The following is a 72089-nucleotide window of genomic DNA, read 5'->3' on the forward strand; positions in this document are numbered from 1 at the left end:
TGCGCAGGGTAGACGCGTGAAATACGCACACGACACTTTTGGGGATTTCCACTTTACCGCCCGACACTTATTGGAATTTTCAATTTACCGCCCGACACTATGGAGATTTTCACTTAACTGCCCGTTGGACGGAAAAAGGTCGCTGTCCTGTCCGGGGACCGAAAGGGATGATGAAAAAACTTCCAACACCACTGACATACGTGGGGTAAGTTAAAAAAAACTGATTGGAGGTGGGAGATGGGAGATGGGTATGGATTAATTTAGTCTACATAAATCTAGCAACCCCATAAATTTGACCCAAATTGCGCCTATGCTAAAAAGTGTTGCCCGAAACAAATAAATTTATGGACACGAGACACTTTGGAAGATAATTAATATTGATAAATAATTGTTTGCTCAATCAAATAGCATGAAAATGTAATACAATGTTAGGTTGTTATAACAGTAATTATAAAAATACATCATAAATCCACAATATTGTTTTATGAGCCCTTGAAGTTGGAATTATCATAAACTCGCAAAAATGTGCTAATTAATTAGTAGTTAGAAATTCTAACCAACTATGGTAGTTAGTTCAAAAATATTGATCATGGGAACTTGAAACATTTTAAATATATTATTATATTTTATACACACAAGGACATTGTCAAATACAATGTTTTCGTAATATATTAATTCAACCTACTTGTACCAGAAAAGTCAATTACTTTAAGAGCAATTCAATCATAAAATACAATTATAGGCTGACAGATAGCTTTCGCAAAGCATTGTTTTTAGTATTCAATTGATACATTTATACGTATTACGTACCCACTTGCTTGTATATTTATAATATTATTGTAATAGTGTGCAATAAAAATAAATATTAATTGAACATACAAATTATAATGTCATTATAAATGCACCTATCAATTTATTATTTACTATAACTATGTTATCCATAAGTTCTTTGCATTTTTATATTATTTTACACCTTGCATTGTATAATATAATATAAATAGAGCATTTCACTAATTTATAACAATATTTTGTCATTCACTTCGAGTTTAAAATGTATACATTTTTCAACTTTTATATATAAGGATTGAAAATTTAAAAGAAGTTTCCACGTAAATAGAATATATATATATAAATCACTTAATTCACAATATAATATCATTATATATACTTCGCAATATCATAGGCTGACTGACCGTCTTCGTTTAGAATCGTTTATCTTATACAATGATATTATATCATTGAATTCAAATTTAACACCATTTATTACTGTGGCCCAACTTGCCCACCTTTTCTAAAATTGTTTTTTATAATATTTATTTTTTGTGGTTGTCTAATATTCATAAATTTTTATTTTTTATGAACTTAGCCAAGTGTTGTTGTTATTTCATTTACCTTTAACAAAATAAAATTTTTAATAACAATTATTGAAAACCGTACATTGGATATAAAATTAATGACGTCAATGACGAAAACATATTTTTTTTAAGTGTAAAGATAAATAAATATTAATAAATATTGTGTACACAGTGTTCGAATTGGACAAATAATTTAAAGAGGACTAACAGACTTTAAAAAATAAGCATAGGTACTTTACAATGATTAAATTCAACCTAGCTCGTGGATGGCTTAGCCCCCCACACCACTCTGACGGCCAGACCATCAATCATTAACAATAGGTAGTTGAAATATAATATACAAATACTAAAATAACATTAACATAAAAGTATATCCTAATATTTCTAACTACGTAATTAGGTAATTAATCATAAATTGTAATAATGATAAATAGATAAAAAATACTTTGACCACAGATTAAGATGGATACTTATATCAATTAACATAAAAAAGTAATGTTTTATTATTGCGAATAAAGGTGATCAACTTTACGAAATAATAGTTACAAAATTAGAATATTATTTTTACAAATAAAATATTCCATCCCCCATTCTAATGAAAATAAGGAAAAGGTGCTCTCAAAATGAAAAAAAAAAATTAATATTGGTTTTTCTGATGTACCTGACTCAGTTAATACTATAAATCACCGTAACATGTTTACTACATGGCCATTTTTTTATAAATGATGCTGACATATTTTGATTATTTTTGTGTTATTGAGGGCATGAGAATTTTTTTATTTTTTATGGTTCTTTAAAATTGATATCGATAAATAATTTTTCACTTCGAAAAACGTGAAAATGTAATGCAATGATCCTCATAAGTTGTTATTACATTAATTTAATAATAGCCCTTAGGGCCAACGCACGTTACGGCTTATGGGTCACGAGGCCAATATTCCCAAGGTTTATATGTATATGTACAACATGCATAATATAGTAGAGAATCACTGCCCCCTAATTTTATGTACGAGCATATCTCGAACAGAACTCTACTTATTTTAATACGAGTTTCTCTAATTATAAATCAGTCAAGTCACGGGGAAGGTTTTAATGAATAGTAATTTTCATTGGTTAAATTAATTGGGTGGCCGAAAATAATAACAATCTATGTCTATATAAATAAAAATACATGTTTGTCTGTATGTCATTGAACTCCCCCTAAACCACTGGACATTTTTTGTGTGTTTTTGAGTGATTCCCATGAATAGTTTAGATTCACAATTAGACCCAATTAGTTCAACCCGGAGAGGTGCTCAAACAAATATATTGAGATTTACGATAGAAATTTTTGTTTATTAATGGTTGCTATTGGTTATAGGAGAAATAATTAGTAAAAATTAGTATTTTAAATGTTCTTCATTAGTTACTCTGGTAGATGGTGTAAAAGCATCCTTCAAATCGTCGCATGGTAATGGTTTCAAATAAAGAAATTGTATCTTACAAATATGAGAGTTGAATGTATATTTGTAGCTATTATTTATGGGTTCTCAAAAATTACTTGACCGATTTTATGAAAATTTCGAATTGTTCTTGGAGATATCAGGAATGTTTAAAGAGTAGTTTGAACCACGTTTGATGTACACCAAATGCTATACCCAATCCACCACAAATAAATTGTTCAATTTAGTCGATTTAGTTCACAAAGCTACCCAAATTTATCTGTAAACTGTGGTACCTAGGTATAGGTACACTAAACCCAAGATACACTTATATAATCTAAATTTTTTGCCATGCGGAATCGGGTTGTAAGTACAACTAAAATTGGATGTTGGTTAATCTGAAGTTAATAGCCTCAATAAATGACTGAACCGTTTTCAATAAAAGTTATTTCAATAGATTATTACTTAAAAATTGGAGGTTGTATACAGCTTGATTTTTCAACTCATATAGGCTTTAGATAGGTAAAGGGTAGCTCACACATGATTTCTCGATATGGTTATCCAGTTCATGAAATGAGTAATTTTAATATGACACACACATAAATAAAGCTTAACCCAGAGTAAATTATTAGTTAATCATCTGCATAGGTTGCATTTACGGGTAAGACCTCGCTGTCCATTAAGAAAAATACAATAAAGAGAATAATAAGAAAAATTATTAATTTGACGACTCACACAATAACTGTATGACCCGTTTCACAGTGATATCTCGACAAAAAACAATCTGCGTAACTACGTGTAAAAAAAACGGCCGCATAAAAGATTTGATATCGTTTTGTAGCTAAGTTTTTAACAATATTTGTAATTAAATTCAACACAACTTCCTAATATACATTTTTGATTCATTTTAAAATATTAACCATTTGTAAATACATTTAAATTAATAGGTAGTTTTAATTCAGTTAAAATCAGCAAATGTCAAACACCTTACCGACGTTGAGTACCTACTTAAATTGCAAATAAACGTTATTATGAGTGTGAGAATGATCTGATCTGATCTGATCAGTATAAACTAATTATTTTATATTATTCTTGGTAAAATCAATTACTATAATAGCAATAATATCATATGATATATAGTAGTAATATAGAATTATAAGCCAAATGATTGTTATCACTAAGAATTGTTGTTCGTAGACGACTGATATATATATATAGGTATACTTGACTGTATATGTATATTATTAGTATTATAGTTTTAGTTATTATCAATGCACCTATCAATTTAGTATTTACTACAGCTATGTTATTAATATATAAATTGAGCTTTGTTCTTAAAAATAATTTGTTTTTCACTTGAACAATGTTCCATAGTACCTATTCATTTTTGATTCGTTTAAAAATATTAAGTAAATTATTTTGTAAATACATTTAAAACAATAGGAAGTTTTAATTCAGTAAAAACACACACCATAAATCCTAAAACACTAGTTATTACCATTAGTTTTTTTGTATAAGGTTTATTGTTTTGTGGTGTTGTTAGTATAAATTACAACCAAAGTAATTATAAGACGTCGGTGGTGTTTTATGTTTTGCGATGTATATTAATTTATGTTGGTTTGTATAACTTTTACAAGGCCAACCAATGGGTAATAACTATTTTTAAATAGTACACAACAGGTAAAAACCGGAAATTTTCGAACCGAAAACCGATAACCGCTTTTAGTTTTGGAATGCTGCAAGCGATTATTGGTTATCGGTAATCGAGAAAATATCTAAACATTAACATCAAAGCAGTTACCTCTTACCTCGTATTTTTAATCACGGTTTTATAACCAAAACCTATTCCCGACCAACATAATAAACGGTGGTATTTAATACTTGAATTATTTCATGATTATATTAAAGTTGAATTTAATTTTCGAGCTATTTTTAAATTTTATTCACCAATTAATTGCCGTCAAGTATTACTTATCTGTTGAGAATATCATATGTATATTATAAATACCGTCATAAACGTCGTCGTCGTCGCGTGCTGATCTTGTTATAGTACTTACAGAGACATGTATTTAGAAGTTATAGAATGCTTACACCAAGTGAATAGATCAATTTGTGGTTATATCAAAATTCGCTGAAATCATTGTTACTATATACGGATATTTATTGTTTCCTAGAGATTATGTTAATGATTCTTATTTGGTTGTTTCTTTCATATTCTTTCTGGTAGTTATTATAAATAAAACAGTATTTATAATAATGCATAAACATTTATTTGGAATAAATTATATGGTAATTATTATTCTTATTTAAAGATAATAGTTTATAAATAATGAAAGAGTCTTTTAAAGGATATTCTTATTTTGTATTACGAATGCGCAGGATTCAGACTTATCTAGATAAATTTATTTATCTAGATAATTATTTGATCATCTTTTATCTTATCTAGATAAATAGTTACAAGTTATCTATGCATTCATCATAGGTAAATTTTTTACTTTTTTAAATAAATTCATCTAGATACATTTTTTATTGATAATAATCGCGAAATTGTACAAACCCATTTTTAAATATTTATACAGATTCTCAAACAAAGTTTATGGTTTATAAGTAATGTAATTATTTTTATTTACATCATTATTATTATTAGGTTTCTAGTGCCCAACTAAAATATACCTAAATTTTAACCATTTAAAAATAATTGTATCTTTTTTTATCTAGATAAAAAAGTATTTATCTTTATCTTTATCTAGATAAATATGAGTTTAGGTATGTTTTATATATATCTAGATAAATTTGAGTTTCATTATCTTTATCTTTATCTAGTAGATACTTGTCTAATCCGAACACTGCGAGTACGTATTCGAATACATTTACAACAAATATATTCTGAATACTTTTAACAAAATATAGTCTGAATACATATAATACGAATACACGAAAAAATATTTGTATACTAATAGAATATATATTTTTCCCTGCTAATATATTTCAGGTTGGGAATGGTGAATCAATTGTATTTTATTCAAGGAAAAAAACTATTTTTTATAGCTAAAAATAATGTGGTTTTTAATAATAAAAATTGTTTTTGTCACAATTATAATCTATTTTAAAGTTTTAAGAATAAAAATATTCAGAATATTTATTTTTTTCAAATAATTAAAATGTTTTTTTCTAATACAGATAATATTCTTGTATGGTTATATAATAATTTATTCCATTGAGGGTACTGTATACTATTTGTTTTTTTATACGTATGTCAGATGGATAAAACACAATCCGCTTACTATATATCACCTTAATTTAGGTAATTTTAATGTTTTTAAATACTTTAAAGTGGATGGTCTAAATAATAAATGAACAAATTCCGAAAAGAAGATCTTGCTTAAGTACCTATAGAGACATGTATTTAGAAGTTATTGAATGCTTACACCAAGTCAATAGATCAATATATGGTTTCCCAGCCATTGTGGTTTTCATTGCATCAAATGTCGCTGAAATCATTGTAATTATATACGGATATTTATTGTTTCCTAGAGATTATATTAATGATTCTTATTTGGTTGTTTCTTTCATATGGACAACCATATTGACGAGAAAGTCAATGTTCGTCAGTGTTTTCTAACGTAGAAAGGCGACATTATTTTCACCGGAGGGCCAATTTCCAATTTTGCGCTGCCAAGTTCACGTCAGCAGCGCAAATGTTTGTTGGCACATGTTTTTTGTGCTAATTAATTTTTATAAAATAAAATTTTTTTTTTAAAGAACTGAGTATAAAACAAAAAGTTAAATAGAAGTAAAATATTTAAATAACTCTGTGAATATATATTAAAAAATGTAATTTCAGAAAAAAATTTAAATAATTTTTTACTTATAAAATAAAAAAATTAAATAAAGAAAAATTTTTAAATAACTCTTTGAGTATAAAAACAAAAATTAAATTAAATTTAAATATTTAAATAACTCTGTGTATATTATAAAAAATGTAATAATAGGAAAATATTTAAAAATTTTATTTTAAATACAAAACAAAAAAATTAAATAAAAAAATACTTTAAACTTGAAACATCTCAATTATTCAGATTCCCAGTAGGTTTATTCGGTAAACTTGTGCTACTGCATGCATAAGGAAAAACATACTAGTTATTATGGATAATCATTGCAATGTACATCTCTCCAAATCAAAAAATGGATGACATCATTCATATTATGAAAAGATCTTTTTATTTTAATTAACATTGTTTTATATATATTATTAAAAAGTTTTGTTAGAATTTTATTCTTTTTTATTAACAAAAAAATAAAATATTTAATATAATATGTCAATATTATTTGAAAATATAGTCACATAAAAATAATAATTGTTTTATTATAAAGTAAAAATGATAAATATTTCACTTTTATTTAATTTTTTATTATGTACTCAAGAAGTTATTTAAATAATTTCTTAATAGAATAAATGAATAAAAAAAACACAATAATTGCCAAAGCTTATAAAGCTATTAAGCACGAAAGTACATTTGATGTATTCTTGTCCGAATAACTTATGGCCACCAACAATAAATAAATTCTAATTAGTAATTTCTACTAATTATTTCTCTTATAACCCATAGAAACCATTTATAAACAACAATTTCCATTGTAAATCTCAAAATCCCTGTCTGAGCACCTACCCGGGTTGGGATTAATGGGTCCAATTGTGAGTCCAAACCATTCAAGGACCCACTTAAGCACACACAACAAATTTCATTCAAATCGGTCCAGCCGTTTAGGAGGAGTTCAGTGACATACACCCGTACAGTAGAATTATATATAATATAAAGATCAATAAAAATGTCGTGCCACAGTGTTTGTTATTGAATCCCTCCGAAACAGCTTGACCGAAACCAAATAATGTTCTAATTATTAATAGGTAGTTGTATAAATATCTAATGAAATGGATCATGTACGATAGAGAAATTCGGAATAAATCAGACTTAATGGAATACTTTCGTTTATTATATATATTATTTATTATTTATTATTTAAATTAATATCAGATATTCGTAAAGCAAATACAGAAAAAATACAATATTTTTAAATGGTTCTTTTAAAATTGATATCGATAAATAATTGTTCACATACTCAAAAAACGTTAAAAGTAATACAATAATCCTCATAGGTTGTTATTACATCAATTTAAAAAAATTAAATAATCCATAATATTTTTTATGAGCATCTGACGTTCAAATTTTGACATAATCACGATAATTAGCCAATTAATTAGTCGTTAGAACTTTTAACCAACTAGTCAATTAGTTAATTAGTACCTATAAAATATTGTTCATGGAAACTTGAAACTTATTAAATATATTATTATATTTTATACACACAATGACATTGTCGAATATAACATTTTCGCAATAGATAAATTCAACCTATTTGTATTACTATCAGTAAACTTTATAGCAATTCAAACATAAAATACACTTATTAATATAGACTGACAGACAGCATTCGCAAAGCAATATTTTTATTATACAAGTGATACAAATAGGTATACGTATAGTAAACACTTTCCAAAACATTCTAAATGTTATTGTGTCGGTGTTCAATAAAAACAAATATTAATTTAACATAGTACACACAGTGGCGTATACATAACTTTTGTATGGGGGGGGATCAGTTGCAAACAAATTATTATGGAACAAAAATACCTAAACCTAGGTATGTGCACATTTAAATACCTAATAAATGATAAAACATATATATATTCAATACATTTTATTTTAAATTCTACAAGTAGTTATATGTAGTTATGACTTGTTCGTACAACTGACATAATATTTGTGGTTGATTTTTGTTTTTAGATAATAATAATATTTATTATTTAAGCTATTTTTAGCTATTTTTATATTTCTTTTTCTAATGTGTAGGAAAATGTATTATTATACGCACGGACATGCGGGCGTCGTCTCCGCCGCGTTGATATCGGTGACGGTGGCGACTGGCGACGGCCCGTGGCTGGTCTGCCACATATTATTATCTTATAATAATTTATTATACTTGTATATATAATATACATATTATCAAATATCACATAATACGATTATATGAATATGAAATAAATATATGATTACTGATTAATATTAAGTAAATTATTTTTAATTAATTGTTGAATGTGTTAAAATAAAAATTTACAAAAAATCCTTGCCATTTTTTTTCCTTGTAATTTCCTTACATTAAGTCATTAAGAACACTATTTTATAAAATTTAAAAAAAGGCCTATTGGGGGGGGATCTGACCCCCACATCCCCCCCCCCCTGTATACGCCCCTGAGTACACAGTTATAATAATAAATGTACTTATCAAGTATTTACTACAATTTTTGTTATTAATAAGTACTTTACTTAGAATACTCCTTACATTTTATAATATATATCTTGAAACATTCACTATTAATAATAATATTTGTTTTTCACTTCAACGATTTTTCCAAGTATTTATTTTAAAATATAATGCGAATCCATTTTTAAATAAATTTAAAATATTAGTTAGTTTTAATTCAGTAATAATTCACAAAGGCCACACACCATAAATCCTAAAACACTAGTTATAACCATCAGTATTTTTGTAATAAAGTTGAAAAAATATTATTATGAGTGTGAGATTAGTATTAAATAATTTTAACAAAGGTTTTTTGATTTTTGGTGGTGGTAGTATAAATTACAACCACAGCAATTATAAAACGTCGGTGGTGTTTTATGTTTTGCGATGTATATTAATTTATGTTGGTTTGTATCACTTTTACAAGGCCAACCTATGGGAAATAACTATATTTAAATTTATTTTATTAGTTTCGAATGGTAATACATAAATGATAGGCACATTGAAAATATCCATAATTTTTAATTTAATTTGGTCGACAGATTTGTATTTCATACAACATTCAGTCAAATGAAACAATAGTAGTATATTATATCATAAATTCATAACCTATAAGCTCTTATGACAATAATATTATACTCTTTATAAATTCTTAAAGTATAATTATACAAATATTACTTGATACACGAATAAATAAATGAATAGTTCAGTGATATAATATAAATACATACCTGTTATATAATGTGATCTAATTATCGTGTAATTTGTTTTTAATTTTTTATTTTACAGACCATAAAAGCTCATCCGGAAATTTATGAATTAACGTCTTTAATATGTCTCTGCTGTTATGAAATAACTTTTATTGGAACATTCTTCTTTTGTATTTGGCGCATATTTTTCGATTATCCACTATCCATGGTATTGACTGAACTTGAATCAATTCACGAAAAATTGATACGTCTGAATGTAAAACTGCTGATGAAAATAACATATATGAATTGGATTCCTATAGTTATAATGATTGTAAATGTGATGGCAGGGATTATAGCTACAACTATATGGATAATAATGCATACACATTTACTTGAAATAAAAGAAATGGTAATTATTCATATTTAAAGATATTTTATAAGTTCATAAATATTCAGTTTATTAATGAATACTTTTATTTTATATTTGAAACACATATTCGAATAAATAAGTATTGGGATATGCCGAATACGTATTCGAATATATTTAAAACAAATATGTTGTGAATATATTTAAAAAAATGAAGATACTTGTTTTAACTATTTTTTAAACCTAATTATAGTGCTAAATATTTAATAGAAAATAAGAACTTTTTTAAAGTTTCATTACAAGTATTTTTTATGAATAAGAAAATAGAAAAAAAATATTCAGAAACCGCATTCGAATAAAAAAAAAATTGTTTTTTCTACAACACAGACAATTTCCTTGTATAGTAATAGATCAATTTATTCCATTGAGGAAACTTTATACTTTTTATTTTGTAATACATTTGTATAATGGTCAATGGACGAGCGGCTTTCTAGTTATCACTTATTTTTAGGTCATGATAATGGTTTTAAAAACTTGCCAATGCTTTGTTCTTTTTGAATATATACTACTAATAACATACATAAAGTGGATGGTCTACATGATAAATGAAAAAATTCCGGAAAGACGATCTTGTTTAAGTACCTACAGAGACATGTATTTGGAAGTTACAGAATGCTTACATCAAGTCAATAGATCAATATATGGTGTGCCGGCCATTGTTGTTTTTATTGCAACAAATGTTGCTGAAATTATTCTTGCCATATATAACAATTTATTATTCCCTAGAGACTATGACAATAATACTTTTTCGGTAGTTACTTTCATATGGATGTTGACGAGAACAGTCAATATTCTAACCTTATACACGATTGGTGACTCTACGGAAAAAGAGGTGTTTATATTATATTATATTATATTATATATTAATTGAATTTATTGTAGATTTAATTAGCTTTTTTAAATTATTTTCTATCAACTATTAATACATAATAACTTTTGTGATAAAAAAACGAATAAATATTAAATTTCTCCATAGATACCAATAATAAGTTATTAAGATTTTCGATTTATTTCGAATTTAACTTTTGTATTATCAGGTAAATCGGATGAGTTTTGTCTTACATCAACGATCCTTAATAGAAAGAAACCCTAGAATTAAACGTCAGGTATATTATATTATATATAACTATTATAAATATTAACTACATGTGATTCATATTACATAAATGTTTGAATAGGAATAATTGTTTTTATTTTTATTTATATCAAGTTTTTTTCACTACGCAGATTACACGAACACTACTATTTTGAGCTGTATGGAATGTTTCATATTAATATAAGACAACTATTTAGTTTATTAAACAAAGCAATTGGTTATTTAGTAATACAAATTTTGTTCAAATTGAATAAATAATAAATATATGTATATATAGTCAAATGGTATAAGAGCCGATTTATTTATCATAAAGCACTACCATTATAATATAAAGGTCACCTTAAATCTTAGCGATATTGCAAGTGTTAATTTGTGAAATAATTAATTAATAAATTTCCATTTCCTTTCATATTTTTTGTTTTTTTTGAAAATTTTTTATTGCATATTTAGTGATATTTAAGATTATATTATAGTGCATATAAATTATGCTAGTTCAAGTGCTAAAAACTCCCAAACTTGGACAACTTATTAGTTACGAATTTTGTGAATTAGTTAATAACTCATTTTATGAACTGGATATCCAGATATTGAAATTGGTTCAGACCAAGAACTTTGACGAACATTTTTTTTGTTGTATTCATAATTGCCAGAATAAGTTTCTTATCAAAGTACATTTTTGGAAAATCCACCGGAAAAGTATGAAATCTGGAAGTAAAAAATACAATAGCGGCGCCATCTGTCCAGAAGAAAAATAAACATATAAATAATATATTTTTGTTTATTGTAAGGTTGCTATTGGTTATGATTGTAATAGTTGTAGTTGTTAATTTTGAAGAATTGAAAAGAGTAATCAATCCTTGGCCGCTCCACAAATGGTGCCAAGAGGATGCGTTTATCTAGGAACAATATAGTTGAAGATGAAATTAATAACATGTCCGCTGTATGTTGAATTACGTAAAAACAAAAAACTTGATATAACTTTGATACTGTCGGGGGGGGGGGGGGGGGCTGACGTTCCCGATTGCCGAGACACACATAACATAATAATAATAACAATCAGTGTATTACATACCAGTCGGATATACTCATAGTTCATAGGTCTCAAAATAAGTCAAAATATTTTGAAAATGTTATGGTACATAAAAAATGCTAATATGAACATTCAGTCAAAATTGTATGTATCTACGGTCATTGGTTTTAAAGTTATACCAAAAACCAAAATCTATTTTGCGTAAAAATTCCCGCTTTTGAAAATTACTGGGAATTTTAAATGTTGACCTCCCTAATGCACCAACAATATTCACTTTTCCATCAAACAAGATACTGAAGTTGAAACTCGAAGCATTATTTCGACTGTTTATCATGTAAACAGACACAAAAAATAATATAAAATAAAAAAAAAACATACATTATTGTAAAACCAATACATTTATCGTTCCGCTCGGAATCTAAAAACATATAGGTAAAACAAACAATAGGTACCTACAAAAATAAATATTACATTTCCATGTAGGTACTAAAATATGTTGTAGATACATTAAACGGTAACGAACGATATACAAATTTAAGCATAAGACATTCTATAATTTAATTTCAATGATGTCTGCAAAGTTTTGTTATTTATAATGTTACCTAAACAAATGTCGCAGTTCTCTATCAGGTTTTATTCAAACCGTTTATTGTTTAAATTAAATTAAATAAATAAGGGAACGTATTCTGAAAAAAAGCTAAAATATTGAACATTTAAAATGTCCGTAAACAGTTTGAAAACCGTTAAAATATTTTAAAAATGTTATCAATAATGGGAATTGATAAAATAAACTTAGTGTACATTTCATGTATCTTTTTTTTCCTGGAAAAAACCACTACATGGAGGCCGTACTGCTGTGGCATTGCTTAGCCGCCATGTAGCATCGTTTATTTAATACACATTTTTACACATGTGTTTCGGCTCACATGGGGAAGTGGCATAACTTCCTTAGGGATCGCTAGTAGGTATCCACATAACCCAATCCCATGATGCCTTACAATTCTTTACATTGCCTTAGCCAAACGGGGATGGCCGAGAAATGCCCCGGGCGATCCCCTCACATTTTAGCAATTTTGTTTTGCAGTTTCAAACTGTGTTCGACGTCTTCCCTAACCGGCCTGTGCCCGACGTCCTAGACATCTCGTTCAGAGGATCCTCTTCACGAACCGGTCTGGGCTAGCCCTCCTAGACTTCCGTTCTGCGCCATGACTCGGCGGCACACCAGAACATTTCATGTATCTACAGATATTTGTTATAGAGTTACACCAAAAACCAAAATCAGTTTTGTCATTCACTTTCTCATCGAACAAGATTCTGTTGAAGATAATTGAAGCAATTGCCTAAAACGGTGATGACAGACACAAAATAAAAAATAAAAAAAACACATATCATTGTAAAATCAATACATTCACTGCTCTACACAGAATTTAAAAAAATATTTAATACTAACATTCATGATAACTTTATTTAGAACTTAAGTACAAAAAAAAGTAAAGGCAATAGTTATAGTGTTTTAGGATGTATGGTGTTTGACCTTTGCTGATTTTAATTGAATTAAAACTAGGTACCTATTGTTGTAAATGTATTCACAAATGGATTTTTACATAATAATTTATTATAAATAAAAAATAAATACTAGTGAATATCGTTGAAGTGAAAAACAAATATTAATATTAAGTGCAATGCTCAATTTATATATTATACAATGCAAAGTATGTATTCTACTATTCTAGGCAAAATAATTATGATTAATATAGTTGTAGTAAATAATTAATTGATTCGATCACCAAAATACTCCGTGCGCCGTTACACCACTACTCCCCGACTGACAAGTGTGGTATGTGTGTATAATATACACTGTATATGGTTTAGTGCTCAACAGGAATTGGACAGGTTCGCCGAGCAAAACCTGCGAGTACTAGTTATAGGGGTGTGGTGTGTAGGTGTGTACTTGTGTGGGTGTGTGCTTAAACACTATGTGAATAAATGTATAACAGTAAAGGTTTAGGCACAATATCAGCGTATAATTTCAGTTAATAATAATACACGGGCCGAACGAATATAATAATAATATGTAAATTAAAACTCACAAATATGACGGTGCTCGGCTGGCCAGCTTCTACCCTTCCTATAATATTTATAACAATAATAATAATAATAATAAACAACACACACTGGGCGTCGCTACAATATTTAAAAAACAATATATAAAATCCAGGCGATTAGCGCCTTACATAAAATAATATATAAAATTCAGGCGATTAGCGCCTTACAAAAAACAATATATAAATTACAGGCTATTCGCGCAGGTTAGTTACCCTGGCCCCGCCACTTACGATTTATAAATGGAAATTAATGTCAAATTAAGTAATATCATTTGTAATCATTTGTAACCACAAAAAATAAAATTTGTAACCCACCCACTTCGGCTAAAAACGAAGTTTCCATGTGGCGGGGCCACGGTGACGTCACTACAGCCCGCCGTTACAGAAGTTCGACTTGTAGGTACTTGAAACCTAGTGGAGATTATGTAATATAATTTGTAACTACCAAAAAAAAAATTTGTTCATCGATCCTTTTGACTAAATGGTGCATGTCAATTATTTTCAATTTTCATTAATAAGTACTCATCCATGTTCAATTGTTTACCCTGTTAATAATTTTTTTTGAAACTTTTTATTCTTTAAAACAAATGTATTATTTATTTATACCTTTATATTATATATAATATGTTTTTTACGTTATAATATTATGTAGCTAATATCTATACTCCATAGTATATAAAGTATACTACTAAATATAATAAAATGTTAAAAATATTTTTCACTTCGTCAAATTAAATATTGTGCAAAGTTCATAATCAATAATATCTCAAAAACAGTCTTACCTTTTTTTACATTTTTTAAATCTCTTAAAATATTCGTGTATTTGCGTTAGTTCAGTTCTTGAAATTATTATTTGTAACTATATAATATTATGTAGGTAGGCGCCTACCTATATCATATTATTAGTGGTTATTACGACATTATTATGTAGGTACGTTTACATATATTATTATTCATTACATTGCAACACATATAATATGTTATTAATTGAACGTTTATTTAATATATAGAAATACTTACATTATTTGATAGCTATCCTTAATGTTTTCTTAAAATTTATAATGGAAAAAATAAATTAATCGAACATTCAAAAATTATAAAAAAAACTACTATACTTCTACATGTACGTGGTGAATATAATATCATATACATTATACATATATCAAAGGTGGGCAAGGGGACATGGTAAAATTGGTTTTTCTATTATAACTCAGGAGGGAGTCGCATACAAATTCCAAAAATGGTCATACAAATTCATACAAATAGCGTTTAATTGTTTCGCATTGGAAAAAGTAGAAAATTCCGATGAAAGGGGGCGGGGGACACGGGAAAATTGGTTTATCTATTATAACTCGGGAGGGGGTCGCATACAAATTCATACAAATGGCGTTCTTGAATCTTGCCGTATAAAATGTATGAATACTTAATTATTTATATTAGAGAGCCCCCGTTCTGTATTTCCGATATTGCTCGAATACTGGTGTCATACACCAAAAATGGTCATACAAATTCATACAAATGACGTACAAAATATTTGGATAGAAATTTACGAGATTTTTTTTGGATGGGGGGGTTGGGGACACGTACGTTGTTATGGCGGTTATTCTGTCGTGAAATGCCCTAATATTGTATAAAATGCATACTCCTTGGTAAAAATTTAAATGAAGGCACTTTTACCAAGTCAATTTTACCCATCAATTTTTCTTCAGAAAATTGTTCTTTTTATGTATTTATAGTTGGATCCAATTAGTGTGTTATCTAATAATTCTGTTTAGTCCTATAACAGTGTTGTTTCACCGCTGTTATTAAGTTAGTTATATTAAGAAACAAATCTGAATGTAATATATCTTTGGTGTAATTTAAATTTGCATTATTATATTGTTTGCGTAAGCAAATATTTGTGACATTAGAAAATATTATTATGTATATAAATAGTAAACTAATAATATTACAAAAAATATCCTTTATACATTATTGCAATGGTCCAATTAATCAAATTGTAATTATACTAAAATAATTAAAATAAAGATTAGAGCAGTATTTAAAATACAAAATTTTAAATAATAAATGATGTCATCAAATAATTGTATTGAACTAATTTTGTGTTAATTAGATTTACAATTAAAGATAAATTGACTGTTCAGACAAATAAATAGATATTACCTATTTTAAATAAGTTACTGTTCAAAATATAATTTAACTCAAAATTAGAAATTTTACAAAAACTGAAAAAATAATAATTAATTTACAATTTTTTAGCTCAGGCACTACCTACATTTTACCTGCCATATTAGTAACATACATTACATTACACTATTGGACTTCATAGTATGCAAATTAATATGGACCTAAATAATATTTGCACATTTTTTTTTAATTCCCATATGTACATTGTACATACATATTTTTATTTTAAATTATAACTTTATTCTGTAATCTAACACTCTTATGGACTACGCGGTGTCCCCCCCCCCCCCCCACCTCATAGAGTAGTTTTTTTACTCTGGAAGATAATGGTGTTGTATACGCTTATTAGGTACTTTCAATGTAATAAATTATAACATTTATTATTTACATACACAATTAAAATATAAGCACATTATTAACACTGGTTAGTACTGTACTATACAATGACCGCATCATGCGATGACTGCCAAAGAACCTCTTTCTGTCTTTTCTCATCTCTTATATAACATAGCTTAACATAGTTTTCTATGTTGACACATGATTATTATTGGCCTAATAATAATAACTGACTTAGGACTTAAACTTTATAATCTTTGTTATATTATCTTACATAAATATTTTCTTAACCTAGTATTGAATTCTAATTATTTTTATGTTTTGTAGCAAGTAACATATGCCACCACCTAAAGTTAATCTATAGGTATACAGTGGCCAGCTAAATGTTGGTACAATAATAATAATAATTAAAGTGTCTAATAAAGCACTAGCTTATGCTTGACTAGCACCCATAGATTGACTCTTGCTTCAGCCTCAGCTATCCTCTCGACCTGTTCTTTGAAGCGTCAATGATTTCAATGTACTGAGTCTGAGTGGCACATTGGGAGGCAGACTGTAGTCTGAATCAATCATTCTCGTGAGATAAAACATTGGTCAAGCGACACAGCAAATCTTGAATGACCCCGGGGTGATCTTTTTGTTACCAACAAAAGCCTTTACTGCTGTCGGATGCAGATCAAAATTTGCATACTCCAGTGTCCTATGGTGACATTTCACGACTTAACAACCATTATATATGCCCCAGTATATGATATAACTAGTGCTCAATACAACAATGGCAACTCAATTTTTCAATCACCTGAACAAAAAAATACAAACACTCAATAATTGAAACTGTACTGATGTTTAGAGGCAATATTCTAATCATGGCTCTGGCTGCTTTCATCAAATATTTAAAAGAAAACAAAAAAAAATATTTCGTAATAAGTTTGAAAATCAATGTTTGAATAAACATTTTTAGAAAAGTAATAAAATAATGCTTATATATTATTTATTATTTTGTACTAATACATATTATATGAAATTATTGCCTAAAATAAATTCTTTCTGTTTTAAGTATACAAATTTGAAAGTCTCAGGTTAACTACTAGGTATACCATTTTGTTACAAAACTTAAAATATACATATACAAAATATAATAAAAAATAAATAAATAAAAATGACGAAAAAAAATAATTTAAAAGTAAAATGCAAAAAAAAACAATAGCTTAACTAAAATAACGTACAGCCAATTTATTTAGGAATGGCAAATCTTTATTTGTTAACACAGGCTCTATAGGAAGTTTAGAATAAATAAATAAATAACTATTTTTTGTCAACAAAATGACTAAAAATAAATTAACACTAAATATACGCTCGATAAAAAATGTTAAGTAGTGTTCACTAAATTTAAGTTTTAATTGATCGATAAAGTTTTGATTATAAAAAAATATATAAAATTAACTCAGCATCATAATGAAATTTCTGAGGATTTTTATACGCTTAACAGGTGAATTAAAACAAAAAATATAAAAACCTATTTTTCCGTGGAATCATCAATCCTGAATAAAATTAGAACATTGACTGTTTTCATTAACATCCATATTAAAGAAAATACCAAAATATCATCATTAATCTCTAGGAAACAATCAATAACTGTATATAGTAACAATGATTTCAGCGGCATTTGATGCAATGAAAACAACAATAGCCGGGAAACCTTATATTGATTTATTGATTTGGTGTAAGCATTCTATAACTTTCAAATACATATCTGAATGTACTTAAGCACAATTTTCTTTCCGGTATTTTTTCATTTATTATGTAGATCATCCACTTTATGTATGATATAAGTAGTCTATATTCACAAAGAACAAAGCATTGGCATGCATACAAAACCACCATTAAGAAATAAGAATTAAAAATAAGTGATGTATCGAAAGTCGCTTGTGTTTTATCCATTATACTAACGTATTAAAAAATAAATAGTACAGAGTTTCATTACTGGAATAAATTGATCTATTATCATACCATAATATTATCCGTATTTAGAAAAAAACATTTAATGATGTCATTAAATATTTCAATTTAAAGATATTATTATTTCTATTAAAGTACTGGTAATACTAATATAGGAACTTACTATAATACAGGTAGGTTTAATCAATTTATTACGAAAACATTGCATTTGACAATGTCATTGTGTGTATATAATAATATATTTAAAAGGTTTCAAGTTCCCGCAAACAATATTTTTAATATCTGTTGAACAAATTAAATTTGAAATTATGGATGTTTTTCAATGTACTATCATTTTATTCCAATTTTGATTACATTTTTTTTTATCAAATCTCTTTTGAAATATAATTGCAATTACATGTTTTATTGTATGAATAATGTTATGAACTTGAAACTTCATTGAATCCTCAACGGCTCATAACTACGTAACTATGTACCCGTTTGATGAATTATTATTTTGATGGCAATTATTCCAGATAAAATGTTTTGTTATTTTTAATGATTTCCTTTCTCAGTTATAATTATTTTGTTTTTTGACTTTTATCGTACTATATATTATTGTTTATTTACTTATAACATTTATAAATTAATTAACTCCAAAAAAAAAAACAATATTTAATAAATACTGTTAATTAAAATGTATTTATTAACTATCTATTTACAGTTTTTAACTATTTTGAAACCCGCCAATGTAGAATGTATTCTAAACTCTTACTAATTAATCTGCATTGTAAAACGTGAATTCATGGACCCCAGGGCCACTCCTAAACTAACATAAATATATAATTAAAAATTAACATTATAGAAACCTTTCTAAAGGTTAGTTATTTCAATCTAACGATTATTAAGTGAACAATTACCTATAATTATATTATAGTTATTTATTATTTTCATTACGGAAATGTTAGAACGTGAAATCAAATTTAAACAACTATAAATGATTAACGGACATTTTTTTTCTGTTGCCCACTATTTTTTTTAACATTGTTATTGATATGTACATATTTTTTCAGAACTGTTAATTCATGAACCTAGTTCATCCACCATAAACTCAGCATCCATAGTATTATCATATGTATTAAATAGATTCAAATTAATTAGCCATTGTATTATTAATTATTTGTTAGTATTTTCAAAATGCTATTATATGTATAACTCATATTATACTCGGATAACCTACAATAATACCCAAGTCAAAACGATATTCCATTCCCCATCATAAACAATAATAATATCTTGTAGTGAAATAAAAATCATTTACACATATACCCCAACTATATTTTTTATAATATTAACAATTTAATATACTATCAGATCAGCATCCACCACGAAGACCGCTATTTTTCTCTTGATCTTATTCAAGTTATTTATATTACATTCAACACACTCCCCTTATAACCTATATCCCCCTCCCCCTTTTTATTTGATTTTTATTCTACCACAGATTTACATAATATATTTTAAATGATCAAAAATGAATACTACGAAAAATAGTTGAACTGAAAACAAATATTTTTATTTAGTTAGATGCTCGATTTATTTAATATACAATGAAAGGCGTATTCTAGATACAATATTTTATGATATTATTTCTATTAAAGTACTAATTATACTAATATAGTAACTTACTAGAATGCAGGTGGGTTAATTAAATCAATTTATTACAAAAACATTGCATAGGACAATGTCATTGTTTGTATGTAATAATATATTTAAAAAGTTTCAAGTTTTCACGAACAATATTTTTAATATCTGTTGACCAAATTAAATTTGAAATTATGGATGTTTTTCAATGTACTGCCATTCTATGTATTACCATTCAAAACTATTAAAATAAATTGAAATATATTTATCACCCATCGGTTGGCCTTGTCTAAGTTATACAATTCAACATAAATTAATATACGTCTCAAAGCATACAACACCAACGACGTATTATAATTGTTGTGGTTGTAATTTATACTGCCAACACCGAAAATCAAAAAGCCTTTGTTAAAATTATTTAGTATAGATCTCAAACTCATAATAACATTTATTTACAATTTAAGTACAAAAAACAAAGAAATGGTAACTAGTGTTATAGGACCTTTACTGATTTTTACTGACTTTAAACTACCTATTATTTTAAATGTATTTACAAATGGATTTACATTTTTAAAATTATTAAAAAACGAATACTACAAAATATCGTTGGAGTTAAAAACAATTATTATTATTATGTTCAATGCTCAATTTATATATTAGGTACACAATGCAAGGTGTATTCTAGGTAAAGTACTTATAAATAACATAGTTGTGGTAAATAATAAATTGATAGATGCATTTATAATAACATTATAATTTCATTTTTAATATTAACACATTCCACAATAACAATAAGAATATATGGTCAAGTGTGTACGTATATAATATGTATCAATTGTCATTTGAAAAACGTATCATAGTGAAGGACTGCCTATATTACTAAGTATATCTTATGATACTATTGCTACTATAGTAATTGACTTTACTAATAGTAATATAGATAGGTTGAATAAATCTATTACGAAAACTTTGCAATTTGACAATGTCATTGTGTGTATAAAATATAATAAAAGGTACCTTTATTTTAAAAGTTTTAAGTTCCAAGAGGCAAGAATAATATTATTAAACTAACTAATATGAGGGAACTCAGGGTAAGTTGACGTGTTGCATATAAACAGTGTTAGGAACAGATAACAAAAAAATCATCTGGATAAAGATAAAGATAACAACACTAAATTTTATCTAAGATACAGATAAAAGATACACAAATCAAATTCATCTAACAAAAAGATAAAAGATAAAAATATTTTATTTTTTTTTTTTTTATTTTAGTTTTTTTTAACAGATAATTTTAGAAATTAAAATTGAAACAACTAATTAAAAAAAATGTATATACCGTCATGTAATTACACAAAATAATACACACACAAGAGAACTCATGGCTAACAGCCGTTCTTGCCGGGCGGGTGATGGGGTCACCGGCCACTTTTCGTGTCACGTACTATTATTAATTAACAATATTGAAAAGATATTTACGAGTATTGTGTATTTGTGTATACGAAATAATGTTTTTATTATAATACGTCATGTGCAATTAAAATTGGTTTAGAGATTGTTTATAGTCCATAGATTTTAGATTTATAATATAAAACATAAAACCCGAAGTACATAAATAGCATCTCATGTATTGCTCATCACACTTATTGTCATTAATTTCAGACGCATTGCAAATACGGAAAGAATAGACGGCTGGTTTGTCTTTATTTCTCAATGAATAATATTATATTCTATGGAATTTTGTTTGGGACGGCGGTGGTTATAACTTGCCATCTGTTCTATTAATCGTATTTTAATTATAGTTTAAAAATTTTAATAAAATTCGACATATTTGTTGCGACAGTAATATACTAATATAGACTAATTACATAAATTAATTAGTACCTATATTATATTATATATTATTAACCGAACACAGAATATTAATCACTAATAAGTAATAAGTACTAAATACTAATAATTTATAGTCTTTTCAGAATAACGTCATAAATTTTTAGCTCTGGATGTTATTTTACGTACAAGTTGTGCCTCAGATAATGAGAATAAAAATGAAACATTTTCGAACAGATCTAGCTAATTTTTACCAAAAAATTTACCTTGTAAATTTATCTAGAGAAGTTAAATTTGTATCTAAAATAAATACTTAGATAACTTATATTTATTTATCTAGATAAGATAAAAGATAAAAAAATAATTACCTGAATAATTTATCTAGATAAGTCCTAACACTGTGCATAAGACATATGATGTGTTGCTTACATTTGTATTTTTATAAGATACTAGCTGAATTACCAAAGTAGAAGTAACCAAAAATGTATATTTTGTAAGGACCTTGGTATATACTTCAGTGTCTGTTTGCGCAGGGTAGACGCTTGAAATACGCGCACGACACTTTTGGGGATTTCCACTTTACCGCCCGACACTATGGAGATTTTCACTTAACGTGGCAGTTGGACGGAAAAAGGTCGCTGTCCTGTCCGGGGACCTAAAGGGATGATGAAAAAACTTCCAACACCACTGACATACCCCACCATGCTGCAATTACGCCCTTTTTTTAAAATTATTCTCGATAAATACTTTTTCACTTAGTTAAAAAAAACTGATTGGTGGTGGGAGATGGGAGAAGGGTATGGATTAGTTTAGTCAACATAAATCTAGCAACCCCATAAATTTGACCCAAATTGCACCTATGGTAAAAAGTATTGCCCGAAACAAATAAATTTATGGACACGAGGCACTATGGAAGATAATTAATATTGATAAATAATTGTTTGCTCAATCAAATAGCATGAAAATGTAATACAATGTTAGGTTGTTATAACAGCAATTATAAAAAAACATCATAAATCCACAATATTGTTTTATGAGCCCTCGAAGTTGGAATTATCATAAACTCGCAAAAATGTGCTAATTAATTAGTAGTTAGAAATTCTAACCAACTATGGCAGTTAGTTCAAAAATATTGATCATGGGAACTTGAAACATTTTAAATATATTATTATATTTTATACACACAAGGACATTGTCAAATACAATGTTTTCGTAATATATTAATTCAACCTACTTGTATTACTATACCAGAAAAGTCAATTACTTTAAGAGCAATTCAATCATAAAATACACTTATAGGCTGACAGATAGCTTTCGCAAAGCATTGTTTTTAGTATTCAATTGATACATTTGTACGTATTACGTACCCACTTGCTTGTATATTTTATAATATTATTGTAATAGTGTGCAATAAAAATAAATATGAATTGAACATACAAATTATAATGTCATTATAAATGCACCTATCAATTTATTATTTACCATAACTATGTTATCCATAAGTTCTTTGCATTTTTATATTATTTTACACCTTGCATTGTATAATATAATATAAATAGAGCATTTCACTAATTTATAACAATATTTTGTCATTCACTTCGAGTTTAAAATGTATACATTTTTCAACTTTTATATATAAGGATTGAAAATTTAAAAGAAGTTTCCACGTAAATAGAATATATATATAAATCACTTAATTCACAATATAATATCATTATATATACTTCGCAATATCATAGGCTGACTGACCGTCTTCGTTTAGAATCGTTTATCTTATACAATGATATTATATCATTGAATTCAAATTTAACACCATTTATTACTGTGGCCCAACTTGCCCACCTTTTCTAAAATTGTTTTTTATAATATTTATTTAAAATAGTATCATAATATTAAGTTCGTCATAATGTATTTAATATTTAAACATATATTTAACTTATAGCATAATATTGATGTATTGTTTTTTAAATATTAATGAACTCAGAAATCTATTGATCTAGGTAATAGTATTTATGGTTATCTAATAGGGTATACTTTTAACAACATATATTCTGAATACATATAATACGAATAGATAAAAAAATCTTTGTATACTAGTAGAATATATATTTTTCCCTGCTAATAAATTTCAGGTTTGGAATGGTGAATCAATTGTATTTTATTCAAGGAAAAAAACTATTTTTATAGCTAAAAATAATGTGGTTTTTAATAAAAAAATTTGTTTTTGTCACAATTATAATCTATTTTAAAATTTTAAGAATAAAAATATTCAGAATATTTATTTTTTTCAAAAAATTAAAATGTTTTTTTCTAATACAGATAATATACTTGTATGGTTATATAATAATTTATTCCATTGAGGGTACTGTATACTATTTGTTTTTTTATACGTATGTCAGATGGATAAAACACAATCCGCTTTCTATATATCACCTTAATTTAGGTAATTTTAATGTTTTTAAATACTTTAAAGTGGATGGTCTAAATAATAAATGAACAAATTCCGAAAAGAAGATCTTGCTTAAGTACCTTAATTAGAGACATGTATTTAGAAGTTATAGAATGCTTACACCAAGTCAATAGATCAATATATGGTTTCCCAGCCATTGTGGTTTTCATTGCATCAAATGTCGCTGAAATCATTGTAATTATATACGGATATTTATTGTTTCCTAGAGATTATATTAATGATTCTTATTTGGTTGTTTCTTTCATATGGACAACCATATTGACGAGAACAGTCAATGTTCGTCAGTGTTTTCTATCGTACAAAGGCGACATTATTTTCACCGGGGGCCCATTTCCAATTTTGCGCTGCCAAGTTCACGCCAGCAGCACAATGTTTGTTGGAACATGTTTTTTGTGCTAATTAATTTTTATAAAATAAAAATTTTTTTTTAAAGAACTGAGTATAAAATCAAAAGTTAAATGGAAGTAAAATATTTAAATAACTCTGTGAATATATATTAAAAAATGCAATTTAAGAAAAAAATTTAAATAACTTTTTACTTATAAAATAAAAAAATTAAATAAAGAAAAATTTTTAAATAACTCTTCGAGTATAAAAACAAAAATTAAATTAAATTTAAATATTTAAATAACTCTGTGTATATTATAAAAAATGTAATAATAGGAAAATATTTAAATATTTTTTTTTAAATACAAAACAAAAAAATTAAATAAAAAAATACTTTAAACTTAAAACATCTCAATTATTCAGATTCCCAGTAGGTTTATTCGGTAAACTTGTGCTACTGCATGCATAAGGAAAAACATACTAGTTATTATGGATAATCATTGCAATGTACATTTCTCCAAATCAAAAAATGGATGACATCATTCATATTATGAAAAGATCTTTTTATTTTAATTAACATTGTTTTATATATATTATTAAAAAGTTTTGTTAGTATTTTATTCTTTTTTATTAACAAAAAAATAAAATATTTAATATAATATGTCAATATTATTTGAAAATATAGTGACATAAAAATAATAATTGTTTTATTATAAAGTAAAAATGATAAATATTTCACTTTTATTTAATTTTTTATTATGTACTCAAGAAGTTATTTAAATAATTTCTTAATAGAATAAATGAATAAAAAAAACACAATAATTGCCAAAGCTTATAAAGCTATTAAGCACGAAAGTACATTTGATGTATTCTTGTCCGAATAACTTATGGCCACCAACAATAAATAAATTCTAATTAGTAATTTCTACTAATTATTTCTCTTATAACCCATAGAAACCATTTATAAACAACAATTTCCATTGTAAATCTCAAAATCCCTGTCTGAGCACCTACCCGGGTTGGGATTAATGGGTCCAATTGTGAGTCCAAACCATTCAAGGACCCACTTAAGCACACACAACAAATTTCATTCAAATCGGTCCAGCCGTTTAGGAGGAGTTCAGTGACATACACCCAAACAGTAGAATTATATATAATATAAAGATCAATAAAAATGTCGTGCCACAGTGTTTGTTATTGAATCCCTCCGAAACAGCTTGACCGAAACCAAATAATGTTCTAATTATTAATAGGTAGTTGTATAAATATCTAATGAAATGGATCAAGTACGATAGAGAAATTCGGAATAAATCAGACTTAATGGAATACTTTCGTTTATTATATATATTATTTATTATTTATTATTTATATTAATATCAGATAATCGTATAGCAAATACAGAAAAAATGCAATATTTTTAAATGGTTCTTTTAAAATTGATATCGATAAATAATTGTTCACATACTCAAAAAACGTTAAAAGTAATACAATAATCCTCATAGGTTGTTATTACATCAATTTAAAAAAATTACATAATCCATAATATTTTTTATGAGCATCTGACGTTCAAATTTTGACATAATCACGATAATTAGCCAATTAATTAGTCGTTAGAACTTTTAACCAACTAGTCAATTAGTTAATTAGTACCTATAAAATATTGTTCATGGAAACTTGAAACTTATTAAATATATTATTATATTTTATACACACAATGACATTGTCGAATATAACATTTTCGCAATAGATAAATTCAACCTATTTGTATTACTATCAGTAAACTTTATAGCAATTCAAACATAAAATACACTTATTAATATAGACTGACGGACAGCTTTCGCAAAGCAATGTTTTTATTATACAAGTGATACAAATAGGTATACGTATAGTAAACACTTTCCAAAACATTCGAAATGTTATTGTGTCGGTGTTCAATAAAAACAAATATTAATTTAACATACACAATTATAATAATAAATGTACTTATCAAGTATTTACTACAATTTTTATGTTATTAATAAGTACTTTACTTAGAATACTCCTTACATTTTATAATAATATATATCTTGAAACATTCACTATTAATAATAATATTTGTTTTTCACTTCAACGATTTTTCCAAGTATTTATTTTAAAATATAATGCGAATCCATTTTTAAATAAATTTAAAACATTAGTTAGTTTTAATTCAGTAAAAATCCACAAAGGCCACACACCATAAATCCTAAAACACTAGTTATAACCATCAGTATTTTTGTAATAAAGTTGAAAAATATTATTATGAGTGTGAGATTAGTATTAAATAATTTTAACAAAGGTTTTTTGATTTTTGGTGGTGGTAGTATAAATTACAACCACAGCAATTATAAGACGTCGGTGGTGTTTTATGTTTTGCGATGTATATTAATTTATGTTGGTTTGTATCACTTTTACAAGGCCAACCTATGGGTAATAACTATATTTAAATTTATTTTATTAGTTTCGAATGGTAATACATAAATGATAGGCACATTGAAAATATCCATAATTTTTAATTTAATTTGGTCGACAGATTTGTATTTCATACAACATTCAGTCAAATGAAACAATAGTAGTATATTATATCATAAATTCATAACCTATAAGCTCTTATGACAATAATATTATACTCTTTATAAATTCTTAAAGTATAATTATACGAATATTACTTGATACACGAATAAATAAATGAATAGTTCAGTGATATAATATAAATACATACCTGTTATATAATATGATGTAATAATCGTGTAATTTGTTTTTAATTTTTATTTTACAGACCATAAAAGCTCATCCGGAAATTTATGAATTAACGTCTTTAATATGTCTCTGCTGTTATGAAATAACTTTTATGGGAACATTCTTCCTTTATATTTGGCGCATATTTTTCGATTATCCACTATCCATGGTATTGACTGAACTTGAATCAATTCACGAAAAATTGATACGTCTGAATGTAAAACTGCTGATGAAAATAACATATATGAATTGGATTCCTATAGTTATAATGATTGTAAATGTGATGGCAGGGATTATAGCTACAACTATATGGATAATAATGCATACACATTTATTTGAAATAAAAGAAATGGTAATTATTCATATTTAAAGATATTTTATAAGTTCATAAATATTCAGTTTATTAATGAATACTTTTATTTTATATTTGAAACACATATTCGAATAAATAAGTATTGGAATATGCCGAATACGTATTTGAATATATTTAAAACAAATATGTTGTGAATATATTTAAAAAAATGAAGATACTTGTTTTAACTATTTTTTAAACCTAATTATAGTGCCAAATACTTAATAGAAAATATGAATTTTTTTAAAGTTTCATTATAAGTATTTTTTATGAATAAGAAAATAGAAAAAAAATATTCAGAAACCGCATTCGAATAAAAAAAAAATTGTTTTTTCTACAACACAGACAATTTCCTTGTATAGTAATAGATCAATTTATTCCATTGAGGAAACTTTATACTTTTTATTTTGTAATACATTTGTATAATGGTCAATGGACGAGTGGCTTTCTATTTATCACTTATTTTTAGGTCATGATAATGGTTTTAAATACTTGCCAATGCTTTGTTCTTTTTGAATATATACTACTAATATCATACATAAAGTGGATGGTCTACATGATAAACGAACAAATTCCGGAAAGAAGATCTTGTTTAAGTACCTACAGAGACATGTATTTGGAAGTTATAGAATGCTTACATCAAGTCAATAGATCAATATATGGTGTGCCGGCCATTGTTGTTTTTATTGCAGCAAATGTTGCTGAAAATATTCTTTGCGTATACAATAATATATTATTCCCTAGAGACTATGAAAATGATACTTTTTCGGTAGTTACTTTCATATGGATGTTGACGAGAACAGTCAATGTTCTAATTTTATTCATGATTGGTGACGTTACAGAAAAAGAGGTATTTATATTATAATATTATATATTATTTGAATTTAATGTAGATTTAATTAGCTTTTTATAATTATTTTCTATCAACTATTAATACTTAATAACTTTTGTGAAAAAAAAAGATTAAATATTAAATTGCTCCATAGATACCAATAATAAAACTTTCGTAATAACATAGATATAGATATTGTATTATATTTTATAATGTATATTTTGTATTAAAATTATCAGTAAAAATAAATGATTATTTTTAATATGTATGAATTTAAAAATCAATGTTGTGTTTAGTAAATTATTCTGATTTTTGAGTTATTTCAAATTTAACTTTTGTATTATCAGGTAAATCGGATGAGTTTTGTCTTTCATCAACGTTCCTTAATAGAAAGAAACCCTAGAATTAAACGTCAGGTATATTATATTATATATAACTATTATAAATATTAACTACATGTGATTCATATTACATAAATGTTTGAATAGGAATAATTGTTTTTATTTTTATTTAGATCAAGTTTTTTTCACTACGCAGATTACACGAACACTACTATTTTGAGCTGTATGGAATGTTTCATATTAATATAAGACAACTATTTAGTTTATTAAACAAAGCAATTGGTTATTTAGTAATACAAATTTTGTTCAAATTGAATAAATAATAAATATATATATATATATAGTCAAATGGTATAAGAGCCGATTTATTTATCATAAAGCACTACCATTATAATATAAAGGTCACCTTAAATCTTAGCGATATTGCAAGTGTTAATTTGTGAAATAATTAATTAATAAATTTCCATTTCCTTTCATATTTTTTTGTTTTTTTTGAAAATTTTTTATTGCATATTTAGTGATATTTAAGGTTATATTATAGTGCATATAAATTATGCTAGTTCAAGTGCTAAAAACTCCCAACCTTGGACAACTTATTAGTTACGAATTTTGTGAATTAGTTAATAACTCATTTTATGAACTGGATATCCAGATATTGAAATTGGTTCAGACCAAGAACTTTGACGAACATTTTTTTTGTTGTATTCATAATTGCCAGAATAAGTTTCTTATCAAAGTACATTTTTGGAAAATCCACCGGAAAAGTATGAAATCTGGAAGTAAAAAATACAATAGCGGCGCCATCTGTTCAGAAGAAAAATAAACATATAAATAATATATTTTTGTTTATTGTAAGGTTGCTATTGGTTATGATTGTAATAGTTGTAGTTGTTAATTTTGAAGAATTGAAAAGAGTAATCAATCCTTGGCCGCTCCACAAATGGTGCCAAGAGGATGCGTTTATCTAGGAACAATATAGTTGAAGATGAAATTAATAACATGTCCGCTGTATGTTGAATTACGTAAAAACAAAAAACTTGATATAACTTTGATACTGTGGGGGGGGCTGACGTTCCCGATTGCTGAGACACACATAACATAATAATAATAACAATCAGTGTATTACATACCAGTCGGATATACTCATAGTTCATAGGTCTCAAAATAAGTCAAAATATTTTGAAAATGTTATGGTACATAAAAAATGCTAATATGAACATTCAGTCAAAATTGTATGTATCTACGGTCATTGGTTTTAAAGTTATACCAAAAACCAAAATCTATTTTGCGTAAAAATTCCCGCTTTTGAAAATTACTGGGAATTTTAAATGTTGACCTCCCTAATGCACCAACAATATTCACTTTTCCATCAAACAAGATACTGAAGTTGAAACTCGAAGCATTATTTCGACTGTTTATCATGTAAACAGACACAAAAAATAATATAAAATAAAAAAAAAACATACATTATTGTAAAACCAATACATTTATCGCTCCGCTCGGAATCTAAAAACATATAGGTAAAACAAACAATAGGTACCTACAAAAATAAATATTACATTTCCATGTAGGTACTAAAATATGTTGTAGATACATTAAACGGTAACGAACGATATACAAATTTAAGCATAAAACATTCTATTATTTAATTTCAATGATGTCTGCAACATTTTGTTATTTATAATGTTACCTAAACAAATGTCACAGTTCTCTATCAGGTTTTATTCAAACCGTTTATTGTTTAAATTAAATTAAATTAATAAGGGAACAAATTCAGAATTGACATGTATAGAAAAAAAAACTAAAATATTGAAAATTTAAAATGTCCGTAAACAGTTTGAAAACCGTTAAAATATTTTGAAAATGTTATCAATAATGGGAATTGATAAAATAAACATAGTGTACATTTCATATTGTATCTTTTTTTTCCTGGAAAAAACCACTACATGGGGGCCGTACTGCTGTGGCATTGCTTTGCAAATTCATACAAATGACGTACAAAATATTTGGATAGAAATTTACGAGATTTTTTTTGGATGGGGGGGTTGGGGACACGTACGTTGTTATGGCGGTTATTCTGTCGTGAAATGCCCTAATATTGTATAAAATGCATACTCCTTGGTAAAAATTTAAATGAAGGCACTTTTACCAAGTCAATTTTACCCATCAATTTTTCTTCAGAAAATTGTTCTTTTTATGTATTTATAGTTGGATCCAATTAGTGTGTTATCTAATAATTCTGTTTAGTCCTATAACAGTGTTGTTTCACCGCTGTTATTAAGTTAGTTATATTAAGAAACAAATCTGAATGTAATATATCTTTGGTGTAATTTAAATTTGCATTATTATATTGTTTGCGTAAACAAATATTTGTGACATTAGAAAATATTATTATGTATATAAATAGTAAACTAATAATATTTAATAAAAATATCCTTTATACATTATTGCAATGGTTCAATTAATCAAATTGTAATTATACTAAAATAATTAAAATAAAGATTAGAGCAGTATTTAAAATACAAAATTTTAAATAATAAATGATGTCATCAAATAATTGTAGGTATTGAACTAATTTTGTGTTAATTAGATTTACAATTAAAGATAAATTGACTGTTCAGACAAATAAATAGATATTACCTATTTTAAATAAGTTACTGTTCAAAATATAATTTAACTCAAAATTAGAAATTTTACAAAAACTGAAAAAATAATAATTAATTTACAATTTTTTAGCTCAGGCACTACCTACATTTTACCTGCCATATTAGTAACATACATTACATTACACTATTGGACTTCATAGTATACAAATTAATATGGACCTAAATAATATTTGCACATTTTTTTTTAATTCACATATGTACATACATATTTTTATTTTAAATTATAACTTTATTCTGTAATCTAACACTCTTATGGACTACGCGGTGTCCCCCCCCCCCCCCCCCACATCATAGAGTAGTTTTTTTACTCTGGAAGATAATGGTGTTGTATACGCTTATTAGGTACTTTCAATGTAATAAATTATAACATTTATTATTTACATACACAATTAAAATATAAGCACATTATTAACACTGGTTAGTACTGTACTATACAATGACCGCATCATGCGATGACTGCCAAAGAACCTCTTTCTGTCTTTTCTCATCTCTTATATAACATAGCTTAACATAGTTTTCTATGTTGACACATGATTATTATTGGCCTAATAATAATAACTGACTTAGGACTTAAACTTTATAATCTTTGTTATATTATCTTACATAAATATTTTCTTAACCTAGTATTGAATTCTAATTATTTTTATGTTTTGTAGCAAGTAACATATGCCACCACCTAAAGTTAATCTATAGGTATACAGTGGCCAGCTAAATGTTGGTACAATAATAATAATAATTAAAGTGTCTAATAAAGCACTAGCTTATGCTTGACTAGCACCCATAGATTGACTCTTGCTTCAGCCTCAGCTATCCTCTCGACCTGTTCTTTGAAGCGTCAATGATTTCAATGTACTGAGTCTGAGTGGCACATTGGGAGGCAGACTGTAGTCTGAATCAATCATTCTCGTGAGATAAAACATTGGTCAAGCGACACAGCAAATCTTGAATGACCCCGGGGTGATCTTTTTGTTGCCAACAAAAGCCTTTACTGCTGTCGGATGTAGATCAAAATTTGCATACTCCAGTGTCCTATGGTGACCCATTGACATTTCACGACTTAACAACCATTTATATGACCCGGTATATGATATAACTAGTGCTCAATACAACAATGGCAACTCAATTTTTCAATCACCTGAATAAAAAATATAAACACTCAATAATTTAAACTGTACTGATGTTTAGAGGCAATATTCTAATCATGGCTCTGGCTGCTTTCATCAAATATTTAAAAGAAAACAAAAAAAATATTATAAATAGGTACTAAAAATTCTTTATTAAACATGTATTAGTGCTTACAACTAATTATAATTTTCTGAATAATTAATGTTCATTTGATACTTATTCTAAAAACATTGAAGTTAATTTTGGTAATCAGTTTGAAAATCAATGTTTGAATAAACATTTTTAGAAAAGTAATAAAATAATGCTTATATATTATTTATTATTTTGTACTAATACATATTATATGAAATTATTGCCTAAAATAAATTCTTTCTGTTTTAAGTATACAAATTTGAAAGTCTCAGGTTAACTACTAGGTATACCATTTTGTTACAAAACTTAAAATATACATATACAAAATATAATAAAAAATAAATAAATAAAAATGACGAAAAAAAATAATTTAGTAAAATAAAATTTAAAAGTAAAATGCAAAAAAAAAACAATAGCTTAACTAAAATAACGTACAGCCAATTTATTTAGGAATGGCAAATCTTTATTTGTTAACACAGGCTCTATAGGAAGTTTAGAATAAATAAATAAATAACTATTTTTTGTCAACAAAATGACTAAAAATAAATTAACACTAAATATACGCTCGATAAAAAATGTTAAGTAGTGTTCACTAAATTTAAGTTTTAATTGATCGATAAAGTTTTGATTATAAAAAAATATATAAAATTAACTCAGCATCATAATGAAATTTCTGAGGATTTTTATACGCTTAACAGGTGAATTAAAACAGTCTTCAATGCTACGTTAGCATTTCATTTATGAGCATAACAGTCAGTCACATTTTCTTCATTCATAGATCGTTTCCATAAGTTTTGTTCTTATACATTTAAAAGTGATGGCACGTGTATGGTTTGAGGTTGCGTTTTCGTTGTATGGAATTTCAAAAGTTCAGCTACGGTGATGGCAACTTGAACAATTCCTTTTCCCTCCAGAATATCCACAGCACAACAAATGAGTTTCTAGAAAAAAATTAGCGCTGTAGTTAAAAAATTAATGCTTACAATATATAATTTTTTTTATACACCACATTGTTATTAAATATTGTCAGAATTAACATATGAATTAGCTACTTACTTCATTTACACCAATTTTACGGCATGCTTCCAAAAAATTATCAACGTTTCGTCTACACCGAGCCATTGTTAGTTTAGGCTATAGGTAATTAAATAAATTAGATCAATATAAACTATACTAGTTACATTTTAACATTTAATTTTATTAATATTTACCACAGCTGGTGATGGTACGTGAATGCTAGCTACAGATCTAGGTTTGACATGGTTTGCTAAGTAACAAAGCACAACTCCGTCATTAAGCGCCGGTGACAATTCACTTGGTAGAGACATTTTTAAGCGTGATTCAATAGTCTGAAATACAACAAATTAGTTTTTAATCTAAGGTCAAACAATTAAAGAAATAATACAAACACTAACATTACGTAGTTGTTTCACAAGTTCTGCCTCTTCTCTTGCTTTATCGTACTCCCGTTTCATTGTGAACTGAAGTTTATTTTTAGTAATTTGTGTATTATTCTTGGACCAAACATTTGGACTACTAGGATTTGTTGACATTGGTAATGATAAATTATTGACTGGAGTCGATACAATTTCAGGTGTACTTGGTTTAGTGTATGGACGGATATCCTGTTTATAAATTAGACAACAAAAAAAAAAAATCAAAAAGGAACATTTTAGTGACACTTTGACAGTTGACATAACCTTTTGATCATAATTATTGTCTGGATTTTGAACTTTTCCTTTATAAATAGATTCTTGGGCACGTTGTTGTTTAAGGAACTCTTTGTATTCTCTGTAAAATAATTAAGAAATTTTGTGAACAATAATAATATGAAACATTAAGAGAACCCTGCACCCCATACACTGTCTCCGTCTTATGAACGTGTAACATGGCAAATTGTACGCCCTGAATCCATTTAACTCTGTTATGGTTAATATTTGAGCGAATTGACCTATTATCAAAATTTAGAAGTAAGAATATTACCTAGTGAACCTTATAGCATTTATTATGAATACCACAGTCTTAGAATATTAAGTCTGGCAACTAATCCCCGGTTATGAAGCTCTTAATGTCGGGTCCCACTCTGGTGGCGCCATCTACCGGCCAAGTAGGTACCATAATATTATTATTTCGATGATTGATTGTCGATTTAAAAACTTAACTAAGACCATGGGTTTAACGATCCATTGAATATTATCGGCATTATTTTGCTCATAGTAATAATCTATGATCCTATTACTGTAAAATACCTCCAAAATATACATACCCACGTTGGCACATTGTCCTTTTAAAGGTCTAAAGACTAAGAGTACCTAAGTACTAAGTATTTATTTACTTTTGTTTGAATACATTTTCCTATTATATAGTATTCAATATTCATATTTATTAAAATGACACAAAATTGTTGTATATGTAATTGTTAAACTACCGGAGTACCTACATTTCGTGTAACACAAAATCGTTTGGAAAGTTGGAGCAGTTCATCGGAAATAAAAAAAAAAAAAATCTTTAAGCAATGATTATGAATGCTATAGATGTCCAACTGCAATACAAAATACATTATGCTAAATCTACTAGTGATCCTGGTGTTTATAACTAGAACTGGCTAACAGGTTATAAGATACGCCCCATAGTCAAATTTGGATACTAACACCAGGATCAATAGTAGATTTAGCGTAGCGTATTTTGTACAGCAGTTGGATATCTATAGCATTCATAATCATTGCTTATAGATTTTTTTTTTTTGATTTCGATATTAAAACAAGTTATGATTATTTTAAAACTGTAAATTGTTTGTGGATAAAATCTAAATAAAAAAAAGCCTATGAAGTTCACTAAATAATACTCTCACTTCTAAATTTGATAATGGGTCAATTCGCTATTAAATTAAAAATAACTGAGTTAGGATTATTTAGAACGTACTATTTGCTATGTTATGCATTTTTAAGAGGACGTTACAGTGACATTTGTTGTCTTAGTCTTGCAAGTGCATTATATAGCAAATTTTACCGTTCAGCAGATCATGTTTAGCTCTGTTAGTTTAAAAATTAGAGTGAATTGATCTTTTATAAAATTTAAAGCCAAGATTATTATCTAGGCAGTGACATAGGCTTTTTATTATGTTTTAATTTTAAAGCAAGTTATGAGTGTTTTAAAATTATAAATAGTTTGTAAATCTTAAAATACCCATCACTAGCTTTAAAATTAAAACATAATAAAAAAGCCTATGTTATTGCCTAGATGATAATCTTACCTTTAAATTTTATAAGAGGTCAATTCACTCTAATTTTTAAACTAACAAAGATAAACATGATCTTCTAAGTGTAAAATTTGCTATGTTACGCACTTGTAAGACAGTGACAATGTATGCAATTATAGTGTCTTCTTAACTGTATTACTTACCTATAGCTTTGTGTGTGATGTGTTGGCTTATCATTTACCTTGATACCATTATTATTGCTAGAGTATATTTTATTTGCATTTGTTGACATATTACCGTTGCTTTTACTGACATGTACAATTTCGGGACTACAAATAAAATTGTAAAACAAATTGTTAAAAATAATCACATTAAAATGTTAATATTATGTTACAATACCTTGCATTGTTATTGTATCTGTTTGTTTCCCTATGTTTTCTATCAGGTTTGTTCAAATATTCCATGCTTCCATTTGCACCCTAAAAATATAATTTAGTAATCAGTAACAATAGTTTATAAGCCAATATGTTAATACTGGGTAAATACACCTACTTCATCTGAAGAATGTACGAGACTAGTTGTTTCAGATAATGTCAAACTGTCCATGTTACTGTCTAAACTATGATTATTGCTCTTAAGAGGGTTGAACTTCCACGATGATCCTCGATTTCGGCCTTCTTTAATGCTTTTCAATTCCAACCATTTAAATATATGAATACGGCCCTTAATACAAACCTATAATATTAAAAAAAACTATAATTGTATTCAAAATATAACATATCATATTGTTAAACATTGTCAACTGATTATTAATATACACTCTTACAGCAGTTGGAGGTGATACTAATGGGTTATTGGCTACATCCAAACATTCCAAACATGACATTAATCGCAGTTCAACAGGTAAAGATGATATTCGGTTCAAACTGACATTCAATCTTGCTAATTTTATATATGTTAATTCTGTAAAAAAAATTCAAAATTTAATTTTTGAACTTTTTTAAGACGTATACAATATTTTGTTTTTATGTTTTAAATGTTTAAATTTTTATTTTGTTTTATTTTGCTGGCTGAATAATTGTAATCCAAATTCAAATTGTTACAAGTATATAATATAAAAATGTGTACACATTAATAAGTTTACTTAGTTTAAAATATATATTAATTAAATTTCAAAAATTATTTGTAATGGGGAATTTTTATTCAACTACAAAATGTTAGAAACTATTGTAATAATGTTTTACTTACCTAAAGGTAACTCAATAAGTAGATTATTTTGTGCGTTTAAACATTTTAATGAGGATAGTTGACCCAACTGTGGTGGTAAATTAATAAGCACATTACAGCTTACGTCTAACTCAATAAGAGTTTTGCAGAATCCAATTTCGGTGGGTAACTGTTTAAGTTTGTTATTGGACAATAATAGGATTTCAAGAGGTAACTGACACATAGCTGATGGTAGACATGTTAAACGGTTCCGACTATAAAAAAAGATTACATCTATATGAATACACATGTATTTTTATACGTATCAGGCGAAGATTCAGATAAGTCATAACTACCTATAAACAAATAAAACATATTTTAACTGCCTGGACAACATATTTATTTTACATTAGTATTATACCATTGATTATTCTATTAAATTATATTTATGATAGTTTTATGCTGCACTGATTATTGATATTATTTTCTATATGTAAACTTAAATGTTAGTCAAAGTAAATTGTACCGTAGTATCAAGGAATCAAGGACTTTTATACATCCATAAATAATAATTTTGGTATTATTATGTAAGATAGGTAACTAGTAAGTAATTACATTTTGGTAAAAACATGTTCTATAATTAAGAGAATAAAAATTTTAAAAATTGTAGTTACTCATATGTTGACTTAGTGAAAATTGTGTATTTTTATAAATAGATAGTTTAAGTATGTCAATATTATTAAATCAGAAAATAGTTAAAACAAAATAAATTATAAAGATTTTAAAATTAAATGACAATTTATTAATGCTCTTATTTACCATAGCAAAATTGGATGAATAAGCAGTGTCTTTTTTTACTTGTATTTTTAAAGAAAATATACAATTTAACTTTTAATAGAAATTAAACATTGTGAACAAAGTTTTTTTATACTTGGTATTTAATAATGTTAAGCTGCAGTCCTTGCTCTAGTTAATAGGTAGGGATTTTCAATAGATAGTTATGTAATGCATATTTAATTATAATTATAAATCTAGATAAGACTTCACTAAAAATGTTAAGATTTTACATTAATTAATAAATAATCTTTTAACCTCAAAATGTGAAAATACTAAAAATAATATATGCCCTTGTAAATTATTTTGAATATTCTAATTTAGGTTAAATTAAACGAACAAGAAAAATCATCCTGATTCCTATACATGGTTAATAAAATTATGAATGAAATATCACAATTAAAGTATAGCTAAAAAATGTGTTACAATTAAAGTACGATACAGTAGGTATTTGTGTACCAATTCAATTAGAATGGTTAAATTGTTTGTTAAATAAAACATTGGTACTTACATTTAAACATCTAAAATTGTAGTTTACAAACAAATTATGTCATTAAAATTATGCTTAGGTATACAATAATAATATGTACCTACTGCTTTAAAGTACTACTTAATGATTTGTATTCTGATTAATTCATAATTTAAATGAGTTATAAAAATGATGGCAGCTGTTATCAATAATAAAGAAAATAATAATTCGAAATATGTCTGTTTGTAAATTCAATAGCATTATTTGTTTATCAACTAATATAAGAAAGAAGTTGCAACGCACATAGGTACACAATAACAAAAAATAATTTATTTTCTAAACATTCTAAGTGTTAAAATCTATGACTCGTAAATAAAAAAAAATGACTAGGTACCTAGATAATAATACGTAATAATAACTATTGTCATAAATCAGAAGTTAACGTCAGAAAAATGTTTAGATACATAAATTTAATAACCACCAACCTGAGATCAAGATGCACCAATGATTGAAGTGATGTGACTGTATTTGGTATCGATCGTATAGCATTATGATACAGGTTTAGAGATTCTAATGACCAGAATTTGATTACTTCGGCTGGAAAGTGTGTGAAGCAATTCTTAGAGAGATCTGAAAACAAACGAGCGATATCACTATAATGGGCAATTATTTGAGGATTGGGAAAACGAATTCAAAGGCATTAAGGCGGTCGGTGACGGGTGTGAGCATATTATTTTTATAAGTATAAAACAGTATTATTATACTGGTTCTGTTTGCTCGTACCCGCGATGGTCGTGTCGGACAAATCGTATTTGTTTGTCACCGGGAATTCCTTTAGTTTGCGGCCGCCGAGTTTCAACTCGCCGCACAGGTGAGCGTCCTCCAACAGTTTCTCCAGCGACCTGGTCATCAGTCCGTTGTTGCGATGTGAATACAGCGTCGACGCGCAATCCATCGTGCTGTGTCTGCGAGCTGCGAACGACGATCGACGACGACGCACGCTGACGCATAGGTGAGTGAGCAGCGGTGGTTTGAAGAGGACTACGAGACCAGACACCGGTGACCCGTGCGATGGACGCGTCGTCCGACGTCGGAAATGTCAAACAAACCGAGCGCCATCGCCGGTCCGATCGTCGGACGCTAGCCGGAATGAATGCTAATCGCTCGACGACCTAGGTAGCTGCTGCCGGTGTAACAGTTGCAGGTATAAGGTAACTGGTAAGCGGGCGGGCGGACGGGCGACTTGTACGAGACGCTCGTGTGAAATACGAACGACACCGAACGGATAGGCAGACGACCGAGTCCGGGATAATATCGGAAAATTTGCGTTATCAACACACTCGTTGACCCCGGCCGAGAGTCATAATGTTATTATTATTGATGATGATTATGATGATGATGATGACAACGTATCGCCGGGTCGTCGTGTGGAAGCCGATGGGTGGGGCGGGTGGGTCGGCGACCGGAAAGGGAAATTTGTTTACGGGAGACCGCCGCGGCACAACGCAAACCGTCGTCGTGATAAGACCCGTGTGATAAGGTCAAGGAATAATGATAATAATATTCCATTATTGTTATTATTATCATCATTTTTATTATTTTAGTTCCACGGCCAAGGCACCGCGATAATTTAAAACGGCCAACCACGACTGTTGCGTCAAGTATACCTATGTTACGAACCCCTGTTTATAATTTATTAGTAATTAGCACAATAAGCACCTTTTTTGCAATGCCCGTCGACGCAATAACGAAATACCGAATGAGCGTTGCCGGCAGTCGTATTTTATATCACACACACGACTCATGTGAATTCGTATTCAATAAAAGTATTTAGTTAAGTAAATCAAAGACTATTTATTTATTACATAATAAGATCCTCCGGGAATCGATCTTTGTTGTTTCCTCATCGAAAACGAACTTACAAACCCGCAACGGATATAACCGAAAAGGGAATACAACACCTAGGTACTTACCTACTTACCTATACTAGGCACTATAGCGTATACGATTAAAATATGATTATTGTATACCTACCTATTACAGTATTTCCTGTATAATACATAATATTATTATATTGGATATGATGGCGGTCGCTACTCGCTAGCAGTCGACCCAAACGAATAACCCTCTAATAGTATTATTATTATTATTATTTATTATCCTCCGGCACGAAATAATATTATTATCCATTGTGTTGCGGACCGTGATATTACCAGCATTATTTAGTTATTCCTTAGTTATAATATAATTATTTATAATTTTTTTTTCAGTGTCAGAAGGTAGGTATAGTAAGTACACAACATGCAACGCGTTCGTAGGTAAAATGTTTTATTTAATAATATTTTATTCTGAGTGGATCGATTGTAAATTATGTGTATTTTTCTATTTTTATTTATCTATTTAATATAATTTGTTTTGTTTCTATCATCACCTTTTTAGCATTAATAATGCTTCCACTTTCAACTTAGAGAGTAGTTTATGGTAGCAAATTTGATCTAGTTGGTACCTTGGGGGATCAGAATCACAAAATTCTTTGTGCCTACCTACTTTTCAAAATAAACCATTTTATTGTTGTAGTTCAAAAATAGATAAATGTAGGGACCCGAATTTTCTTCAATTATATTTTATATTGGAATTTTTCAAAAAACGTATTTTGGCTCGTTCTATGTTATTGATAAAATTCGTTGAAATCACGATGATTTATAAATTGTTTTGTAATTAAAAATGTAGGTATTAGATAATATAACATTTTCAATTTGAATAGCTATGACCTGAAAATGTAAATATGTAATGTAAGGTATGTAATGTTATGTATCGTAAGTATTATTCTTACAAAAATATAAAAAATACAACCCACGATTTTTTAATTGATATTTTAAGCTCAAATTTCTACAAAATATTGGATTAATTGGATGCTTTAATTAAATATAAAATGTTTAGTTATGTTGTTATAATTCAACACATTTTTAGATTATACCTAGTTTTAAACTATACTGTTATACCATACAAACCTAATCACACCATTCTATACGGAATCGAGTTTTAAGCTGAAATAGTAAAATATATAGAAATTAATATATGAATAAGAAACTAATAATTATATTATGTACCTATAGGTAATAGGTATAATGTAATATGGGATTTGTTCTTGACAAAAATTAGTTCAAAATACACATACCTATGTCTTATAACAGTTATAACTAATCGAAAAAGGCAATACCTATACCTAGCGGCTAGCAATATTAATAATATACCTACATATAATAAAAGATCAAAATAAATATAGCCTGACAAATCGTCTCCACTCAGAATCGTTTTTCAATATATAACTACAAGTTACAAGTTACAACGATTTATCATATTGAATTAAAATTTAACACATCAATAACAGTGACCCCTCAATGACGAGGTACATTTGACACCTACCTACTATATTAGGTACAACAGAATAAGCTCCCCGATTTTTTTTTTTCGTTTTGTTGTTCAATCGTTGTCCGAAGAAAACGAAAACAAAGCCATCACTGAACGCTATCACTTCAATAACAATAACCTAACCTAATAGAAAAGGCCAAAACCTATTGCATTGGGTAAGTTAATGAAAAAATTAAATTAAATTATTTAAGTCAACGTTAAGAACGATTTAACGTTCTTAACGTTCTTAACGTATTAAGTGAATAGTAAATCATCAATTAACAATTAATTAGGTATTTAACACGAAAAAATTAACTTTTAGTTTAAAGATAGATATTATAGATAAAAATTATGATTTAATTTAGTCAAAAGGTGGTAAATCTAATTCATTTTCTATTAATTACCTACCACATGACCAGTAGCGTATCTAGGATTTTTTCACGGGGGGGGGGGGGGGGGATATAAAGATTTTAATAAACATATTCACAATACACATCATTGTGTACAAAATCTGGTCTCTGAGGAGGGGGATATTACCCCGTTGATACGCCACTGATCATGGGTCACACATAGTGACTGTGCGAATTTCAATTGTTTAAATATAATAATTAATAATTAAGTATGTACCTACCTACCTAACTACTTTTAAAATTGTTGTTAAAAATGCGACCTACTATTTTTATTGGATATTGCACGCTGAAACAATCATGACACGCTTGTTTCATTATAACTTTTAAATCAGGGAATATTTATTTGCTTAATTTGTATTTAAAATCTTTGTATACACTATAATAGGTACGCTAGTACCTATACGCGTAACAAAAATCGTAGGTACAATAGATATTTAGTGATACCTATATTACCTATATAACACGATTTCAATGTAATGTGCCTACCTAATATTTTTCAAATTAACTAAAAAAAAAATAGGATGGTAGGTATTATAATGGGTACTTTAACTAGTCAATAAAAAAATGAACTAACTAGGGGGTTTAGTCAAACATTTGAAACAGTTGAAACGTTTTAACTACTTACTTGCTTAATACCTTGTATACAGTTGCATGCATTGGCCTAATAGGGATAGTTTAACGTCTAGACGGACTAAATATGTATTAGTGGCATTGAAAATAAAATACTTACTAGTAGGTTCATGGCAAAGTAATCTACTATACATTCCTATTCTAAATATTCATACCTAGTATTAGTATTGTATATTATTTATTTATTTTTGTTTAAACTTATACGCCTAAAGCTTTATTTAAAATAATATAACTGTCAAATTGTCAAATGTATAAATAATAATAATATAATAAAGTTTATAATCGTTAATTTCATAATAATTATTGTGTATGATATAATAGTATTTATGTAATATATTGTATATAGTAAAATGGGGGGAAAAATTATATATTATAATTATAGTTTATTAATTTATCTATGTATATTGTACTTATATATATATAATTAGTTGATATATTTTTTAAAATAAATTGTAAGATATAGTTTTTACAAAATCGTACCTGAAATTTAAAACAATATTTTATTGTAGTTAACTAGTAAATAAATATAGTAAATCATTGTATTAAACGCAATATAGGTTAAAAAAATACGTTACATTCCAATTATTTGATTTTTGTAGTCCGTTATAATTCGCTCATTTTTCATTTGGCGGTTTCTTACTGTGTGGTATTTTAGAATTTTAGATTTGATATATTAGTTCTTTTTATTTAATGTACACGTCTGTCTGAACTTCTTTTATTAAAACAGTTAGCCATTTTATAATTGGAGGGCTTTCTTTATAAAAGCTTTGATTGAACCTTGAATGGAATGACTCACATGCGTTGGTCGTCCGTTGTAGGCTACTTGACATAATCGCCCAAAGTGTTGGTGGATACATACTATTTATATCGATATAATTGTCTAACAGGTAATCTGAATATTTTTCAACACGTTCATTAGTAGGACTATCGGACATAAAATTTTCAACCAGGATTACCACAAGCCAGGAATTAATGAAGAGGAAAAGTTTTGAATAAGTGGATTTGAATGAGATGATAGACATCTATTAAATACTTTATAGAAGAATTCGGCTTTTAGATTTAGATCTGTGTATGTAATGTTAAGTTTAAAACTTATGGACGGGAACTAATAAGTTTTCTGAAGGAGAAGTTTTAAAAAGATTGAATTTTATTTATTTTTGATTTAATTTCATTCCCACACAACTGAAGTCTATATAAGTCAAAATTTATTTTAAAAGAGTTTTATAAGAAGTTTAAATTGAACGGGAATGTGTTTATTATATTACATGGGAGAGTTTTTAGAATGCGCAGATATGGTTATTTAAAGATTGTCTTTTAGATTTGATGTGTTGATCCCATTTAGCGTTGGTCTAGAATTTGGCCAACTATACCAACATCGTTTATTTTACATTCCATAAGTTCCAATTACCTACCATCGGAGCATATCAAATTTAGTACAAAAATCGAAAAAATTATATCTACCTATAGAAATTACCGGCTAATCGTCTCTCTGGTTTTAAAATTATTTTACAACAATAAATTTATTTTATATAATACTATTGTTTATTATATTGTTTAACTGTGTATTTGAGTAGACGTGAATTTAAAAAAAAGATGTACTGCAAACGTATATATTTTATAAAAACATTAAAACAGTAAATCATATATCATAAGTACTTAAACTGTTAAATATTATTACGAGCTAGGTATTTTGTTTTCCAAATATTGGTCACTTTCTAAACTAAACGGTTTTAAATCGTTGTAAATAGTAATATATATATTTCCGAATTTCTGTATTTACATAAATGCGATTATTGATAGAATTCAAAATTGGTTATTTTTTTACTTAGCTTCAACAACATTAATTAGGTATTTATAGGTATATAATATTATAGCTTACACATTTATATTCACATTTTGATACTAACAGTCTAGGCAGGTAGGTATAGACTATAGGTAGATGTATCATGTATACATGCAGTGACGTAATTGCGGGGGGGGGCACTTGCTCCCCCCCATAAATGATTGTGAGGGAAAAAGTATCATTTTACCTATCCAAATAATCCACATTTAAAAAGTATTCTTAACAAGACTGTTAACATATTATTATAATATTAAAATATTTGTTTCCTCAAATTACTTTATAAAAGTTAATATTTATTTTAGGTTTCTTTTGTTGAATAATATTATGTTGACGAATTATCATACTGTTATCGCAATAATCGTATTATTATTCGTGACTATTATTATCTGTGATTCGTGAACACGTTATTATCATGAAATCTCGATTATGGATTATGACTACAGAAAAAGCCGAACGAGAGGTTAATTTTTTTGCCCCCCCTAGATTTTTATCCAGTGACACCACTGTATACATGTACATTGTACCTATAATATATATGTTACTGTGAATGTCTGCAATTGGTGAGGGCTGTCAGTCACCGATTAATGTCGTCGTACACCAAAGTCATTGGTGAATGTTGACATATTGATTAGATTTGTACTGTTTGTAAACATTCACTAGTGAATGTCGACATTTATAAAACGATATTGCATATTGGTGAATGTTGGTAATGCTGAAATTATTTAATCTGATATAATCATACTATCTAGTATTCTAGTACCTATATATCGATATAGTAAAGGTATTGTACAAGTTCATAATTTTTATTAACTCACCCAACTACTCTTATTATACCTGCAGAAACCTAGAATACCAGAATACCATGAATAACCGCCATGCTATACTGCCTCGCTAACATTCAGTATGATATTGTCATTCAAGTATTCAATGTAGTTATAGGTATATTTTATTGTAGACAATTGATTTGCAAAATAACTAAAACATTTTCGATCGTAGTAAAATGGATCCCCAAAATATTTTAGTTGTAGTATTAGATGTAGTAAATAATGATTTTTATAAATTAGCTACCAAAAATGGTGTGATAAATCAATTATACACCAGGAACCAGTTTTCAGTATGTAAAGAAAAATTAATACCAATCACTGATATACAAAAGGATCAATAAATATCCTTAAGGCAAGCAATTTTGCATCAAATTCAACAATTGGTGGGCATGCGTATACGCGATATAATTGTAAAACAAAGTGCAACACAAAAAAGTGTGGTTGTAGAAATGTTGGCATTTTATGTAGTACAAAATGTCATGACAGTTTGTCATGTTGCAATATGTAGAATAATTTTTGTATGATAAAATAATCATAGTTTTAATTGATAATACAATTAGTATAATACTGTTTAATAATAATAATTCATAATTAAACATATTGTTTCTATTTTATATTATTGTCAATAGACTATAGTACTATTATGTGCGAATACGTACTATGTCAACTTTAACCAAAACCGTGTTGTGTATGTCACCATTGACCAAAATCCTAATGTAAATGTTAACATCCACTATAGTACATGTCTAAATTATTTTTGTTTTTCAACATTCACCAATTTAGTATGTGTAGGTCGACATTCACTAGGTGATTGTCAGCACTCACCAATTGCGGAAATTCACAGTATACATTATTTACAAGTCGTGATAATAAATAAAACAGTTCATATTCAGATTATTTACATAGACCCAACAATACAATTCAAGTAAAATTGAAAATATTATCACAAAAAAAATGTATTGAGGTTGTTTATTAAAGACTTATAGATACTTATTGGTTGTTGGGCTCTAATTAATGGAAAAAATATTAGTTGAATATTATAATATCTATTAATTATTACTTATTAGTTATTACTCACGATTAAGAAATAACATCAATAATAACTTACTAATAAGGTGGTAATAATGTTGAAATTTAACGATATAAGAATAAAAAGATATAACTCTTATATTTTAAATGAATTAGTAAAATGTTACCCTTTTCAAATAAGATAATTTAATAGTTTTAACATGTTATTACAATAAAAATTTCATAGAATAATTCCTATATGAACGATGAAACAAAACCAACTAACACATTAAAAAAAATATTCTTTTATTTATGGAATACTACCTTGGCACCAGGGACTGGGACCGAACCTAAAAGAACCGGTTATGGAACCGGAACCTTTAAAATATTAAGAACCGAACAGGAACCGAAACCTTTATTTAACAAATAAGGTACCGGAACCGAGCCAGCATTTCAAAATTAAATAGGTTATTTTAGATTCAAAAATAAACTTACCTATTTTATTTATCATAATTTAATGGTATTTCTGTTTTGTGTATAAATTATGTATGATCATAATATGAGTTTTCTATTATTTCTCATACTATTAATTAAACTCACATTTCGGTTAGGTATTTAAAATTATTATACTTTTCGGTACATGATAATTATATCTAATTATCTGGAACCGGTACCGAAATGATTTGAAACAGATACCTTTATTTTTTTTTTATCAACAAGTAATGTGGTGTATCTGGAATGTTGACGAAAATCATCCAAATCTATGTTTACCTATAATTGACAAATTAATTTGTAGTTAACAAAAAATTTTCTCTTTATATCTAAGATTTTGAAATTTAACACAAGATTAGTCCTAAGTTTTTCTACCCAAAGCAAAATATATCGGAAATTTACATTAATTTTTTATGAGTAATAGAAATTCAAATTTTTACGACGCTGAATATTCACTTGTAAATTAACGATTTTTCATCGAACGATTTTCTTTTATTTTTGTAATTATTCAAAAACGAATAACCGTAGATACTTTAAAATCTCAACAAATGTTTATTTCATCATTTTATTTACATGATAAGATTTTCAAAATGTTTTGTCTCTTTTTGAGCTACTTATAGACGTTTGAAAAAGTTTAAAAATGTTTTTAGTTTTTATTCTAAAATGTCGATAATGTTATATTATATGTATATTATGTCATGCTGACACTAGATGTGAGTAGAACATATTCTCTTGGAGTGAATATCTTTTCTCATCACCATGGCAAATGATTTTTTTATCATATTCTTTTATAGGATATTTTAAACATCCAATTTATAGTATAAAAATACGTTATACGAGAATTCAGTGCTGATAAGTAAACTTTGTTGATTGTATAAATGTATTTTAGGTATATAATAATACCAAAATATTTTTCTTTCCAGAAAATACAATTGTATACACAATACATAGTAGCAAGGATAAGTCGATAAAATGTGTGTAAAAAAAATAAAATAACTGAACATTCTCCGAAAATATCATCTTTAAATGAATGAGCTTGTGCAGCAGCTATATATGAGTCATATGAGACATATATTCTTTCGACCAAATTGCTATTTTTAAATTTTATATGAATTGCTTTTTTTGTCCACGATTCGTATAGTACCTATAGGTACCTACGTGATATAAATTCTCTTGCTCCGGTCGTACTTATAAATGTTTTGTTTTTAATTTTGATATTTTTGTTTCACCGGTGGTTATATTTGAAGAAAACGAAGACCTGCAGTGGACGAAATTACTATAAGGACGAGTGAAAAAACGATGTCGGATATTATTATATGTACGATAATAATATAGAGTGGAACATTTCTAATAGAATGAACAATGGACGCGCGTACCTAAATACGTTTTAATAACACGCAAAATAAAATAATGATAATAACATAAAGAGGAGAATGATTTTTATAACGTCTATAATCGGGTGGGTAAAAAAGTAACCTTAGCTTCCTACGCAGTTCAAGGATGTATGAATATAATACACTATATTTTTTGTGTTGTTCGAGACTAAAGAAACACAAATTAAAATCTTAGAACAAAAGTTTTTCCAGAAAACGCACAAATGTGATTATTCATACCAAGAATTATTCGCCTTTGAAGTGGATTATAAATTTTAATACACCGTCTTTTTCCAAGCATAAAAATAAAATAATACGTTAACGGGTTAAGAACATAAACGTATATATGTATATATAATATATTATACATATTATATACTTACATACAACGCGCTTCCATTATTTATTTTCATTAAAATAAATACCTGGGTATATAATATTATATTCGATTCTTGATATTCTCGGCTGCTGAAATTGTAAGTACCTATACCTGTAGGAATATGATTATTATTATTTATTATTATTATTATTATTATTATTATTATTATTATTATTACTATTATTATTGTTGCTTCTGGTCTGCCACTGACTGCCACAACGATGCAATCATAATATAAATTTATATTATATTATATAAATATAATATATATAAAATATAAAGGTACATGATGTGATTCGCATACGCGATAGTGTATAATATTATATTGAATGACATTTATTTAAAAACGAAATGTATTATGTTTCGCGCGCGTTATGCATACGAAAGAGTGTTAGGTAACTCGAACGCGCAATATATCTTAAAATAACTGAGATTAAAACGAGTGTGGGTAGTAGGTACCTATTATTATTGTAGTATTGAAAAGATCGTTGAAGGACTTATTATTATATAATGATTTTCCATACCATTTCCCAGCAAATTGTGTTCATAATTCATATTATAACGCCTAATGCGTTCAGGGAAGTAAAGAAATAAGTTTTTAATAAATAAATTGTTACAATTTTGGTACTTACTATTTTGACATATTTTGACATATTTTAATATTAATAAATATTATAGAGGACAGAGGTAGAATTGGATTACGGGGACGCTGTGCTGGTATCGAAATAAAATAACATGATTTTAAACGGATGAGCGAATACCACTATTTACCAATACCTGATGTCCTGACTCCCGATACACCGATATAAAACCAATAACCAATATATTTAAAAACAAAATTTGTTACGCGGTGATGTTAAAGCTGTTTAAATCCATGGATAATATTGTATCTGTAGGTACTAGTAAATAAAATAACTGAAACTATCAGTAAAAAAATCGAGTGCTGTGGACTTAAAACTGATTTAACGTCACCAATTATTACCATGTAAACGTACCAATATATTCATGAGCCGGTGTTAAAATAAAAACAAAAGCAAAAACTGAAAAACCGATATAACATATTATAAGAATTTATTGATTAAATAATAATAAATAATAAAAATATATTATAAACTAGTAATATTGCTAATCACATATTATTTTCATTCCAGTCTTCTTACTTAATTTTAAAGCTTTAACAAAGTGAATACAATAAAATAAAATAAGAATACCTAACCAAACATTAATTTTAGTAATATTAAAATTTAAAAAACTTTTCATAATTTGTTATTGATTTCTCAATTATTTTAAAAAGTACTAGGAAATGTTTACGTTTGATCACCCATAGTCAGTGGCACCGAACCTATGGTCCAAGAGGGGCCATCACCCCCCCTTCTTTTTTTGGTGGGTGGGAGTCCATAGGTAGTGGGTACCCCTCTGACCTTATAAAACAAGTAATATGGTCAGAATAAATATAAAAGGTATGTCGCAAAAGGTGGTGGGTATAATGAGAAATAATGTTTTTCCCTCCCACCAATTTAATTTTAGTTCGACGTCACTGCCCAGAGGACCAATAAAACAAATTTGTTACCAGAAATCTCCCTCAAAGTTAATGATTAGAACATTTTCTGTGAAAAAAACAAGTGGCTTTAGATACTATAATAAAAAGTGGGTAAGTAGGTAACCGCTTTGCTGTATAGTAGGTCACAGTAATTAATGTGTTACATTTGAATTAAATGTAAATCATTGCAGCATACGAAAAACGATTCTGTGTGGTCAGCCCATTTTAGTATCTAATTACCAATAGTATATTTTACTATATATTTATATTGATATTATAGTCATTTGTTTTATTAAGTATATTAATACTACTAATGGTAGGCGTTGTGTTATACAGTATAAATATCAAATAGCTTAAAATCATCTAAATATTTTGGAGTCCTCAGGAATATTGTTGAATTATAAAAAAACTTAAATCATTATTCTTATTGTTTAAATATGTAGTTTTGTTAAAACTTGAACTTCAAATACCTATATAAAAATTTATATTTTTGAATTTCAATGGCAACTACTTATTTAGAGGACGTTACACCCGCATTCACTATCATCGTTTTAGAAACGCGTAACATGACAAATATTGTACGTTCTGAATAATCCATTTAACCCTGTTATGATTAGTATATATTGGAGCGAATTTATACGTATTATCAAATTTAGAAGCAAGAATATTGTCTAGTGAACCTCGTTGCGTTTTTTTTTGTATTTTAATTTTAAAGCAAGCTATAAGTATTTTAAAATGCACAAACAATTTACAATAAATTGTAATAAGAATAGGCGAATTCACTCTTATATTACATACATACCTGAGTTAAATAAATTATTCAGAACGTACAATTTGCCATGTTAGGTACACGTTTGTAAGACGGAGACAACGCATGTGGGTATGGCGTCCTTTAAAAAGGCACCTTGTATTACAAGGCACGAGTTTAAACTATAAAAAAGTGGGTAAGTGGATGTCACTCTACTGTACAGTATTTTACAAGTGAATCACTGTATAATGGATGGTATTAAATTTGAGTTCAATGTTATAATATCATTGTATACTTACGAAAAACGATTCTGAGCGGAGGCGGTTTGTCCGTGTGGATATTTTGTATATAATTATTTTAATTTTCACGTAAAATTCGGTTTTTGACAAAATCAATTTTGGTATTGGTGTAACTCTAAAACAATGACCGTAGATACATGAGTTTTTCACTGTTTGATTACATTAGCATTTTCTATGCACGATAAAATTTCCAAAAAATTTTGATTTGTTTTGAACTGTTTACAGACATTTTCATTTTCAAATTTTAGATTCTGAGCGAAGCGTTGAATGTATTGATTTTATAATGATGTGTGTGTTTTTTTTTTGTTTTTTTTTGTGTCTGTCATCACCTTTTAGAACAGTAAAAGTGCTTGGATTTTCTTCAACAGTAACTTTTCTGATAGGAAAGTGAATCTAGTTGGTCCTTTGGGGGGTCAAAAGAAGTTTTCAAACGCAACGTGTAAAACAAAAGAAAAATTAAGAGAAAACGGCAATTTTTACGCAAAATCTATTTTTTAGAAAATCGATTTTGATTTTTGGTGCAACTCTAAAACAAATGACCAATTGTACATGAAATTTTGACTGAATGTTTATATTAGCATTTTGTATACACCATTACATTTTCCAAATATTTTGACTTATTTTGAGCTGTTAACGGACATTTTCAGTTTTCATTTTTTTTAGTTTTTTTTTCTATAAATGTCAATAACATTTTATTTGTTGGGTAAAAAAGCTTGAAAATTTAATAGAAGGCTCCTAGATTATTGTTTCAAAGGCAGATGAAAAAATTAAAAATCCTTAGTCACAGTTTTTATTTATAAGCATTTGAAGTTCAAATCTTGACAAAATACGGAAAAATCACGAAAATTAGCAAATTATTTTGTGTTGAGAATTCATAAAAATTTTTCTTTATAAATCTAAGATTTTAAAATGTAATACAAGATTATCCATAAGTTTGTCTACCTTTATCAAAAAAAAAAAAAATGTTTACAAGAAAGTCAAATTAAAATTTAATGAGCGTTTGAAATTCATATTTTTACAACATTTGATATTCACTCGATATCTCATGTAACGATTTTCTTATTTTGTTGTAATTAAAAAACGTATGACCGTAGATACTTGAAAATTTCACTGAATGTTTATATTAACATTTTCTATACACGTAAATTTGAAAATAATTTGACTCTTTTTGAGCTGTTTACGGACATTGTCAGTTTTCAATTATTTTAGTTTGTTTTTCTATAAATATCAATAAAATTGGATTTGTTGGGTAGAAAAGCGTGAAAAATTAATGTAACTTAATGCTCCTAATATATTGGTACAATAGCAGTTGAAAAATATTAAAAATACATAGGCATAACTTTTTTTTATAATCATTTAAAGATCAAATTTTGACTAAATTTATCAAATTTATAATTTAATAATTATTTTGTAGTTAAAAATTTATAAAATGTTCAACTTTAGCTAAGGATTGAAAATTGAAACAAGGCTCCACGTAAATAGGTTATATATAAGTTACTTTAATAATATATTATATATAATTGTATATATATATATATATATACAATAATATCATCAAATATACTTGGTAATATCATAGGCCTACTGACCGTTTTCGCTCAGAATCGTTTTTCTTATACAATGATATTATATCATCGAATTCAAATTTAACACCATCCATTATAGGTACAGTGACCCACTTGTAACCTACTGTACAGCAGAGTGACATCCACTTACCCACCTTTTTTCACCTTCTATACATGATAACATTTAAAAAATATTTTGACTATTTTTAAGCTATTTATAGACATGTTGATTTTTAAATTTTCAATAATCATTTTTTCTATAAATATCGATAAAAATTGTTTCTGGGTCAAAAATCTTGAACGTTTCAGGTTCCATATATGTTGTTATAATAGCAGTTAAAAAATATTTATGATACATTTTTAGGATACTATTTTTATAGTTCAAATTTCTACAAAGTTCATTAAAATCATAACGATTTACAAATTATTTTGCTATTAAAAATGTATAATTATAATTTATAATTCAATTTTTATACCTAGCTATATAAGTATTGACAATTTAAAACAAGGTTACCTACTCATAAGTTTTTATACTGTAATATATTTTATTCACAATTTTTTTTTAATATATATATATATAGGTGTATTAAGTTAAAATTTGGACAAAATTAGATATCTAAACAAAGAATAACAATTTTAGCTATTTTATTGTAATTTAAAAATATTAATATTGGGTACTTGATACTTTTTAAGTAAATTATTAAACTTTTTACACATAATGATATTTTATAATGCAATAATAATGTTTTCCTCAAAAGTAAAATAATAACAATAATATCATAAAATATATACTTAGCAATATATATTGTTCGATCGTTTTTCGTATACAAAGGTTTTATACTATAATCGAATTCAAATTTAACACATTCGTTTCAGTGACCCCATTGGCGCAAATAGGGGGGGGGGGGCTTGGGGAGACTTAGTCCCCCCAGTTAAAAATTTAGTAATTAGGGCTAATTTTTATATTCTGTAGTACTAAGCAATATGGTCTATGGGGAGGGGGGCTTGAGCCCCCCCCCAAAAAATGTAGTCGATTTGCGCCTATGAGTGACCCACTATAGACACCGCTGTACAGTAGAGTGGTATGCCCACCTTTTTTAAATGTAATAATAATATTGCATTACTATAGCTATATCAATCGTATGACAAAATAATATTATGACAATCGCAGTTGAAATATTGTGTTCAATTGCGTCGTGCCATATACAACAATACTGTCATCAGCCTTATGTACGATCGTACATAATAATATTGAATATTGTATAACATTATAATATCAATACCTTTGCAGTTTTGTTATTATATGTTGGTTGATTTGGATTTGGATTTTTTGGTAGGTACCTAACCCAACTTATTTATTCTATAGTATTAGAAAGCACCCCTCCCCCTAGTCCAACCACTCTATTTTATCCAACTTAACAGGTCGATTCCATTTCTAGTATTATTTTTTTTTTGTATTCCCTTGTGTCGAATTGGCAATTTGGGTTCTATATATAATATGCTGCCGTTTAGAAAACAGTAAATCCTGGAATCTTTGTAGAAATTTTATTTAATATTTTCTACCAAATCGAGCAACTTATTATACTCATATTATATAGCGTGCAGGTACACGTTTCGTATAATGAACGTATTTCACATATAATTATAATATTATACCTACAATACTTACCTATATATGGTATCCCTTCAAAACGTCAAATCTAAATCATTTGTGCGAAAACATTGAAAACCAATTATTCAATCAAAGGTTGGTTTAACTGAGGTTTCGCAGCTAATTGTTATATAGCTTGTATACCTATGTACATATATATGGTTTCTTTGGTTAGAAATTTTAATTAATTGATCGATTTACTCAACGAGTTTTCAGATTTTTTTTAAACATCACATCAACGCGTGAAATTTAATCGAACGCCTTTCAGTGACAGCTGCCGCCACATTTTTGGAGTTAATTAAATACAGTATTGTAAAGAATCCTTTAAAAATGTATTTCAGATATAACTCAAGTACTTTTTTTTAACAATTTAAAATAATCTTTTAATATTTTTTTTGCCCGATGCTTATAAGTAAAACTGAATATTTTTAAAGCACTAAAAATGTTAATTACAATTTATATAACATTATTTTATTCCACCAATATTTTGTATAAATAAGTAATTTTTACACTTAGTATATGTAGGTACAACATTATTTTCAAATTTATCTTTTGTTTCTATTTTTCTTAGCAAAAAGCTTAAAAATTTAATAGAAGGCTTCACATTTGTTTGTTTTTCAGCAACCTATAAATCTCAAAAATACAAATGCACAATTAAGTTTTATATGCATTCGAGTTCAAATTTTGACAAAATTAGAAAATTAAATAATAAAAATCAGGTAAGTGGGTGTCGCTCTGCTGAACAGTAGGTTACAAGTAGTTCACTAATTGTCACTTTTTGAATTTAATGACATAAAATCATTGTGACATTGTATACGAAAAACGATTCTGAGCGAAGACGGTCTGTCAGCCAAATACTATTACTAAATAGATATATTTGATGATATTATTGTGATTAAAGTAGGTAATTAATTTTAATACTAGGCATTATTAGTATCTATTACAGTTGTTTAAATTAATTTTTTCCAAAAACATTAAATTTGAAAATGTCATTGTGTGTATAAAAAATAATAATATACTCTAGAAGTTTCATATACCTGCTTCCGAATAATATTTTTAAATAAAAAAAAAAAAACTAAAACCATTAGTCTTTATTTTAGTTTTTAATTCTTGATCCATAATGAATACAATTTTATTGACATTATAGAATAAAACACTAAAAAATTTTCAAATTTCAAATGTCTACAAATAACTCAAGACTAGTCAAAATATTTATCATATTGTATAGAAAATGATAAGATAAACATTTGATGAAAATTTCAAGTACCTACCTACGGTTATTAATTTTTGAATAACGACAAAATAAGAAAATCGTTTTATGAGGATTTGTTAATTTACGTGTAAATATCCAATGTATATAGCTTCAAAATCTCGTAAAAAATTAATTTTACTTTGTGGTACACTTTTTATTTTGTTGATTGTATGAAAATACTCATCATTGTAAAATCAATAGATTCGTCGCTCTGCTCAGAATCTAAAACAATTTAAGTTATTTTGTTTTAATTAAAAAACGTAATATTTTATAGCCACTTAAACTTTTATCACCACAACTGTAACGTAATAATATTATATTATAGATGTGCATTACACAATGAATTGTTCAAAATATTTAACTTTATTTTAAGCTATGTATACAATTATACCAACGACCTATTCACATCGTACTATAGGTATATAAAGGCGCGGTACTTATAATTTATAAGTTAATAACAAGTAATGTTAAATTAAGTAATATTTTAATAATTATATTACTTATAATATATTATGTAATTTGTTTTGGCAAATATGACTTCAAATATTCAACTTAACTGTATGAGTGTAGTAGGTACCTATTACTAATATAAAATTTAATTACATACAGCAATATAAATGTATAATAAAATATGCTTAGAAATATAATATGCTGACCCTCTCCGCTCAAAATCGTTTTCGTACATATGCTAAAATTTATCATTGAATTCAATTTTAACACCATCCATTGCAGTGACCCACTTAATGTACACTCGACACCTACGATACAGTAAATCGATTTCACCGATTTTTATTCATATAGCTATTTATATAATACATTAAAGAAAACCCAACATGTGCATGTTAAATTGTACTTGATTTTTAAATTATTATAATTTTGTATTATACAGTGTTTCTCTCCAGTTGAAATGAGGATCTTTTGGATTTTTCTGTGGACTGAAGTAATAATTCTTGCTCTATAAAAATTATCACCATCGTCCATCGCGTCTAATCTCGATTGTATCATGCGGCTTCTTAATTTGTCAAACAGAGCATACTACCGTCAAACGCAAAATTTATGTTAGAAATAAATTGAAACGGAAATCCGTTTTTGTACGACTAGATGATATAATGTCGATCCGGGCTGACGATTATAAAACAATAAATAGGTTACATGGCAGTTTTGTAAACATATAGAAAATTAATTCTATTTCGTATAATATTATGAAGTGAATAGGTAAATAACTCTCTGCTTTCAAAGTTTCAACACAAACTTTGCTTACAGAAGGTGGATAAATCAATCGTTCATTATTTTACATGTACATTTACATTTACATCTATTATTATTTATTAATATGATACATAGTCACATAGATTCATTTATTATTTTAACAGTACCTAAAGACGCACTATCTCGAAAAGTAGTTTTATAAAATATTTTTTAAATTAACTTAAATTCATTATAAAACAACATCATAGTAATTTTTATTATTTTTAAAATTTTTTAATAATAATATGTATATTTTTGATTTCATATTCTTAAGCAGAATATTTACTCTTGAGAATTTAGATAGGTAGTAGGTACTTATATAGAAATGGAATTTTGAATTAGTAGTTAATTAGTTATAATAGGTATTTATTAAGTGTAGGTTAAATTGTATAACGTTTTTAAAAACTGTAGTTCTATAATAAAATTAACTAATTTAAAAAAAATATTTTGAATTATATTTAAAATGTTAATAGGTACTTTTCGTGATAACAAGTAATATCGAAAGAACAAAATATATTTTTAATTGTAATTATAGAATTAAATATTGACGACATAATTACATGTCAAATGTCAATTATAAGGCAATTATATACGCACTTAGATCTAAGTATCCAACGGCCACTCGTAAACTATAAAGAATGTAATGTATTGTAATAATAATATGTCTAATTGTAGGCAGGATAATAATTATTAAAAATATATTGAAATTATTTATCTATTAAATAATATTTAGTAGTTATTAAAATTTACGCATGACAATATATTATATTTTTAATAACGACTATCTATTTAAGATGGGTACCGATGACCACATTTTGTTTTAATCATAACCACGGTAACATTTCTTGTATATAATATAAAGAAAATTATATTACAATGTATAACACATGTATACATCTACACCAGTTGGTACGATATTATATAGTATTACATTTTGTTGTTATTTTAAGATCATTTTTTATTTTAATTTCTAAACCATGTTATTGTTGTACGAGTCGCAAATTTTACTATACTACAGTATACAGGCGTGATATTATTTTCCTAAAAATTTACTACCAGTAAAAAGTTCAAATACATTATAATTGATAGTAAATATTCTTACTTCGTATTGATTTTTTTGCTTACCTATTTCTTGTTATTCTCACTAAAAATGTATATATACATCAGTATATTGCAGTTCGTTTAATAAGGTACTATATAGGTAGTATATAAATCAGTTGGGTTTTAAGCTTTTTGTATGTGTAAAATTTCAAGAGTGTTAAAAGTGTGCATTTTTTTATATACTATTTAATTTATAGTTTAAAATTCAAAGACGGGTAAATAACACCTATGCAGTTATGCCCCAGGGTCTTGGGAAAACAATTACCAGGGAAAAACATTTTCATAAAAAAAAATCTCAAGAAACAAAATCCCTTGCAGTATAAAAATTAATCCAATTTTATACTCCCTGAATAAATAATAATTAATAATTGTAATAATAAAATAAAATATAAAAGGAAAATTATAAAGGTAGGTATAATAATAGTACAATATTATTACTATATAATATCTTATACTGTAGGTACGCATATTATACGTTTGAGAATTAGGAGTATTTTTCAAAAATATCCTTCTAACAGTATATCTACTATAGATGGATTATAGTTATGAGATAATAGACTTGTTCGGATTTTGTTCAAACATAATTTATGGCAATAAAAAGGTGTCATAGCAAACATAATATACGTACCTAGTAATTGAAACTTTTATATGATATTATATTTCTACATTTAACCTTTTAGTAGTTCTATTTAGATTCCATATAATATTGTTTTACTTATTAGTGCGTTTTTAAAAATTGATAATATAATCTATTCAAGGACATAGAATTTCATAGGTATATACCTACATGTAATGCTGTGATGGCCATATCCATTACAAATATACAAATATGATTGCTTTTATTTGTTGGCGTTGTTCAAAATGTAATTCATTAAAGTGTCGCATAATATTAAAAAAAAAGCGCTATAATAACTAATAACTAATATTTAATATTATTTTTATTTTTCATTCCACCTAATTTAAACATACATTTTTTTGCATTACATATTATTAAGAGAGTATTTTTTTGTTATTAACCTATCTATTACAATATATTATATTTATTAATATTTTATGTAAAATACTCCATAAAAAGAGACACTTTATCTCATAGTAAACAAATTAAATTCATATTTTAAAGCTTTATTAATATTTTGTTATCATTATTATTGATTTTAATCTACATTTAAATTATACTTGGGTATCTACGTATTGTTAACACTGTAGGTACCTACTACCTACTAAATAAGTGCATAATATTATAATGGAATCATTTTTATATTGTGGATAAATTTCCCCTCTTAGCTTATTTTTTAAAAAAAAAGTATCTAAACAAAAATAATTATTTATAGTTTTTAATAAAATATCTATTAAATTAGGAAACCAATTATATTTTAATTTGTCATGGGCAGTTTTAATAATATGTTGGTTAGTACTTTGGCAGGGGGTCGGTTCAACTTGTGGGCACTATCTGTCTTTATAGATTGGGAACATCTTTAATATGAACAATACCTATATACAATAAAAAAATTCTAGGTAATTGTATTAAACTATTCAAACTATATAATATTATTTTGAATATCATAAAAAAAGCGTTTCTGATTATTTTTAGTTTGTAAACCCTTTTAAAATGATTGGATCATGGCAAAATGTATTATTTCGTGAATTTTTTATGGCGACACTATTCATGCATTTATTTTTATACTTCTTTTGATAAAGTTTCTAGAAGGTTAAAATACTCGACAAATGAATATTGCACAAGTCTAATAATATTAGTCTGCCGTATTTAAAAAACAAAAAATAAAAGTTTAAGATAATTTTTTTTTGCTTCAACATTTGAAAAGACAGGTATCTTAAATATCTAGTCCGGACTTGTGTTGAAAACAAACAAGGGAGGAGGGGGTGTAATTGGCCACACAATATAATCAAAAATATTAATACAATTTTATAATATACATTTTCAATGAAATGTATGGGTACATTTTATTTTATAACATTATTAATCATATAATAATTACAATATTACATTTATTTCCCAGTTAGACATTGAAAAATCATTGAGATAAGACTATATTATAATGACTTAAATGACACATCGTGTACATCGATGTATTTTATATATTTTTCAATAATAAACTATTAATAAACTATCACTATAAACTTACTATAATACGTACGAACATTTGTATATTGCTTGCATCTTATGTACATTGCACCTATAGACATATCTACATATTATATATTTGTCTTGTACAGTTGTACCTATCTACGTTTAAACGTTTTTAATATTCATATGACCGAAAACTATCTTTCTCATAGGCACATTTTACCAGGATTAATTAGTAATATTATTATGAATATGTTTACCAGCCAGTTTGTTTTTTAATAATGCGGGCGTAGCCACAGAACACGTTCGAAATAAATTCAATATATTTGTATAGATTGGGGGGACTTAATTCCCACCTAAGACCCACCCTATTCGCATCTATATGAGGGTTTACCGGCTATATATACTTAAGTTTATACAGTGTGAATCACCAAGCACGCTCAACCCCATTTATACCCATCGATAAATACATTTATTACAATTATACATTTTGAAATTATGAAGTGCCATATTCAGATATCTACAGTATTTTTGAATACTTAGATTTTTTTCAACTCATTAAAATTGTAACGATATCAAAATGTTTTTTCAAATTAAATTTCGATCTTTTTTTCCATAAATTGTTAAGGGAATTACTTTTTTAAGAATGTTTATGCATCTAAATCGAAATTGATTTAACTTTGTAGGCGAAAGACAATAATTTGTTCATAATAATAGTTTTGAAATATATGAGGGCTATGGCATATGATGATTAAACAATATTATTGTTATTAAATATTATATAACTATTAATTCATCAACATTTTTAAATTTGTAAACATAATCTAAATAAAATATTTGAATACTATATTATTCAATATTACATTTAATTTTAATTAAATTATTTTTAAGGAGTATTATCTTTAGTACCTACCTACTTAATCGACTCAGTAATACCTATAACGACTAAGAAGCTACACTGATACATCAACATATTCCGAAAAATCAACTGCTTGACGATTTACAGTAAAAAGGGCGGTTCTCATCATTTGAAAATATTAAGTTGTGATCGTCACAAGAAACTCCTTAAATGGCAAATAAAAATCTAAATAAATACTTGAAAATTTAGTTAAAGGTAAGTCTGTAAAAGGTACCGCTACTATTGGGCATTCTAAAAATTTGAATAAAAGGATATTATTAAATGAAAAAATGGGTAATTTGCAAAGCGTCCTTACCCCCCATACTTGGTGAATCACCCTGTATAATATTTACTCAATATAGATTATATAATATATTTATATATGTGTATAATGTTTCTATATTACCGAGTCGTTGGAGATGATTAAATAAAATATGATATTTCACACTGCGCGTAGACATGTAGGTATAGTATATTGACATAATATCTCAAAATATGTTTTGCAGACGGCGTTATTTGATATCGGATATATACTATAAAATGTTAGGTCGATGTTGTTATGGTGCACTTTTTTTCTCTTTGATTACGATTGTTTAATAATTTTTTTAACCGTCCAGCCGAACATGTAGGTATATATGTATAGCTATAGTCTGTGACTTGTGAGTAAACACCGCCTTTAGGAGTACATTAATCCGGTACCATATATTATACTGATATTGTATACTTTTGTTATATTATATATTATACTGACGTACCTACTATATACCTACATAAACTTTTTATTTCGTTTTTTATTTTTGTGTCCGTCATCACCTTTAGAAACCTTCAATCTTCGATTTTGTGAGTGGTTTTTTCTAGTTAATTGAATCTAATTAGTACCTCAGGGGTCAAAGTAAAATATGACTAGTACTGTTCAAAATAGTCAGTAAAAAAAAACCAAAATTATAGAAAAACCAAAATTTTTTACTAAATCAGTTTTTACAAAATCAATTTTTATTTTGTTGTAGTTCAAAAATTGAAAACTCTAAAGAACCAAAAATGCATATTAGCATTTACTAGACCTGATTTACTGATATAATATTTAAAATATTTTTCAATTTTTCGTGATACTATTTGAATTTTTTGAAATTTTTGAAATTTTTACCCATGTAGGTAATATAAGATTTTTCTATTGGAGTAAAAACGCTATAGTTATTAAATAAAAATAAGTTGTTCACTCCCAAATTAAAAATATTGGTAATACAAAATCAACATTTCTAAAATTGCGTTTAAATTTCAATCTTTACGAAATTTTGTCAAAATCATACGAATTTTCAAATTATTTAATAGATAGTTAAAAATTTATAAAAATTTTAATTTTTTAATTCAAAATTCCACGTAGATAAGTTCACTATTACTGAAAATTAAAAACAAAGTTAAGCATAATGTCATTTAAATTTTTATAAGCATTGAAGTTCAAATTTTGATGATATTATTGATATTCAAAATTATAATGAAAATTGTTGTTATTATTCAACTAATATTAATCCTAAAAACTTGTGACATATCACTGTTTCTTAAATTATAATTTTCTAGATATTTAGACTAATATTGTAATTTATAATTTATATTTAACATATTAGAATTTTTTAAATTTTTTTTTAAGACTTAGTCAAAAAGCTTAGAAATTGAATATAAGATTACTGCACATAAAAATCTTAAAATTATACTGTCACAATTTTTTTTGTAGAATTTTAAGTTAACGTTTTTACAATATCGGATATTCAAATGAAGAATTTGTCGAAATTTAAAAATATTATTATATTAACAATAGCATAAATACAATGTTTTTGGCAAAAATTATTCAACTTATCGTATAAATAAATTACTAATGTGAATACAAATACATAATAAAATAGGTATACTTAGACTGAGTTGCATAAAAAATGTATTAAGTTAATGGTTCACTACAATTCATTGGACCAATTGTGGGTAAATCATGTTTAAGAGAACATTAGTTCACTATCTATATTGATTCATTAAATATTTAGTGATTGTTCATACAACCAGGAATTAGTAGTAAGTATATGCTGAAAGGCCGTTTCCGCTCAGAATCGTTTATTGTGTGCTATAATTTATCACTGAATTCACATAATTAACCAGGGCTTGCATTTTAAAAAAAATTCCGTTTTATGTTATTTACAATTAAAACGTTATTCAACTTTTGCGTTTATCGTTATATTAAAACGTTATCCAACTTTTGCGTTTATCGTTATTTAAAATAGTGTTATAGGTGCCTATTCAATTTAAAAATAATAACTAATGCGGGTAGGTAATAATAGCCCAGTATGGAATATAATATAATAAATTCTTAGATTGTTAACATGAAATAAATGTTTCTACGAAACCAATAGACCTTTTAAATAAACAGATTTTAAAAAATATTTCGTTTTGCGTTATTTTTTGTTCAATGATATAAAATATATTTTGTTAATCGTTATGTTTTATTTTGCGGTATTTAATTATTTTTGTTTATCGCTTTTCGTTATAATTACGTTTACAAATTTCAATCGTTTTTTTGTCAAATATAACGTTATTATAACGTTTGCAAGCCCTGTTATTAACACACCCAATATGTCTACTCAATGACGATAGGTATCTACTACATACTATACAGCAGAGCAAATTCCCTGTTTTTTTTTTTTAATAAATATAGTATATTTTAAAGTTTTTTTTTTTTAATAAATATAGTATATTTTAAAGTTTAATCAATAGTTGATTGGTACTTAATATTTATATAATAATTAGAAATATATAGGTAGTCAGGTAAGCTACCTCAACATTACTAGAAAAGTATCAATGTATAATGCTTCTGATTACAAACTAAAATATATGGATTGTAATTAAAAATACAAAGTAATACCTTACGTATCATTTAAAATAAAACAAAAGTTGTAAATATAAAATGTTACATTAATATTATAAATAATTAAATATAAATTTTATAAAAATGTTATATTTTATTTAAAAATACACAAAAATTGACCTAAAACATGAGTGCAGACGTTTAAATGCAGGATAACCCTGTATAATCTATTTTTTAACATACATATATATACATGTATGTATGTACAGTTTATCATACAGATAGTTCAATAACACAAGTATAGGTATATAGAATTATAATATTATAATAGTATCCGATACCTCTATATATCTATTGTTAATGTATTATACCTATATAAATAATATATAATATATACCTATACCGACCGCATCCTGCAGTCTGACGCGGCTGTTTGCGTGCCTACATAATATTATAATACATAACATAGACACTGCGTCGCGTCATCATCGTATATGGTAGCCTGCATACACACACACACACACACACTCATACAAAGTTGATACACTGCACGACATTCAATCGGACCTTCGCGTACTACCATCCGAGACAGGCGAATAGTATATAATATAATAATGGGGTCTGGCGCGTTAATATAATATTAGGTATGTTTTTCTTTGGCGGAAAATAAATATATTTCGTAGGCTATATCACACGATCTTTTGTGTTGTATAATAATTGTATTGTACATCTTTGAATCTTTCAATAGAATTCATTTTTTGGGAGTGTTTCAGCTTGTGTTCCATAAGCAATGCTGCTGCAATGACAGCGTAAATAACAGAGGAGGTCGAGGTGAGTAAAAATCGGGCATTATAATGATATGTCCGGTAAAAGCTTTCGGGTGCATTAGTTCTTCTACAAAATAAAATAAAATACCTAACAGAAAATATTTATCCAAGTGAAACTTCTTTACGGGGAGTATAAAACAGTTTTTTAAGTTAATTTTTGTATTATATAATATATATATATATATAGAATTCCAAAATTTCCACATCACTACTTTAGGCGCCCTCATAATGAAGAAAATCTATTTTTAAACTTTTAATTAATAATGTCTAAAAGAGTTCGTCGTGTTTATAACGTTCATATAGGTATACTACTATATACTAGATATACAATAGATATATTAGAGTATTAGACTATCACGGGTTAACTAATACATATTGTGATAATTTTAACGGAACCCTCAATGCGGAACAATTTTATTAATCGATAACATATACTGTGGATATTGTACAATAATATACAGAAATGTATTTTTGATATTTTTTAATAAATTGCTACTATTATGAAATTGTGAAGCACCTATTGTAAATTGTAATCAAGTTTTAGTTATTTCCCCCATCTGTAATTTTTGTATTTCGATTTCATGAAAGAAGGAACCTTTTTCGCGATGTAACTGACGGGGTTTAACGATCTGGGTCACTATTCCCCTTAATAAAATATAGTTTGTAGTTGTAGTGCTATACAACGTGGCCGCCCGGAATGTTTGAGTAAAGGAAATAGTGCCCCAGGGCCTAGATCGTTAAATGCCGTCAGTTACATCGTGAAACGAGTTCCTTCTCTCGTGGAACGGAGTATAGTCGAAAACTGCAGGTCGAGTTTAAAAGTAAATATAACCATTTTTAGAGAAAAAAAAAGGTTTTCGTTTATATTTGAAAAGTACTGCGAACATTTTACTTTTGACACCCAAATTACAAACAAGATCCAATTTGCCATCAGAAACCTTCATCGATTGAAGATCAAAGTATTATTTCTATTATAAAAAACTCTATTCAGAATCTAAAAAAAGATAATTCACTTGTGTTTTATGGTAAGACACTTTTTATAACAGAAAAAAATCCTTTTTCAGTATTGAGAATGATTTCTGTTGGTGAATTGAATGTAGATTGTAGTTTGAGTGTCAAAAGAAATAAATTATTGGTATTTTCAAAATCAACGAAGGAAACCCAATTTAATAGCGGGAAACAGGAATATTTACAAAACACCAGTCATCGACAAAATTCTAGTTTTTCTTTTGTTGTGTTTGAAAAATAAATAAATGTAAACTTGAAATTTTCACAAAAAATTTATATTATTTATTTCTAAAAATATTATAATTTTCAAAATATTTTTGATTTTTTGTGCTATTATTATAGACATTTTAAATTGTTCGACCTTTTAAAGTTTCTTTTTAATTTGGTTGATAACATTTTTCTTTTCAGTTTAAAAAGCTTGATAATTACACAACAATTACATAAAAGGTTTACTATAAATTGTTTTTGCAGCAGTTAAAAAAAAATAAAAATCCATACCCAAATGTTTTTTAATATCGCAGCTTGTATTTACTATTTAAATGTTGCCGAAATTCATAAAAATTATTTTGTAGCTTACAATTCATAAGTTATAATATTTTTATTTTAATACCAAAGATTTGAATATTAAATATATTTAATACAAAGTTTTTCTATAAGTTTTCCTAACAGGAAATAAAAAAAATTTACATAAAACCCCATTAAATTTTTATGAGCGTTTGAATATCAATTTTTTATGTAACCGCCAATTGGATATTTATAAGAAAAATAATGATTTTTCATTAGTTAGTACATAGTTATTTTGTTCTAATTAAAATATATATTAAATGTATAATCTTTAAACATTCCACTATATTACTTAAATTATAATTGTATGTTCATAAAAAAATTTTCAAAATATTTAGATTAATTTTAAAGTACTTTTGTGTTGATGACAATTTTATACTCCGACAAATCCTTCATAAGTTGTTCTTATATAGCAGTTTAAAAATATCGAAAATACAAAGACCTTTTTTTTATAAGCGTTTAAAGTTTACATTTTGACGAAATTAAATATTAAACCGAAATATAACGATTTTTATTATTCTGCTGTAATTCAAAACATATTACTAGTAAGGAGTTGAAACTTTTCGCTATAACGAAAGAATATAATTAGTGCAATCTAGATACCGTATTACTAATATAAAATATTTACCATTAGAAATAATAATATATAGGTTGACAGATCGTCTTCGCTCAAATTCGTTTTTCGTGCCTATACAATAATTATTTATCAATGAATTCTAATTTATTACATTCATTACAGTGACTTACTCAATGACGAGGTACACTCCTAACCTATTTAACAGCAAATCGAGTTCATTGGGTTTTTAATTATAGGTAATTTTATTTCTTCGTCACTGCGTGTAGCGTGTTATACTGTATATTATGGTTAAATTACAATAGGTATATAGGTATATACAAACTATATAATCATGCGCATATTTATTTTAAAAATCGGTTTGGTGGTTTGGTTTAATAAATACGGAGATTTCACAAATTTTAAAATGTATTTACTTAAAGTGTATTTATTATGGTAGCATAATATTATACGTCTTTGACCTGGAACTAAAATTGTATTTTTGTTTACGAATTGTACAAATTATACAAATTGTATACTTACAACAATGACATATAAATAATAATAATATCTATTATTATCCATTATATCCATTATATGGATATAAATAAAATATATCAACAATGTATATAGATAATATGTATTTACTTAAAGTTGATTTATTATGGTAGCATATAACATACTTCTTTGACCAGGAATTAAAGTTTAATTAAGTAACTATCTTGAAATTATTTTCATTTACAATAATTGTACAAATTATACAAATTTTATTCATAGAACTATATGCAAGGAACGATATAAATAACAATAAATAAAATATACCAACAATTTATATAGATAATATTTATTTGCCATAACCGAGTATTAAAGAGCGTTAACCTATTATAGGTACCTCATTACTTCAACTGATATTGGATACTACTTTGCTTCCAATATCTATTGAGTCTTGAGTTCTAATTTTATGACATATTATGACCTAATATGAATGACTAAGTCAATCGATAATATTTAGATATTTAAAATATGCTTTTGCATCTTTTTATTGTTTGGTAAAAAAAATAGCTAGTTTATACCAAAATGACGTGTTCCATGACAATATAGGTACGCGGCACATAAAACTGTACTTTGATTATTTTTTACACATTATACCTAGTTTTTTTTGCATAATTTGTATGCATATTTTACACATACATGGATTATTTGAATTAAATATAATGTAATATTTAGTAGTAAAAATATTTTATGTTTCAATGTTTCCCCGATTTTAAAAACATTTGGGCAGCAGATGTTTAGCTTCAGGGTGTGCTAAATCATACCCAACACACCCCGTAGGTCTATGAATGCAGTATATTGCATACCTTATGTTTATATTATAAGACATATATAATTTCGTTGTAGGTGTAAACATGGCCTTTTGAAATACATATACAACTATGGAATTCAGACATAGTATTTTGCTAAAATATTTTAGATAATACAGATTTTAGATCGCGTAGCTTTTATGTTTAATAAAAATAGATTAATTTACGAACAAATATGCATTTTATTAGGTATGCAATATCCTTGTCCACCGATAAAATGAAGGTTTTACGTAACAGGGTGCATAAAAACATCAGGAATTCGCCATCTGCTTCTGTTGCCAGGGGGATATAACGACCGCCATTTCCTCCAGCCTTGACTAAAAGTCTCGTGTGAATTCATCTGACATATTATAAGTTCATCGGAATATGCATGTAAGGATACGACATAAAGAAACTAAAGCGTATATAAATTAAACTAAACAACAAAAACGATTAACTGAAAACCACTAATTAAGCTAAATAATATATTATGATATGTAAATTCTATTTCTATATACAAATAGAACCAACAACTAAGATCTCGGGCCACGCATAATTCGATCGAAAATCGTTAGTTATTTATCAAAAAATCGTGTTTAATATAATATAGTTGTAAATTATACATATTGCGTTTCAAATGTGCCGATTAGACTACGTCTTAGTTCGACAATATTATTTATATCAATTATAATACATTTCTCTCTGAATCTGATCCTTTACAAACGATTATTAGTCACCACTTTTACGCATCACGTGACACCCGGCTATCTCTTTCAGATCGTATGGACCATATGTGTTGACGCGATCCGTCCTGCACGGTGGTCTTAGCGTATAGTGGGCGGACAGAGGCGACACAAAATTAAATTGATTGATAAATAGAATAGATGAAATTCCAATGCCGAGTGGCATAAAAAATGTATTCATTTTATGGTTCACTAAAATTTTCATGGGCCGCTAAATCGTGTACAAGGCACCATTGGCTCACCATCGATTCATTAAATGTTTAGCGATTGTTTATGTAACCCGATATTAGCCTCTCTGTTTAATGGTTATAGGCATATACCTAAGTATATACGCATGTAACGAGCGGGTTAAACACGGCCACATGCGGGCATACTAATACATACAGGAAAGAGTAAAATCAATTATATTCATAATATAATATTATTATGGCAAACAGAGTGTGTATCATATCTAGAATTATAAATCACAATATATTCACATATTATGTGACTATATTAGTATTCGATGAATCGAGTGACCAGAAAAACAACCTGTAACTCACGACTGGTCCGCGACTCCTCCGCGACCTCGTCCCGATATATTATTATGTGGGCAATTGCACCCATCGATAAGAACCTAGGGAGGTGACAATATCATAAAAAAAAACTAAGAACCAACAAAATTGTTTTTATTAAATAACATAATACAGATATACAGCAGATAAACGATGTAGGTACCTATGTAATATGTTATGCAGTATAATATTATCAGTAAACATAATTTATCATTTACAGTCAAAAAAAATTACTATCATTTAACATTTTTCTAGGCCCTAGGGGGTTGACATGTCATCCCCTTGAAACTCCTAATGGGAGCCCTTGTATGTAGGCACAAAAGGTATATATCAGTTGTCGGGGTATGGAGGTTAAAGTGCAAAAATAGGTCAGTGGTAGACGTTTTATAACAATAACGACTACAATTCAGGTCCGTACAGTGTATATTCTGAAGGGGCCTGTATGTTGCTTAAGTAAAGAATGCAGGCACGTCGTTTAGTTTCAAAAATTTTGTAATTTTTTATGGTGATATAAAATGTTTGTTAGTGTTTAGAGTGTTCGTTTTGTGATTGTTGAAACTATAAAGAAACCAATATGTGAACTTGGAATACCTAACGTAAGTTAAGAATGGTATTGGTGCAGTTTTAGTCAGTAAAGCATTAAAAATGTATCGTTTGAAATAATTTATACCTACACAATTTATATTCAAATATATTTCATAAAACGAATACATACATATTTTATACGTATTTATATTATATATAATAAACACATCGTTACGATATACTAAAATTATAATAAATTAATAATTATAATAAGTATGAATATTTTTACTGCGCACAATTATTTTCGTGAGAATTAGCGATCAATAAATCTTTAAAAAAAATGTGTTCTTTTTACGTTTAATTTAAAGTATATTTTATATAATATTTATTTTATAAGTCAATTTCTTCTTTATACCTACTTATATCTCTAGATTACTTTCAATAAATTGCCGTCGACAATTAGTTTGTATAATAATTTGGATTTTCAAACAAAACATATTCATTGGGTTTTTATATTATTTATTTTCATTGCTCGATTTAATATCATTTATTCTGATTATACCTTCAGTTTCACGTTGCTTCTGTTTTAGTTTATTTATTTATTTCAGCCAAATCAATAATAATTACTTAACAACAAAGTTTACGATTTATGAATAGTGGGATGTCCGATGTGATAGCAACAAACTATGTACCTACTTTGTTACGCGATCTGAAAATTAATTTTTGACTCTGTCCTGGCAAAATCCGCTTTTCTATAACATAATTATTATATTATAAGACTTTTGTATTCTATAACTTAATTTTTTAAAACACGGGTCGCATTTGCGACACATTAGTAATTTTAGATTCTGAGCGAAGCGATGAATGTATTGATTTTACAATAATGTGTATTTTTTTTTAAACGAGTAATTAAAAAACGAATGACTGTAGATACTTGAAAATTTTACTGAATGTTTATATTAGTATTTTCTATACACCATACAATTTTGAAAATATTTTGACTCTTTTTGAGCTGTTTACGGACATTGTCAGTTTTCAATTTTTTTAGTTTTTTTTCTTTAAATATCAATAAAATTGTATTTGTTGGGTAAAAAAGCGTGAAAATTTAATATAAGGCTCCTGATATATCGTTCTAATAGCAGTTGAAAAATATTAAAAATACATAGGCACAATTTTTTTTTTATAAGCATTTAAAGTTCGAATTTTGACAACATTTATCAAATTTATAATTTATTAATTAT

The 72089-nt window shown here is 26.9% G+C and overlaps 3 protein-coding genes across 3 annotated transcripts; 2 read left to right on the top strand and 1 right to left on the bottom strand.

Moving 5' to 3' along the window:
• The first annotated feature begins 6176 nt into the window (after positions 1-6176).
• Positions 6177-11612, top strand: LOC132939505 (uncharacterized). Its single transcript, XM_061006706.1, has 5 exons — positions 6177-6278; positions 9929-10240; positions 10710-11090; positions 11296-11364; positions 11463-11612. Exons 1-5 carry the CDS (start codon positions 6177-6179, stop codon positions 11610-11612), a joined length of 1014 nt encoding a protein of 337 aa, XP_060862689.1.
• Positions 11613-21670: 10058 nt separating this feature from the next.
• Positions 21671-29823, top strand: LOC132939514 (uncharacterized). Its single transcript, XM_061006719.1, has 5 exons — positions 21671-21685; positions 28016-28327; positions 28797-29177; positions 29507-29575; positions 29674-29823. Exons 1-5 carry the CDS (start codon positions 21671-21673, stop codon positions 29821-29823), a joined length of 927 nt encoding a protein of 308 aa, XP_060862702.1.
• A 3598-nt stretch (positions 29824-33421) lies between these two features.
• Positions 33422-40568, bottom strand: LOC132936650 (leucine-rich repeat and calponin homology domain-containing protein). Its single transcript, XM_061003405.1, has 12 exons — positions 39915-40568; positions 39617-39761; positions 37871-38103; positions 37449-37585; positions 37175-37357; positions 37022-37101; positions 36826-36951; positions 35124-35214; positions 34839-35048; positions 34635-34772; positions 34480-34557; positions 33422-34364 (listed from the first exon to the last, which is right to left on the bottom strand). Exons 1-12 carry the CDS (start codon positions 40084-40086, stop codon positions 34224-34226), a joined length of 1734 nt encoding a protein of 577 aa, XP_060859388.1. The 5' UTR covers positions 40087-40568; the 3' UTR covers positions 33422-34223.
• Between the last annotated feature and the right edge of the window lie 31521 nt (positions 40569-72089).

The sequence above is a fragment of the Metopolophium dirhodum genome, chromosome 1 (genome assembly GCF_019925205.1).
Source record: "Metopolophium dirhodum isolate CAU chromosome 1, ASM1992520v1, whole genome shotgun sequence".
Classification (NCBI taxonomy): Eukaryota; Metazoa; Arthropoda; class Insecta; order Hemiptera; family Aphididae; genus Metopolophium; species Metopolophium dirhodum.

Bases quoted from the DNA above. Each gene is read 5' to 3' on its own strand.
- LOC132939505 (XM_061006706.1), top strand. From the start codon at position 6,177: ATGTATTTAGAAGTTATTGAATGCTTACACCAAGTCAATAGATCAATA. The intron at 6,279-9,928 runs GTAATTATATAC...TTTATTTTACAG, and splicing joins CAAATGTCGCTGAAATCATT to ACCATAAAAGCTCATCCGGA. The intron at 11,365-11,462 runs GTATATTATATT...ATTTTTATTTAT, and splicing joins ACCCTAGAATTAAACGTCAG to ATCAAGTTTTTTTCACTACG.
- LOC132936650 (XM_061003405.1), bottom strand. From the start codon at position 40,086: ATGGATTGCGCGTCGACGCTGTATTCACATCGCAACAACGGACTGATG. The intron at 39,762-39,914 runs GTACGAGCAAAC...GTTTGTTTTCAG, and splicing joins GTCCGACACGACCATCGCGG to ATCTCTCTAAGAATTGCTTC. The intron at 37,586-37,870 runs GTAAGTAAAACA...TTTTTTTTACAG, and splicing joins ACTTATTGAGTTACCTTTAG to AATTAACATATATAAAATTA.
- LOC132939514 (XM_061006719.1), top strand. The intron at 28,328-28,796 runs GTAATTATTCAT...ACTTATTTTTAG, and splicing joins TATTTGAAATAAAAGAAATG to GTCATGATAATGGTTTTAAA. The intron at 29,178-29,506 runs GTATTTATATTA...TTGTATTATCAG, and splicing joins GTGACGTTACAGAAAAAGAG to GTAAATCGGATGAGTTTTGT.